This window comes from Ictalurus punctatus, chromosome 24, assembly GCF_001660625.3.
Source record: "Ictalurus punctatus breed USDA103 chromosome 24, Coco_2.0, whole genome shotgun sequence".
NCBI classification, from domain to species: Eukaryota; Metazoa; Chordata; class Actinopteri; order Siluriformes; family Ictaluridae; genus Ictalurus; species Ictalurus punctatus.
The window spans coordinates 18,410,711-18,472,842 of NC_030439.2; the positions used below are offsets into that span (position 1 = coordinate 18,410,711).

The window sequence follows — 62,132 nt, forward strand, 5'->3', positions numbered from 1 at the left end:
CAGGGCGGGGTACACCCTGGACAGGGTGCCAATCCATCGCAGGGCACAATCACATACACACTCACACACCCATTCATACACTACGGACACTTTGGACACGCCAATCAGTCTACCATGCATGTCTTTGGACACGGGGAGGAAACCGGAGTACCCGGAGGAAACCCCCATAGGGGGAACATGCAGGGCCACGGTGGGAATCAAACTCCCGACCCTGGAGGTGTGAGGCGAACGTGCTAACCACTAAGGCACCGTGTACCTACCAATACCACTAATATTAATATTACTACTACTATTGATACTATTATTAATACCACTAATATTAATACCACTAATATTAATACTACTACTACTATTAATGCTATTATTAATACTACTACTATTATTATTACTACTACAGCTCGTCTTTTTCTGCTTATTATTTTTATTCTTAATGCAGAGACTGGTAAGTTTCCTCAACAATCATGGCCAAGAACCGCCTACTTGGACAGAACAGCATTTTGACTGACATTAAAAACGACTACCCCCGCAGCCTGTCGGTAAATATGCAAGAATCTCTCATTTACATGCTGGTGTTTAAAAAAACCTTTTAAAAACAGGATACAGTGAACTTTTTTCAGCCCACTGAGTGCTGCATCTTCCCAATAAAATACTAACTGTGTTACAGTTTTTCCAACGGCTTCCTTTTTGCCAGAAGAGTGGCCCGCAAATCAGATTGCAGCCTTTACGATTCTGAAGCTGGTGGCCAGAAAAGTGCACTAACGCTTCCAGACGCTCCGTAGCCTACGGAGGCTTAATGGACTGCACCGTTTTCAACCTTGTTTGCAGGACTGCTGTTATTCATCATGAATTTAAAAACACACTGGAACAAAACACCAGGATTATTGTGAATCCTGGCAGAACGATAAAACGGAATGATTTTTTTTTTATACCTTTAAAAAGGGACATAAAGCATCTTTGTTAGTATGTGTAACAATGGAACAGTGTGTGTGCGCGCGTGTGTGATAAATCATTGACTAGCTAGCATAATATTGATATAATATCCCCCAAATGTAATTTAAAGGATTTAGATTAAAGAGGCAGAATCATTTCAGAGGATCTCTTCACCTGAGAAGTGTAGAAGCCTGTGCGTAAGACGTACGCCACACAGCCGTTGTCCACAGCTGCACAGAAAGAAAAAAGGAAAGACCGGCATTTTAATACGAATAAGCAATAGTATAATGACTCACAGGTTGTGTGTCTGAAATGTAAGAAGAAGAGGAAACGGATGAAAGGGGCATTAAAGGGAACACGCAGTGGGAACTAACGTTTGAGGCCTGCGCTGGCACGGAGAGGGGGGCTGTGCTGGACCACTTTCGTTCCTCCTGAGATCACATGCAGCCGTGAATCCGTCTGCAGGTCCAGGATTCTCTCCGGGTCCAAATCCTCAACCGGTTCCTGCAGATATAACGCACATACATGGTGAGAATGAACCCCTACCCAGATCGTATCCGGGAACACAGGGTTTAAGTAAAACGCAGCAGTGCTTCCTTCACCATGTCCAGCAGCGTTTACGCCGATTATATTATATAACAAAATGTGCATCTTTGCCATTTAACTCTTTTTACAGGTGCAATAATCATTTTTTCCCTTACTTGTACTAATAACAATAAAAAACAACAACAAGAACAACAATAAGGAGTTTCTTAGTATTTGGTACGTCCCCTTTTTCCTTTCACCACGGTGTGCGCTCGAGCTTGCACGGACTCCACAAGTTTATGATACGCATTTCAGTGCAAATGCTTCGGAGCGTCGTCTGAACGTACGCTTCGATAGACGAGATTAGACACGGGGAAAATCTGACCGTCTGTACAAAGCACTTAACATGGTCAATATATATATATATATATATATATATATATATATATATATATATATATATATATATATATATATATATATAACACAACTGCTTACATTTAAACAGGGGCCGAGAAATAGTGCAGACTCATGAATATTAAATATTCGACATACTGAACATTTGCTTTCTTTGTTTGAAATACTTCAAAAGTCTAAAAACTCGTGCTTATTTTCAGACTTTTGCACCCCATCGTGACCGTAATTGCGGAAAGAAAATGGCGCTCCTTCTCAGGCGATTTTTAGGATTCGAAAAGGTTTGACCGCTTAGCCTGTACGATGTGACGTGCAAATAAAGTCGGTACAAAAGCTGGTCGTTGTGAATCGCCTAGAAAAAAAAAAGGTTCCTCTGCAGGGTTGCTGTGCTTTTACTCTCTGTGATAGCATGAGCCGTCCGACAGAAACGCGTCGCCTCAGTGATGCCTGAGTCGTTAACACGTAAACCGAATGAGACTCATCATTGCAAGTCCGTGATTTTAGATCTACGTGAGTTTTTTCATTTATATGTTTTATGCATTCATGCGTCACGAGTCGTGGAAAATCGATATTGCTCAAGCCTAATGGTGGTCCGTGTCTACTGAAGGATGTCAGCTGAACAGATGCAGTCAATAATTGTAAGATCTTTTTTAAAAAATAAAATAAAATAAAAAGTGGCTGGTAAATGGTAAAGCTGAGGCTTCACACTGACCTTCATCTGAGGCACCGACTCCCCGGTCAGCATCGCTTCATCCACAATGCAGCGCCCTCGAAGCAGCAGCACGTCACATGGGACCAGGTTCTCCTGAGGAGAGCGTCCTGCGGAGATGTGTGAGGCAAGAGCTCGGTAATATAAACACGTTTCTTTCAGTGCATCTGTCCCACATATGCTATTACTACCACTACTACTATCATTACTATACTACTACCACCACTGCTACTATTACTACCACTGCTACTACTACTACCACTGCTACTACTACTACTACTACTATTACTACCACTATTACTACCACTACTACTATTACTATGATTACTACTACTATTACTAACACTACTACTATTACTATGATTACTACTACTACTACCACCACCACTGCTACTATTACTACCACTGCTACTACTACTGCTGCTACCACTACTATTATTACTACTACTACTACTACCACTATTACTACTACAACCGCTACCATTACTACCACTGCTACTATTACTACCACTACTAGTATTACTACTACCACTGCTACTATTACTACCACTACTAGTATTACTACTACCACTGCTACTATTACTACCACTACTTCTACTACTACTACTGCTACTACTATTACTACTACCACTGCTACCATTACTACCACTGCTACTACTACTACTACTGCTACCACTACTATTATTACTACTACTACTACCACTGCTACCATTACTACCACTGTTACTACTATTACTACCACCACTGCTACTACTATTGCTGCTACCACTACTATTACTACTACTACTACTACCACTATTACTACTACAACCGCTACCATTACTACCACTGCTACTATTACTACCACTACTAGTATTACTACTACCACTGCTACTATTACTACCACTACTAGTATTACTACTACCACTGCTACTATTACTACCACTACTTCTACTACTACTACTGCTACTACTATTACTACTACCACTGCTACCATTACTACCACTGCTACTACTAATACTACTACTATTACTACCACTGCTACTACTATTACTACTACCACTGCTACTACTACTACTATTACTACTACTACTACTACCACTGCTACCATTACTACCACTGCTACTACTACTACTACTACTACCACTGCTACTACTACTGCTGCTACCACTACTATTATTACTACTACTACCACTATTACTACTACAACCGCTACCATTACTACCACTGCTACTATTACTACCACTACTAGTATTACTACTACCACTGTTACTATTTCTACCACTACTTCTACTACTGCTACTACTATTACTACTACCACTGCTACCATTACTACCACTGCTACTACTACTACTACTACTACTACTGCTACTGCTACTATCACTGCTACCATTACTACCACTACTGCTACTGCTACTATCACTGCTACCATTACTACCACTGCTACTACTATTCTCATTACTACTACTACTGCTACTGCTACTACTACTACTACTACTACCACTGCTACTATTACTACCACTACTACTACTACCACCACTACTACTAACAACGACAACGACAACAACAACAACAACAACAACAATACAGCTCGTCCTTTTCTGCTTATTATTTTTTTCTTAATGAGTCTGGTAGGCTTCCTCAATAATCATGGCCAAGAACCACATACTTTCACAGAACGGACCTTTTCCCCCCCCGCAGCTTGTCGGTAAATATGCAAGAATCTCTCATTTGCATTCTGCCGTTTAAAAAAGCTATTAAAAACACCATTCAGTTCATTTTTCCAACAGTTTCCTTTTTGCCAGAAGTGTGGACCGCAAATCAGACTGCAGCCTTTAAGATTCTGAAGCTCGTGGCCAGAAAAGTGCACTAACGCTTCCAGACGCTCCGTAGCCTACGGAGACTTAATGGACTGCACCGTTTTTAAAAAAAAAACATTTTGCAGGACTGCTGTTAGGTATCGTGAACATAAACGCACTGGAACAAAAGATCAGGATTTTTGTGTGTATTCAGGTATAAACAGTTAATGACACTTCGTATAGTTTATAAAAGCATTGACAGCAGGCACAATATTGATACAATCTCAGCGTGTCGACGCAAATGTCTTTTTGTTCATTTAAACGCAGAATCGTTTCTGAGGATCACGTGGGAGCAGGTTCTCCTGAGGAGCGCGTCCTGCAGAGATGTGCGAGGCAAGCGCTCGATAATGTACACACGTCTCTACCACAGGAACCTTTTCAGGAAGAGGAAAACAGGGCTGATTTGACTGACAGAAATATAGTGCCTGGAATCGTATCAGTATCAGGAAGTGATGTGTATGGGAGCATTGTTCACACACTCACGGTGAGGGTGACGTTGGTGTACTTTTAATATTAAAATCTAATTAACGCTGAACAATGCATTATATCATGAGGTCACGTATAAGAGTGATAGAAACACACACTTTGTTACTTTCAGTGATTTAAAATGGGTCAAAAGGATGTGGTCTTCTTCATCGCCAAAAATAAGCAAGTGCGGCAACACACACACACACACACACATACATACACGCACAAGAGCTTGTGCTTCTCACCATCACATAACTCCTATGATGCTTACCAACTGAAACAAGATCACCAGCGACAAGTTCATCACTAGATATCGGTCTCCATTTTCTGTTCCGGTAAACCTGAGGACCAAAGGACATCGAATCACAAATGCTGATTTGAAAGGCTATTGAACATTTAAAGACATTTGCTATGGAACAGACAAAGTGAGGTACGTAATAATAAAGGAGAAATGCATTAAGTGCTGCCGTTACCTGAATCATATAGGGTTTGTTCCCCATTCGTCGGATCTCGGACATGTTCCTCATCTGCTGCTGCACCAGAGACGCTTCGAAGGCGACGAGCATGAAGAGTGTGAAGATGCTGTAGTACCAGTACTCGTCCAAACACCACAGCCCCACGCAAAACACCTGCACGACAACGTTCACGAAAGAGATGTCAATTTACAACCTAAAGGCGTCTCCGAATGTATTGGAACGGTACGGCCGATACACCCCCCGCCCCGCTATACGTTGAAGACGTCTGGGTTCGAGATCAAAAGATGAACATGAGACAGATCGGAATTTCAGCTTTCATTTCCTCATTTTAACATCTAGATGTGTTAAACAACTTAACTAAAACCAACCCATATTTCAAGTGCTCAAAAATATTGGAACACGTGACTGACCGGTGTTTCTTGCTGCACAGGTGAGCCCTGTCATACTGATTTAATAGCTCTGAATGTCTACTATTGGTGTGAGCTGTAGGCTTCGCCTGTGAAAACTGCATTTGTTGTTAAAAAGGATCAAACAACGTGAAGACTAGAGAGATGTCTACGGGAGAAAAGCAAACCATTTTGAAGCTGAGAAAAGAGGGAAAATCTATCAGAGGCATCGCACAAGTATTGGGTATAGCCAATACAACAATCTGGAGTGTCCTGAAAAATAAAGAAATCACTGGTGTACGAACAATCAGACATGGAACAGGTCGGCCGAGGAAAACAACAGCAGTTGATGACAGAAACATTGTGAGAGCTGTGAAGAAAAACACAAAAACCACAGGACGGTAGGACACCACCATATAAATACAAAAACAATTCACCTGAAAGACGAAGAAAGGCGCAGTGGCTCTCTCCTTGAAGAGCTCCAGGAAGTCAGGCACCACCATCTCGGCGCGATTCGTCCCGTATCGCTTCTCTGCGGCCCGGAGTTCAGACTCCTCCTGATATCCTCTCCACGTCTGGAAATATCCCATCGGCTGATCCACAGGGAAGGCCACGGGCAAAAAGAGCTTCCTGTCCAAGTCAAAAACGTAGCGGATCTTCTGGAACACGAAGGACAGGACGTCTCGTCCGTCTTCGTCCTGCAGCACAAAAAGACGTCACGGCGCTAAAATTGCAATCTTGCATACTTAGCGCTATTAATGCGAAACCCCATCGACTCGCCAACTACGATCCTCTCATGAAATATTAAACAGACAGGATTCATCATTTCCTTTACTGCTATATTACTCTAACGGGAAGGATCGGCGCTCTCACCTTATCTCTCTGCAGGGGTACGAGCTCAGCAGAGCCGTTGTTAGGGGTGGGGATTACTTTAGCCAAGGTCGCCTTGCTCGGAGCGGGCTCCTGTCAGAAACACACAACCGAGTGAATCAGTTCACATGCATCGTGAGTCACCCTCAAAAAGACTTTACATTAACGCACTGACTTTTTCCATAGGCTTAAACGTGCTTATACAGTTCAGCTTTTATTAAAAATGCTAAATACATTAAGCTTAGTGTTTATCCAGAGTGGAGGAAAATGCAACAAAAAACAATTACAGAATTAAAAACTGGGATGAAAGATCAAGATTAAAAATATATACCGTCCCCTCCAAAACTATTGGAACGTCTAGGCCAATTCATTTGTTTGTTCTGTTGGCGGAAGACATTTGGGTTTGAGATCAAACGATGAATATGAGCGGAGAGTTTAGGAATTACCGCCTTTACTTCCTGGTATTTATATATGTAGACGTGTTAAACAACTTGGAACGTAGCACATTTTGTATCACACCGCCCGATTTGTAAGCAAGCAAAAATATTGGAACATGTAACTGATAGGTGTTTCTTCTTACCCAGGTGTGTCCTGTTCGATTGATTGTTTAAACAATAAATAGCACTGAACATCTACGCGTGGTTTTAGGTTTCGGTTTCATCTGTGAAACATGGTGGAGGTAGTGTCATGGCTTGGGCTTTCATGGCTGCTTCAGAAACTGGCTCACGAATCTTTATTGATGATGTAACTCATGATGGTAGGAGCAGGATGAATTAAGAAGTTTGCATCATGTTTACATTTTGTCTACCGATATACAGAGAAATGCATCGAAAATAACTGGGAGGAATTTCATCACGTACAAACGAATAAATTGGACTTGCTGTCCCAATAGTTTCCGAGGGGACTGTAGGTATATTTCATATTCATGTCGTGTGACCCAGGAATAAAATCAAATTCATTTCGGAGATCCTTCAAGATTCACATACTACCATATGCCTTGGTGAATAACTCGGATATGACTAACTCCGGGAATTGTCAGCTTATTACGCAATTATAAAGAGGGTGAAATAGGGGACATTAAAACTTTTTTTAATACAACGTCTTCCAAAATGTTAAACGTTTTATATAAATATATTACACATATATAAACATATTTTTCAGATAGCCTTTAGGAACGCCTTTGACAAAAGAAGAACGTGTTGAAATCATTCTCATGGCTGGATCAGGAAGCTGTCGCAAGGTTGCGATGGACTTTAACAAGAAACACGGCAAACGCGTCACACACAAAACGCTGTCGCCAAACTTATTAACAAATTCAAAACGACTGGAAGCGTTGCAGACCGACCGAGAAGTAGACGTCCACTGACGACGGAACGACCGGCGTGGTGCTGGCAAAGGCGTATTGAGACGTTTTCGATACAGGGATTTATGGCACCCATCGGGTCTTTAAGAAAGCACTAGAAAAAGTTGACTTGCACACTTTCTTATTAATTGCGGTGCGTAACATCTTTTCCTCCCCAAGAAGAGGAACAAAGTGTGCATGGCAAGTTTTCTAATGCATTCAGATTTAAGTTAAATTTCCATCTGGGTTCTCCGGTTTCCTCTCGCCTTTTAAAACATGCTGGTTGGTGGACACTAAACTACCCCTAGGTGTGAAGCGTGTCAGGGACTCGGGGTCCAGATGCTCTCAGGATGGAGTGATTTGGAGGAGATTTGGAGGGCCAGTGAGATATTACAGGCGTGTTAGGACAGGAAAACAGTCGAATGAGCACCGGGGCAGTGATAATGGGGCGCAGTGGTGAGCTAGTGATCAGGAAGTTGCGAGTTTGAGACCCAGGGATGCTGGAGGGACAGTTTTGGACGCTTAAGTCTGAATTGTATGAACGATGTGTCGCTTTGGATGAACAGATCTGTCAAATGAAGAGATGCAGTGGATAGAGTAGTTTCTTTCTTTAAGTTGATTAGTAGGAAACAGAAGGAATTGTGAAAGTGTTTTGCCCACGTCATCCTTATGTGTACTGCTACGGGTGCTGTGTGATTATCACATGTTATCACACACATACATACACATACATACACACACACACACACACACACACACACACACACACACACACACACACACACATTACCTTGGAGCAGGTCATCCAGCAGTGCGCGTGCACGGACCAGTAACCCGACAGCACGGTGAGGACGTGCGCGATCCCGATGGCGGCGAGCCCAAGCAGGCCGGCCTCCGGATACTCGGTGGCGCCATACATTCCGACCCACAAGTACAGCCAGCCCGGGTACAGCAGCCCGGCGAACGGGAGCACCGTGCCGTGAAGGAGCCGCGGCCTGCGCCGGTACAGGGACACGGAGCTCACCAGCTCGTCGCTCATCCCGCAGTCCGAGTTGTGGTTCATGTACGCGGCCGGCTCCCGAATCCCGTCCGTGGCCACATTCACCGGTTTTTTAGCTTCCACCATTCTGGTTTATCCCTCCTCCTCCCTCTTTTAGTCCTCTTTCTGTTCTCCACTTTCTCCTCACGGCCGAAAATGGAGGGAAAATGTAAACAGTTTATCAGCACCCCGGTCCGGCTACTGAACAGATTTAAATAAAAAAAAAAAACCCCAGCAGCAACCGCACACATACAGCAGCTTCCGCATACGCAACACGCAGGTCCATGACGACACTTCCGGTAACGGATTCGGTTGACCGAAGGTCCTGAAAATACAAAATAAAAACGTAAACACGAAAGGAATCGTACAAAATGTTAATTTTCTTGTTTTAAAAAAATAAAATAATAATAATAATAATAAATACAAAGTTATACATCCCGTTAATTGTTTAAATTACATGCTCTCTCACTCTGCTGGAAAAACAACAACAACAACAGAAACCATCACAAAAATGTTTATGTTTTCCATTACAAATACCGTTACAGACCATGCGCTAACCATTTAAACCATAACCATCACCGGTCCTTAATTTTATCCACTAGACATAACATTCCATCTATAGAAAGCAACAATTTACCAATAGAGACCCACAGGGACCATTACAGTTTCCATTAAAACCAATACAATTCCTGTTAGAACAATCAAAACAAATAACAAATTCTCTGAAGGTTTGTATTGGGGTCCCCCCAGCAGGGCGTTTATCGTGTAATTTAGAATCCTTAAGTTCAGTTAGTTTTGGTTTAATTGCATTTATCATTTCTTATTACAACTATGCGTCCTGATAAATACATCACACATTAACCGTATGTTATTAATAATTAGTTGATATGGCATGTTTTAAACCATTTATTAAATATATTGTCCTCCAACATGATTTTGTATCTTACAAAATCATGACTTACTTCACCTACGTAGATGTATGCACTTTACTTCAGTTTTCTCATGGGGGGGACAAAAGGCTGGAAAAGTAGGTGGTGCTAAAAAGAAACAGCTGGAGGAACAATTTACAATTGATTGGGTTAATTGGCAACAGGTCAGTAACATGATTTGGTATAAAAAGAGTATCTTAGAGAGGTAGAGTCTCTCAGAAGTAAAGATAGGATGGAATCTGGACAGAAGCAGATGTTGCTCTAAAATCTGTATATACATTTCAGCATTGATGGTGCCTTTCCAGATGTGCAAGCTGCCCATTCCATAGGCACTAATGCACCCCATACCATCAGAGACGCAGGCTTTTGAACTGAGCGCTGATTAAAAGCTGGATGGTCCCTCTCCTTTTTAGTTTAGAGGATGCAGCGTCTGTGGCTTCCAAAAAGAATTTCAAATTTCGATTCGTCTGACCACAGAACAGTTTTCCACTTTGCCTCGGTCCATTTTAATTGAGCTTTGGCCCAGAGAAGACGGCGGTGTTTCTGGATCACGTTCAGATATGGCTTTTTCTTTGCATGATCGAGCTTTAACCAGCATTTGTGGATAGCACGGTGAACGGTGTTCACAGATAATGAGTTCTGGAGGTGTTTCTGAGCCCATGCAGTGGTTTCCATTACATAACCGTGCCTCTTTTTAATGCAGTCCTTCCTGAAGGCCCGAAGATCACGGGCATGCAATATTGAATTTTTTTGCGCACAGAGATTTCTTCAGATTTTCAGAATCTTTTGATGATATTATGGACTGTAGATGAGATATTCATAATCTTCGCAATTTTACGTTCTTAAATTAACATTGTTCTTAAATTGTTCCACAAATTGTAGACTCAGTTTGTCACAGATTGGTGAATCCCTGGCATCTTTACTTCTGCAAGACTCTAACTCTCTAAGATTCTCTTTTTATACCCAATCATCTTACTGACCTGTTTCCAATTAACCTCCAGCTGTTTCTTTTCAGTAACACTTACTTTTCCAGAATGTTCTTGCCCCATCCAAACTTTTTTGAGATGTGCTGCGGCCATGAAATTATTATTATTATTATTATTATAATTATTATTTTTTTCCTTAAAATGGTACATTTCCTCTGTTTAAACATTTGACATGTTTTCTATGTTTTGTTGTGAATAACATATGGGTTTATGAAATTTGCAAATAGTTGCATTCTGTTTTTATTTACATTGTACACAGCGTCCCACCATATTGATTAATATTTAGCGAGCTTTTCAAAGCTTTTAGGAAATAATAATAATAATATAATAATAATAATAATAATAATAATAATATTAATAATAATAACTACTTACGATTGCCATGAGACTGCTTCTTTAAGGAAACGTACTTCCCTATTAAGACCCACCCTATTTGTCTTGATTGACGTTCAAGTGACCAATAAAATTGCAGGTTGGTACACGTCTGCCCAATCAGAAACGTCGGAAGGAGGAAGCGTGTAGTTCGGCCGGCTGACTATGCATGTCCCTCTAAATTATTCAACCTTCATAAGTACTGATTCAAATTAAAGTGTCAAACATGTAAGTTATGTTATTTAAGCTTTTCAATCTTTCACAATCTTTTCAATCAATCTTTTAGGCAATGTAAGTTATTCGTGCTCCATTGTAACGAGAATAAAAGGCTTGTATAATGCGGTATAGTAGGCTACACATGCTTATCCCCTTGATATATTAGTACAGGTGTTGTGTGGTGTAGGATTCTATAGTGTTTTACTTATATTTATTATTATTATTATTATTATTATTATTATTATTATTATTATTATTATTTAGTTATATAGAGTTTTGATATGTTTTACTAGATGGAAATGATTTACAACATGGTACCCAACATAAGTAGTAGGTTACAGGCAACCCAAATTTTTATTTATTTATACCCACGTATCCACCTTTAAAGGAAACCTCCACCCTGAAACACATTAAACATGTTTATATTAACATATTTGTGATGTCTTTAGTGATTCTGCTGCTAAATTGTTATGCGTTGCTGTATTTTTGTTATTCAAGGGTATGTAAACTTTTGAACAGGGTGATTTTTGATAAATGCAGCTATTATCTTGTTTTGTGGATTATATGTAAACATCTGTTATGTGAAATAGCTTATTCAGGACAGGACTAAATACAAAACATGGGATTTTCCTGATCCCCCTTGTTTTGTTAACAGTATTAAGATTGAGCAGATTCTGCACGGGGTATGCAAACTTATGGGCACAACCGTAGGCATGAAAGTTGACGTTTTGGAAGCTGAGCGGAGTACACAGACGAGGAGGCGAGAGAGATGGACAGACTAAAGCGCCGCTGCATCACTCTCTTTATGCAGATGTCATTGATGAAGTTTACTACGCAAGTCGTTCAGGCTCGATCTTTCCAGTGAGTTACAGGTTCGTTCATTTTAGTGTGACTTTCCTTGCAGGCAGGCAGCAATGGACATTACAGCCAAATTCTGCCAGAAGGAGATGGAGGAGTACGGAGCCTGCGTGGCCTCTAATCCGTCATCGTGGCAAGAGCAGTGTCACCACCTGAAGGTGAAGGTGGCGCAGTGCACCTCCTCTCAGTACGTCTACACCAGAGATCCTTCCCCAAACTTCAGCATTTCATCTATTAGTCCTGGGACACACTGCCATATTCTGTCCATAAACTGTATGGTGTATTCATTTTAACAAATAATTATATGCACTTTAGGCACGTTAGTAAAATCTAACTTATTATAATTGTGTTTTTTTTTCTTGTTCAGTTCACCAAAAGATTTTCAGATTTTCATTTTAGCACTGGCAAAGCCTGTTTTCTTTGTGTGCAGTGCTCACTATCCTCCAGGCTGCATCATTTAAATACATATCTGTTGCAGTGCATCATGGGATAAGATCTATTTTTATCAGTAAGGCTCCAGAAATTCCACACGATGCATTTAGACCTGGTTACAAAAAGTGCCAGAATCGAGCACTATATAAGGAATAGGGTGTGATTTAGGACCTTGTCTGATCTTTTATTCCCTTTGAAGTGCATTAATGGTTCCTGTGCATCATTTAGACAGGAACCCGCAATGCATTGTGGGGAATCAGGAAGATATTTTATTCATTCAGAAATGATGGATGTGGTAAAGGGAGGGCTGATAAGATATTACCACATAGCGCCGTGGTTTGTGAAGTGTAGCCGGGGTGGCAGGGGGGCATCATTTTTGGTTACAGCCGTGGAAAACAAAATTTCTAAGCGTAGTCATGATGTTTCTCGTTATCCCCTGATGCAGTCCGGTGATTAGGAAGATCCGGGCAGACTGTGCCGGAGAATTCGCAGAGTTCGAGCGCTGCCTGAGGGAGAACCAGTCCTCGGCTCAGGCCTGCTCAACACACGTGGCACGCTTTCTGACCTGCGCCAACACGGTGGACATTAAAGGATTAGGTAATCATGATTGCTCTCCAGAATTATCGGAACGCTTCATGAAAAGGGGTTCAATCAGTAATATATTTCGGGCTTAATCATGTCGTGAAGTCGTATAGTTTTATGTTAATGCTGTTTTATCAAACACACATTTTTAATATATTTTTTTCTGTACAGCAATGGCAGCAAAATTATTGGCACCCGTACAATATTTTTTTTTTAACGGTACATCTTCAGATGTTGTCGAAAATCTATATTTTGCACTGTTTGCAAAATTATTGGCATAATAAAAATTTGAATTATTAGTAATATTTTATAATGTTTTCATTTTTTCCACTACATATTTTTTTTTAGGGTTGCCAGTAATATTTGAGTGAAATAACTATTGCTTAAACGTGTTTGCATTATTTTGTTATCCGGAGAAAAGTTTCTAAACGTATTGTTGTGTGTAATGTTTTAATTTCTCGAATCATTTCGTCCACTCTTCTAAAGGGTGCCAATAGTTTTGGATCAATATAAAGCAGATTTCTTTTTGAAATCGGCATGCTGTAAATCACAGACTCCAGTGAAAATTTGCGAATGTTGGGACTAATGAAAGTAACGAAAGTGTGCTTTCTCTCTGCAGTGAACCCGGAATCTCAGCCCACATGAAACCCAACCAGAAACCTTCTTCCATCACCTCAGGATTATGTCATGGACCTTATTAACATAATACGGTTCTACTTGAGCACATCTTTTACATTTTGTAAGAAGTGTCGTGTCTTAGCTGTACAGAGAGACAGCAGTAAGCTGTGAGATATTATGAGTCAGGAATCGGATGTCAGTTATTTGTACACTTCATGCTTATAAAAAATTTTTTTTAGTGAGAAATCGCAAACCTCCACATGTTTAATAAAAGTCGATCTGTTTTGAACAAACAAAGTGAAGCATGGTGACGGTAGCATCATGTTGAGCGTTAGCCTTGGCTGCTTGCTTGCTTCTCTGATTAATATCCTCTTTACCTCATCACTGATGTTTGGTGGACGGCCTCTTCTAGGCAGACTGCAGGGTGTATGAAATTTGGGATGCATGTTTATTACTGAACCCTGATTGTCTTCCTAGACTTGTTTTAATGCGCACCTATAAAGGTTTTGAAACGTGCCTAATTTTGTTTTAAAGTTCTCATACAATAGATTTACACGCATCTGAGGTCAAAAAACACTTTAACGTGCTCATAATTTAAATTGCAGCATTACCTTTTCCCCCCAGTGTCATAAACGACTCGTTAAATGATCCGTTCTAAATGATTCGTTCTAAACTCCTCCTTTCAGAGAGCATCCTCTGCTCTGATTAGTCAGACGTCCCAGTCTGTCGTGATTGGTCTACCGCTGTCAGCGTGTTTCAAAAAGGAAACGCCCACTACCGTAACGAGTTTCAGCTCCGTCTGTCAGCGAGCGGGCGATGAAGAACAGAGGCGGGGCTTTTTTGTTATGAACCTACGTAGGTTAGTACAGGAAGTAAAGTCTGGAATCACTAACGAGTCGTTCCAGCTGTTCAGAATCGGTTCCTTCTTTTGGGAGTCGATAACTCCGTTTGTCGTGCGCTTTGATTTTTGAAACTTTGCAGACTTTTTACATTCACAAACAGCTCTATAACACATTACATGAAAGGGAATGTTTGAAAAACCATAATAGCTGCACCTTAATAGCTCTTTGGTCTTGCCTTTGGGTTCTTCCAGGAACAGATGTATTTATACTGAGATCGTGTGACTCCTTTCAACTAATTATGTCCAGTCTGGTGTCAACTGGTTGCACAATAACAGGGGTGAATATTTATGCAAACTTCTTTACTTGTAATTAAGATTGCAAACTGTATTTTGTGTAAATTCAGGACATTTAAATCCATTTCAGTTCTAGGTTGTAAAACTAAAAATGTGGAGAAGTTCAAGGAGGTGAATACTTGTGCAAGGCACTGTATATATTGCGTATAAAAGCTTTTTGTTCAGTGCCTTTGATCCGAGCATGCTCTGCCTTTCATAAAGCCCTCTGTTTGAGTAATACTTATATGAACGTTTTGCGGAGCTTGAATTCACTGTGTACTGAAAATGGCTAGAAATTACAGAGTCCACACAGTCACTCAGGAGTTATGTATTTCAGTATGTTTTAGGAATAAATGTATGGAAATGCAATACATAGCTCCTCTCCATATCATAATGAAGCTGTGATATAGCCGGTGTTTGTTATAGGATTTAGAGACGTAAAGGTCTGATTTAGTCATTTTTCTTGTCCGTGCTGTTTAAAGACATGACGGTTAATCTTTATCGAGCTTCGCAAAATATTTATTCTAAGCTGTGAGGGTTGGATGTTGAGTATTTTCACCCCGGTTCCTCATGGTTCGTCTCTTTTTTTCTCCCGCCTGAATCACTGTATAATATTAAACTAAGGAATGTGTGCCGTCTCTCCCTCATACCGTGTCTAGCTACCCGCTGGCAGAAGAATAAAAAGAGTGAAAGAGGGGGAGATCTGATGGGTTAGCACATGCCTTTGACCACTGACGGGATTTGTGGGAGGACAGGAACACACTGACTAACATGCCTGACAGGATTGTTTGTGTTATTTTCCCCCGATTATCGGCTCAGTCACTAGGAGCAAAGAGCAGCCATATGTGACCTTCCTCTAGGCCATTTTCTTTTTTGTTTTTCTTTTGTAATATATTTTAACCTGATGACAATCCCAGATCTAAGACACACTATTACAAAATTCTTGAGGGGTGCCAATAATTTTACTACATATGTTTTTTTGTTGTTTCATTCAATTGAAATGTAAAAAAACAAACATTTTGCATAATGATCCTAGAAGACATGATATAAAATTCTTAAAGGGGTGCCAATAATTTTGTTACCTGTGCTGTTTGTCACCAACGTAGTAGTTTCTCTAGTTGTTTTTTTTTAAATAATTGTGCATAATGTTTGCATAACCTTTTCTTAATTTTTTTTACCTAACAAAAATCCCAGATCTCAGAAAACACAATAATGTAACATTCTTAAGGGGTGCCAATAATTTTGCTACATAGGAGTTTTTTTTGTTATAGTAACAGTAAATATTTTCTCCACCTGCTTTAGAGGAAACGTGTTAATCGTGTGTAACTGTGTTATTTTTAATCTGGCAGTATTCACAGATTTAAAAAAAAAAAAAAGATATGCTGGTTTAAAGTCATTTTTGGCTGAAAACCATCCCAGATCCTAGAAGACACAATAACGTAAAGTTCTCAAGGGGTGCCAATAATTTGGCTACATTGAAGGTTTTTGTTACAGTAATGGTAAATATTTTCTCAATTTTATTTTTTGTGTGTGTAATTGTGTCGTTTTCTTTTTTATCTGACAACAATCACGTATCAAAGATACACTGTTTTCGAGTTCTTAGGGGGTGCCAATAATTTTGCGACATATCGGTTTGCCTTAGTAGTTTCTTCGGTTGTTTTAAACAAAAAATGTGAATAACTGTGCGTACTTATTTTTCCATTCATACTTGAAAAACTAGGAAGACATGAGGATTTAAAGTTTTAAGGGGTGCCAATAATTTTGCTACATAGAGTTTTCATTACAATAAAGTTAAGTGGCTCCTTCAATTGTTTTAGAGAGAGTTTTGTATAATGTTTACCTGACTACTATCCCAGATCAAATGATTTGTGCTGCTTTTTTCCTCCCCGGTAAATAAAAGTTGTTCCTTCATTTGAATATATATTTATATGTGTGTGTGTGTGTGTGTGTGTGTGTAATGTTTGTGCAATTATTTTTGCCCCCCCCCCCCCCATCCAAAGGGTTCCACTTATATCTCTGCAGCTGCTGGCAGAACATGTCTCGAAGAAGACTCAGAAATCAAAGAGACGTGATCATTTCGACAACGAAACCACTGATTATATTGTAAAGGTGAAAACACAATACACAGGAACCACTTGAACAGATCACAGAACAGAAAAAATAATATATAAAATAAAAGAATTGTGCCGTCAATTCTGTCGCATTTCAGCAGTTACTCTGATAGAGTCCAGAATCACAAAGCGGTCCAAGAACAGTGGCCTTAATATCCCTGGTGTCAGATCCAATCACAGCTTCAGGCTACTCGGTCTGCTTCATATAACATCCGCAGTCCAGAGGGTTGAAACAATAATAATAAGTGCTCTGTACATGTCATAAAATTCTTCTTCTTTTTTTTTTTTTTTAAATAAGAAACGTCTCACGTGTACACACCGTCATGCAGGAGAAAGCTACAAAATATCCAGCAGTATCATACAGAGGAACGAAGAGAGACAGTAGTGCTAATCGCAACCATATTAGTCATGATACGAACACGTTAAGCGCAGTACGTTAGAGCACAAGAACATTTAGCATCACACGGCCCCCGGAACGGCCAGGGCGCCATTACTTTTACACACTAGTAGTAAAGATGATGCGGATGCTGTAATAATGTACCTCTACCCTGTAAACGCGAGACCCTGTTGGCAGTGTGATGACCCTGATCCACTCCTGACCCTTAAGCATTAGACCTCAGACATGAGAATTCAACAAAACTCTCCTTAAAGCATTTTAGTTTCATCTGAGATGATTTCCTTCAGAAGTGGTGGTTTTGGAAAAACCCGAACAAAGGGGTGGGGTTTTTAAAACTTTTTTTTTTTAAATAACAGTTCTTTAGTCAGAAGCATCGAAAGTACCCTGTGTCTCGTTTTATTAATATTCCACCTAGTTATTAAAAGCTTTCTTCTTTCTGAAGCTCGGTGTAGAAAAGTGCGACGTAAACGTTGTGGTCATTATTATTAACTAGGAGCGAGAAGGACAGAGACTGTAAGTATAGTCAGGCAACTTAGGGGGAGAAAATCACGTTTAGAAAAATAAAAAGAAAGAAAGGGAACGCGGGTAAAACTGAACTCAAAGGTCAACTCAGAGAAAAAGAGCCGGAAGGTGAAGAAGTTGTATGGGGTAGAAGGAAATAAGGATATTTTTTTTCACACGGGAAAAGGAAAGAAAAGAGGAGAGAAGAGGGGAGAAGAGATAAGAAGAGAAGAGAAGGGAGGAGGAGAGAAGAGACTAGAAGAGAAAAGAAGAAGAGTAAAAGTAAGTACATACACTGCCAGGCAAGTTTTTGAAGTTTTTTTTTTTTTTTTAAATATTGTATTTTTATTATTTAATATTATTAATTAATAGTTTTATTATTTAATATTTAATATTGTATAAAATATATATTTTCATTACAGTTTATTCACTACTGTCAAATTAAGTTTCATCATTTTTTTCATGTAAAACTCTTTGAGGTTCATTATTTCATTTCAGATTGATGTCCAAAAATGAAATAAAGAGTATTATAATTATTATTATTATTATTATTATTATTATTAGTAGTAGTAGTAGTAGTAGTATTACTAAATCTTTATTTTTAAGGACCTCGAATCATTGTCTACTTGAGTTCTTTTACTAAACCTGCACTTGTTTGATGAAGTAGAATTTCTCAATTTTAGATAACACTAAATTGTAATTCTAGGTAACGCCAGATATATATGGAGCGCTACAAGTGCCTCGTTAGAGTGATCGAGATTGAAAAAAAAGACAAATAAAGTACAATTAAAAAAATTCACACACACAAAATTTCTGTATTTATCTTCAACCCATTTCACCCAAACCTGCTAACACAGAGCGTCCAGAAACCTCCTGACTGGCAGTGTACGTGTTTATGGATGGCAAAAAAAATTCCAGTATTTTAATCATTTAATCCCACGCAAGTCCACCTGACCCCGTATCACCGGGCGGATTTGTGTTGGCCTCGTCTTAATCACTCTGGTATGCACCCTTTCCCTTTGCTCTCTGAACCCTACCGAGACTCCTTAAGACTCCGCAGTGCTGCTCGGTTTAGTCTTTCCCGTCCCTAATACTCCTAAATTACATCATCAAAGGCCTGGTAATTAAAGTGTAATAGCGTGAGGATAATAGCGAGAACAAAAGGGTAGAATGTGTAAATATAATCCGAGAAAATGTACAAGAAATTAAAAAATTAAATGACATTCATTCCTAGAAATCATACGGTAAAAGCACTGCTCTTTGGGTCTGATTTGTTGTTTTCCCTTAAAAAAAAATGATACCACATTATATACAGTTGAGTGCAGAAGTTTGTGCCCCCCATGATAGTTTCTGGCTGGGGAAAAAAAAGAAACCCGTACCGTAGGTGAAGTGAGATCAAATGGGACCGATACGTGTGGGGCGTCCAATCTGTTAGCGTGGTGAAAAAGACGTTACATTTTTACCACAACGGTGTTTGACATTTGATTCGATTGGTCTGAGGTTGGTAAAGTGGGTGTGGCATTTCCTGTTTTTTTTTTTTTTTGTAGAGGGCAGATAAGCAAAAAAAAACCAACAACAACAACAACAACAACAACAAGAAGTCAATAAAGGAATTCGTGGACAAATACGACAACTGAAAAGCTCTTGAAAGAAGTTGGAGGCAAAAGGGCAAAACGTGGGCGTTAAAACCTTATATCACAACCAGAAAGTGAGATGAGCCACCATTTTACACTATTAATATCTTTAAATACAAGATTCGACCATTTCGTTTCTATAATAACTTGTCTTATTGCTGTATATGAATTATTTGGGCCTGGGGGAGCACAAACTTTTGCACTCCATTGTAAATGTGATGTGGTTCTAATCTGACTACGTCCGTGTGATGATATAGATGCAAGGCTTCCTATGCAAGGTTTATCTTCTGTGTGTGTGTGTGTGTGTGTGTGTGTTGTCTTTTTTCAAATGACGGATTGGTGAATGAATTTTGTCTAACTGTTTGAGATGGATGATGAGGTAAAATGTTGGTGATCAGCTGCCTAATCAAATATACAGCATGCCTATGACGTAAATGTGTGTGTGTGTGTGTGTGTTGGTTTTTATTAATATTAATTAAGCCACGAGGCTACAATGATCTTATTCCTAGTCGAACCCTAAACCGCATCATTTCCTGTTTGCTATTTAACTCATTATATAGCGGTATTCCTGCAGGATCGTGACTGACGTAAACTCGTGTGTGATTGCGGGATGAGAGATCCTGCAGGCTTAGTTGGGCAAACACGCTGGGCTTTGAGCGAGGCTTTGTCTGTTTGTTTGCTGCTTCTCTTGTAGACTGCGGCGGAGTTAGTCTGGGGTCAGAGGTGGAGAGGGGTCACGAGGTGAAGTAGGAGTTTTGCATCGAATACAGGCGGTCGATCGGATTTCCCACGCGTCCTGCCAGCACCCCTCCCTCGGCCGTCGCCAAGAGACAATCGCCGAGGTGACCCAGGCTTCCATCGCTGTCCAAGTCATGGAAAACGGTTTCGGAGTCTGCGAGGAAGAAAAGTCACGTTTATTAATCAGCTGCACAACATGTCAGGATACAGCGGTTTGCAAAAGTATTCACCCCCCCCCGCTCTGAAATTGATCAAATCTCTTTGAAATATTTGACCGATAATTAATCTAGACTGTAAGAGAACGTGAGTTTGCATTAAAAGAAATCTTCAGATAAAGCTCATAAATTCCAGGTGGCTTGAATACCTTTGCAAAGCTACCTGGAATTGATCAGATTTGTCTAGTCCTGCTGAAGGAAGGGGTTAAGGTGGGTTGGTCAAAATGCAGTAAATACTGAAACAAACAAAAAACAAAAGCATAATGCTGCATTTTCAATATTGTCGATATACCGATTATACAGGAATTATAGATGATATAGCAATGACCTTCGTAAAAACCGTGAAATGTTCCCACACAGCTGATATTTTCACCGTTGATCAAATTGTTTCAACACATTTTAAGAGCAAACAGAGTTTTTATTTCATTTCTACCACCTACTTTTACCATTACAGTTATTTCTAGAGTCTTAGAGGTCACACACTGTTGTTGTTGTTGTTGTTGTTGTTGTTTTTTTTGGAAAACCAGAAACACTTATCTGACGCTATATACCTGTCTAATGTTAGCTAAGATGAATATATAGTACATCGATAGATTATATTTCACATTAAGGAACACATTAACGAAGCGGAAAAAATCGAGACGGGCGAAACGTGACTAATAAGTGATGGGAGGAAGGGGGCGGAGTTTCCAGGGGGCAGAGTTTCCAGGGGGCGTCAGTTAATATCGGAGAGTTCAAAACACCTGAGGGACTGTCAATCATTCCAGATTCATACGTCGATTGTCTGCTAACAAACTGTTCAAATAGAATAAAACATGTATATGCAGGGGGACCGAAAAGTCTGGGACCACACTGAAAATCTGGGATTTTTTTTTTCTTCATTTAAAATTGGAAACTTTTATCATTTTTAAATATTTAAAACAAACAAAGTTTGTATATATATATATATATATAAATAAATGTAAGCAAATGTGTGGTATTAGCCATGTTGACTGCTATTTACAAGCGATCAGATTTTCCTGTGTCTAATCTCATTTGTTGAAGCACGCGATCAGACGACTCTTAAAATGCACCATCAGGTTTTGCACGAACTTGTGGAGTTCATGCCGGCCGGAGTGCACAAAAAAAGCGGACGTATCAAATACTAACAGACTCGTGTAAACATTTCAAAGATTCTACTTCCCGCTCGAGTTGTTGTCAATAATATAATTCGTGATAAAAATGAGCGTGTTCGGTTAGAAAAGAATGCAGGATAGAAACTAGCGCTCTCACATTTTCGGACCCCGCTGTATGTATATGTACTAATCAGAATACAATACACAAAATAAATATCTGGCAAAGAAATTAGAGTGGTGAGACCAGGACGAAGTATTGCACTGTGCTAAAGTAAGGAAGGTGTAACGTCTCAGTGGAAACACAATGGATTTATAAAGCGTCTCGGTGACGCCGGGGAAAAACACAGCGGTGTGTGACTCAGCCCACATGTACCATCTATTGTATTATAGAGTAAATTTACTATAGAAGATGTAGTAGAATTCCTGTAGTGTTTTTGGACCTTACTACAGTAAAGATACTATAGTCAATTGCAGTGACATGTGGTCGTTTATTGTGGTACCCCGTACTATAGTAATAATTATTATTATTTTTTTAAATCTACAATCGTTACTGTGGTACATTTTCTACAACTGTACTACAACATGTGTGACAACCTCCACAGCACAGGGGAATGCTGTAAACCATTGTAGTACATTATAATGAGCACTAGAACACACTATAGTATCCCATAGTATTCTATAGTAACGAGAATATTTAATATACTGTTTATCAATTCACTGTAGTCATTTCTACAGTATGCTCTAGTGTACATTAAGAAAGTGTGGTAAATACTATAATATACTTCATTATAGTACAATTTACTACAGTTGAATATAGTAAATACCAAAGTATACTACAGTATCTATTACACAATATCAATCCACTATAGTCATTTCTTCAGTATGCTGTAGTATACATTAACAAAGTAGTATAGTAGTATATAATAGTATATAATAGTATATAGTAGTATAGTGCTGGTAGTGATTTCATGTCTGTGCTGTGTGCTTTAATGTCTCTTACCGTACGGGTGCATCTGCTCGGGGCCCAGCTGCGGGGGCGTGAGACCGTGCCGGAACTGCTCTCCCCCGTACAGGTTTGGGTCGAGAGCCAAGAGCTGCTGTCGTGGCATGGAGGAGTACGAGAGCATGCCATCTAAGCCGTGACTGCTCGAACCGTCTGTGAGGAGACACAATAGTACACAAAGTATGAAACACAAAGTCCCTTCTTCATCACCCGTGTACACAAAGTGCACCCCTTTTTTATATGAAATAAACAAATAAAAAATAACAAAAAAGTTTTTGTTTTAAGTTTTCTTTCTTAACTTTGCTAATATTACTGCTACTCACGCAGCAGTGTTTACAGTGATATCATTACTGCTAACGCTCTGGAACTGTTTTGCATTTTTGTTTTGGTTTTTCCAGAAACCTGTTATTAAAGCTCAATAATTTGTCACACTGAGGTAAAAAAAAAAAAAAAAACAACAAAAAAAACAACAACATCCATCTATCTATCTGACCCAGTGTGTGCTAACACTCTTAGCGAATTGGACACACGGGTTTACACGGTGAAATATCCTGATACGTTAGCTAGCTTGTCTAAACCTGGCTAATGGATCTAATCACATAAAAGCCTCGTTAGCTGGCATTCTAGTGACCTTGCTTAACAGTTATCCAAATGTTAGCTAGCTTGGCTAAACCTGACTGAATATTTTAATTACATAACAGCCTGATGTTATCCGCTGCAGAATTCTCGCAGTGTTGGCTACTAGTTTACACAATATAACAGTTAACACAACGTTAGCTAGACATTTTAGCAGCTTGTGCCTTCCACCTCTGTATAAATGATTACCACTGCAATTAGATTTCCCTTCATCCATCCAGTGAGACTGGAGCTTTATTATCATTATTATTATTATTATTATTATTATTTATTTTTTTTTAACCTAAATTTGGTGCTAATAAAATCAAGAATTGTGATACTTGCGATAACAGCGAGCTAACGTTAGCTAACGTAAGCAGCATAGCAAGGCAAGCAAAACTACGTAGACTATAGCTTAGTCGAAAATTTGATAACGAGGTAAAATAATAATGGAAAAATAGTTCTTTCGACCAATGGGAAGAACGTAATCAGGCAATCAAGTATGAAAATAGATAGCTTAGCTAGCTACCCAAGATACAGATGATTTAAGCTAAAAGACGAGTTATACCACAGGGCGTTAAATGCGAATACAAATGATTAAAAAAAAACATCGTGTCATTCGTTAATACTTTTTGTTTTAAATAACGCAAAGTGCTGCTATATAAGAGGAATAAATGACTTTGAGAGATGCGCTTATTGGAAAAGAATCAACTTCATGTCAGGATGCATCACGCCACCTTTGTGTTGTTGATTATTTTCCCATAACAGCGGCGTGATTAAACGTAACACGCAGTAACATGACGTCTCACCCTCGCTGTCGTCGTTACTCAGTCGTCCTCCTCTGCTCGGACCCCTCCTGCTGCCGCCGATCTGCTCCTGCTCCTGCTGCTGCTGCTGCTGCTGCTGCCTGCGAGCGATTTTCTTCATCTGAACACACAACCAGATGGACAATCAAAACCCAAAAACTCTATCAAAGCCTGGAAAATGGATGAACTATATAGACGTAAAAAGATGATTTCTACTTTTACCTTCGCTCTCTGGTTTTGGAACCAGACCTGGACCACTCGGACCGTCAGCCCGGTTTCAGCCGCTAAGGTCTCTCTGACCTGCCGGACACAAATATGATAATAACGAACGATTTCAAATAAACGGCACCCCTGCAGTGTGTGGGTTTACATCGTGGACCGAGTGCTCACCTTTCGGCAGGGTTTGGAGGACACCTCGAAGGACGCCTTGAAGGCGCGGCGCTGCTGCGTGGTTAAAATGGTGCGCGGCCGCTTGGACCTCTTGTGCTCTTTACTGTCATCGCCAGCTTTTCCTCCCATGGAGCTGCTGCCTCCTTCCTCATCCTCGCTCTTCACTGCACGGGACGGAGATAAAGAGAAGGAAGCGTTTGGTTTTATTGCTCCGTATCGTATTGTTATTAGAGACGGCACGATATCAGTTTTTCTTTTACGACAACGATACTAAAACGCTGAGTTTCAGCTGATATTGGTTCTAAGCTTTGAAATGACTTTTTTTTTTAATGGAAGCACTTAAAAATCTTAAGAACTATCTGTCCCTCAGTGGAGGAATGAACTTCCAGCTTCAATTCGGACCGCAGAATCTGTCACTATCTTCAAAAAACGGCTAAAGACCCACCTCTTCCATGAACACTTAACAAACCCCTAACTTGCCCCCACCCAAAAGAAAAAAAACCCTCTACTCTGCACACTTTGCTTTTCTAAAATGAAAAGATTTTGCACGGTAGCATTACTCGTATTGTTCTCCTCTTGATATATACCGCTTTGCTTGTATTTCCTCACTTGTAAGTCGCTTTGGATAAAAGCGTCTGCTAAATAAATAAAATGTAAATGTAAAAATATAGGAAAAAATATATAGCGAAAACCACAACTTTTTTATTCAGGTAAACCTTTTGAGTTTTTTTTTTTTTTTTTTTTTTACACAACCATCACTTATATTACAAATATACTAAAGTAGAAACTGTAAATATTATAGAAATCAATCAAAAAAAAAAAAATACAGTCAAGTAAACAATTCCAGTTACAAAAAAATCTTTTCCAAGTTTTTTTTTATTTTAAAAAAAATCTAATATCAGTCTTTTCTATTTTTTACAGAATCAGATAAAAAAAAAAATCATTCTTTTTTCCCTCAAGATGTCCGATCCACCATTTATTTATTTATTTATTTATTTTTTGCTGATATCAGCGCAATGCTGCTCCTGGGATCAAGTCAGTGTCATCTCTAATAATATAAAATGGTGGCCTGGCCAGTTATTTCTCTCACGAGTCACATGGGGTACTGGAACCTTTCAAGGAACTAAAAAACTCTCCTGAGAAATACATTCCTGGATAAGTTCTTCCATAAGTTCCTGGACAAGTTCCTAGCTGGCATTTTTACAGCACTACAGGTACCACAATCATGACGTTCAGTAAAATAAAAGAAGTGGGAACCTTTTGAGGACAAGGTCTTGGACAAGTCCCTGATTTGTATTTTCACAGCACTACAAGAACCGTAACCACGACATAATGTAGCATGGTTATAAATTCAAATAACGGAATCGATGAGAACCGTCTTGTTGTGTGAAAAATATTCATATTATCGCAGATCTTTAGCAGAAGAAGAAGAAGAAAAGGAAGTGTTTTGTTTTAATGCCAAATACAAAATGGTCATCAGACACATGCGTTTTAAAAGTGGTTCCTGGAACCTTTTGAGGAAATCAAGAGGTCCGAAACTCTTGGACGAGTTCCTGGATATGTTCCTGTTTTGTATTTTCGCTACAGTACAGGAACTGTGATCGAAGGTTCCTGGTACAAAAATTGGCCCTGCTGATTCCCAGTGGAAATCCAGAGTTCCTGAAAAGGTTCCTGGTTTGCTATAAAAGGTGACTGTGTTGGAATTGCGGCTATTGACTTACAACAATTTTGTCCAATCTCAAATCATCAAACCTGGATTCTTCTCAACCGGCGTGGTCTTAAAACTGATTTTTAAATATTACATGACATATAAAAGCAAAACAAAATAAAGTACCTCATCTCAAGCCGCTGTACCGTTTTGTTCCTAGTGAAACTGGAGCTCTTTTCTTACACTTCATGTAGTCTTGTGTACATCGGTTATATAGTGCCATTACCATGATCCTTTCATCCTACATTATACATGTACAGACATGGCACGATAATAAAAACAGACTATATTTCACCTGATTCGGTGGGGGCGGGGCTGATGGCGGCGAGCATCTCTCTCTCCTTCTCATAATCTCCACGGCAGAGCAGCTGACCTTCCTTGAGCACAAACTCGTCACCCCTCTGGAGCCGGCGCTCGCACTCGCAGCAGCTGAAGCAGCCCAGGTGATACACCTGCCCCAGCACACGCATGATCAGCTCTGAGCGGCCAATCACCTGCAGGCACGCGCTGCACTTCCGCACAAACAGCCTAAACACACACAAACACACACACACACACACACACACACAAATCAGAAATTACAGGATGTTTGCTGGATATTGAAAGAAAAAAACCCCTAAGATACATAATTAACATTTGAACATGACCTTGTATTAAAAATAACGGATCGGAGATCACTTTAACTGGATCTCAGCAGGTCTTGCTTTTTTTTTTTTTGGATAAAAATAAAACAAATGTCTAATTTAGACAAAATATGAAACCTCTCGTATAGGGCAGCTCTCATACGTGGACAAGACCCGTGCAAATGCTTCCCAAGATTTTCATCCTCCATCCAAGCATCCATGGTAAGAGTACTGAGAATTAAATATCATGATATATCATATATTTGATCGCACACAGCTATCCTGTATAAACCGAAACGTTGGACGTCTGTGCAGTGTTTTCGGTTAGACACTGGGAGGCAGCACTTAGCAGTAAGACAAACTGAGACACTGAAATGAAGATAACGTACAGTATGAATTCATTTAACCCAGTGCTGTGTAGTCAAGCTGCTTTGCATACCCCAGCGTTGGGAAATAACATTAGAGCGTCTTCACACTCATTCATCAGACATTTTTACAAGAGGTTCTCACACCGAACTATATACGATGACGACGCAGATTGATTTGACCAATATACTCTACTTAAGGTCAAAACTTTTGGTGTGACGCTAACGGCATTTACGCCAGAGAAATGTTTGATTCTCGATTCCGATTGGTCAGAAGGTGTTGATTCATTTTGTAGAACCTTTATTAAGGCGCTCTGTGTAATACGTTATAGTAACAGCGTACCGATACGGCGAGGAGGTTTTTATTTAGCGGTTTTGGAAGGAGTCTCCAGTGTCAGCGTCTGATAACAGGAGCTTGTTTCGCAACGTTAAATGTAACCATAAACGGACAAAAACTATGTCGTTCTTTAATCAATAATTTTTGTGTTGTGTTGGCAATACAAGACTGCTGTAGTATCAGAGAAATAAAACACTTTTAGATACACGATGTGGTGTTATAAGTCCATCCATCCATCCATCTTCTATACCGCTTATCCTTCCTTCAGGGTCACGGCGGAACCTGAAGCCTATCCCAGGGAGCATCGGGCACAGGGCGGGGTACACCCCGGACGGGGTGCCAATCCATCGCAGGGCACAATCACACACACACTCACACACCCATTCATACACTACGGACACTTTGGACACGCCAATCAGCCTACCATGCATGTGTTTGGACTGGGGGAGGAAACCGGAGTACCCGGAGGAAACCCCCGCAGCACGGGGAGAACAGGCACACACAGGGCCACGGTGGGAATCGAACCCCCGACCCTGTAGGTGTGAGGCGAACGTGCTAACCACTAAGGGTGTTATAAGTGTTTTATTTATTTCATTATTTATCATAGTTTTATTAAAACTGGTTGGCTTGAAGTTGATGATTCGTTCAGTGAGCTTTAATTCAGGAAACGAACGACGTCCTATTCAAGTGACAAAGGCTTATGTGAAATATTTGAGTAATAACTCTAGCAACATTGATATTAATTAAGGAAAACGGCCCTAGCTATACGTCCCCGTCCCCTACTTTGCTCATTTTCACTTAAAAAAATTTTTTTTTTATTTTTTTTTACCTCTCACCCCAAACAAGTCAGTTCTTATTTAAAGGCACATTTCAATTCGCGCTTAAATTCTTCCTAAATCCCTCATTCTTTTCCTGTCCGTGCCCTCCCTCCTTTTGTTAGTATTTTCTGGCAGAATTGCCCCGTCCTCCCTCCCTCTCTCCCGGCACAGCTCAGCTCGGTGAAACTAATAAAGACGGGATTAATTAGATTGTTGTTTAAACAGTGCGATGCCCAGACAGACGCTATAAACTCATAAACGAGGATTGAGAATAGCATGGGGTTAATCTCTCTTCTCTCTTTTTTTTTTTCCATACACTCAAATAAACAGAGCATTTCTCGCTCTTTTCGTTCGTACACTCCTGCACACACACACACACACATATACACAAACAAACACAATGCACAGGGACACCTGAATACGTTCACGTGCATTGACAGGCATATGCGTTCGTGTGTGTGTGTGTGTGTGTGAGCCTAAGTGATAAGCATTATCACATCATCTTACTTTATATCGTGGCCTGATACCATACACTGGCATGTGCGCGGATGCTACTTTGCTACTTTGCAAAAAAAAAAAAAAAAAAAAAAAACGAAATGAAAAAAAAAAATGAAAAGTGAACGCTGAAAGTAATAAGAAACCCAAGGGAAACTCTTTTTTTTTTAATGTGCGAGATGCTGCAGAAGAAAAGGCAATAACCCAAGCAAGCAACGTAAAATGAAGAGCAGCGAGATGAAAAACATTTTCAAACAAAACAAGATTCTATTGCAGAGGGCCACAAGGAGAAATGGGTGTGTACATTTGTGTGTGAGAGTGTGTGTGTGTGTGTGTGTGTGTGTGTGTGTGTGTGTGCTCCAGAACCCTCGCTGAGTGAGAAGAAGGTGTTATTCCCTAAATCTGGTGAAGGGAGAGGCAGCCAGGTCCGTACATAAAGGCGTCTGATCTGCGTGGACGTGATGATCCTGTCCGAAACGCAGCTGCTACAGCTAATCTGTCTCAATCCATCTGCCAATCGCGCCAACAAAAATTACACCTACTTAACACGCCCATACCAAAGACACTGAGCCCTCTTCACAGTCACCCTGAGCAACAGATCCGCAGACCAGAATCACCAAACCAAATGAGTGCGCGGGAGACCGGGAGTGATGGGACGGACGATTCGGGCGTCGCCGCCGGATACGATCGCAATAACAAATGACATTTCGTCTCATCGTGCGTCTTGCTGTCACACGGAGGGTCTTGTGGGAGTAGATGGTATTTGAGATGTAAAGGATTCATAAAGCAGTCAATACCAGTTCAAAAAAAGAGAAGCATTCATATAATAGGCCGTGGTACTCAGGAGTCAATATCACTCAAATAGTATTCAGTAGAAAATATTACTCAACTACCATTCATATCGCTGTAGTACTCAAATTCTATTCATCAAGCAGTCAGTAGTACTCAAATTCTATTCATCAAGCAGACAGTAGTACTCAAATTCTATTCATCAAGCAGACAGTAGTACTCAAATTCTATTCATCAAGCAGACAGTAGTACTCAAATTCTATTCATCAAGCGGTCAGTAGTACTCAAATTCTATTCATCAAGCAGTCAGTAGTACTCAAATTCTATTCATCAAGCAGTCAGTAGTACTCAAATTCTATTCATCAAGCAGTCAGTAGTACTCAAATTCTATTCATTAAGCAGTCAGTAGTACTCAAATTATATTCATCGAGCGGTCAGTAGTACTCAAATTATATTCATCGAGCAGTCAGTAGTACTCAAATTCTATTCATTAAGCAGTCAGTAGTACTCAAATTCTATTCATCGAGCAGTCAGTAGTACTCAAATGCCATTCACCGAGCAGTCAGTAGTTCTGAATAGAATTTGAGTGCTACTGACTGTTTGATGAATAGTATTCAAGTGCTACTGACTGCTTGATGAATAGAATTTGAGTGCTACTGACTGCTCAGTGAATAGTATTTCAGTACTAAATATTACTCAATTAGCATTCATGTTGTTGTAGATACAATAGTACTCAAATAATACTTACATAGCAGTCACCTAACCCTAACCCTAACTCTACTCAAATAGCAATCAGTACTTAATAGTGCTCAGATACTATTTATATAGAAGACACTGGTACTCAGTACTCAAACACTGTTCATGTAGCAGGCACTAGTACTCAAAAACTCAATATTACTCAAAGAGCATTCAGTAGTCAGTAGCACTCAAATAGTGTTCAATAGTCACTAGTACGCAAATGCCATTCATATAGCAGTCAGTAGTACTTGAAACTTTCAGGAGTCAGTAGTACTCATTAGTATTGAAACAGCATTCAGGAGTCAATAGTACCCAAATGCCATTCATATAGCAGTTACTAGTACTCAAATAACATTATGGATTCAATTGTACTCAAATACCATGCATCCAGGAGTCAGTAGTACTCAACAACTTTCAGGAGTCAGTGGTACACAAATAGCATTGAGGATTTAATAGCATTCAAATAGTATACATATACTACAGGGAATCACTAAAGGGCCTTCTTATCTTGCAAGTTAGTATTATTGAAATAGCATTCAGCAGTCAATATTTTTCAAACGACGATACAGTCAACTGTACTCATTCATACAGCATTCATACAGGAGTCAGTAGTTCTCAAATAACATTCATGTAGCAGTCAGTACTACTCAAATAGCATTCTTATAGCAGTCAGTAGTACTCAAATAGCATTCATATAGCAGTCAGTAGTACTCAAATAGCATTCATTTAGCAGTCAGTAGTACTCAAATAGCATTCATATAGCAGTCAGTAGTACTCAAATAGCATTCATTTAGCAGTCAGTAGTACTCAAATAGCATTCTTATAGCAGTCAGTAGTACTCAAATAGCATTCTTATAGCAGTCAGTACTACTCAAATAGCATTCTTATAGCAGTCAGTAGTACTCAAATAGCATTCATATAGCAGTCAGTAGTACTCAAATAGCATTCATATAGCAGTCAGTACTACTCAAATAGCATTCATATAGCAGTCAGTAGTACTCAAATAGCATTCATTTAGCAGTCAGTAGTACTCAAATAGCATTCTTATAGCAGTCAGTAGTACTCAAATAGCATTCTTATAGCAGTCAGTAGTACTCAAATAGCATTCCTTTAGCAGTCAGTACTACTCAAATAGCATTCATATAGCAGTCAGTAGTACTCAAATAGCATTCATATAGCAGTGAGTACTACTCAAATAGCATTCTTATAGCAGTCAGTAGTACTCAAATAGCATTCATATAGCAGTGAGTACTACTCAAATAGCATTCTTATAGCAGTCAGTAGTACTCAAATAGCATTCTTATAGCAGTCAGTAGTACTCAAATAGCATTCATGTAGCAGTCAGTAGTACTCAAATAGCATTCATGTAGCAGTCAGTAGTACTCAAATAGCATTCATTTAGCAGTCACAAATACTCAAGTAGCACATGGATCTCTAGCACCAAAAGCAACAACCTGCCTCATTTCAGAAAGGCTCTATTACCTCAGATTAACAGTAACGGTATAATTAAGGATTCCTGATGCCGACAATATGCTCTAATGTAAAACGCGTTATAATGTCACTTAATTTTCTTTGATTTAATCAGTAGACAAACTGTAACAAGGTTCATGAGAGCTCCAAGCTCTACCTCAAGAACATCTGATTGGCAGTGATACAGCGTTTGTACAGAATGTTTCCAGCACACAGTATCACCAAAAAAAAAAAAAAAAAAAAAAAAAAAGGGACGCGAATCGTAGTAAATGAAGTACCCTGTCATTGCGCTATACTCCTGAGGTTTCAGGTTGTGTTCAATCACTCATCACAGCTTTGATCTCTCAGGAGTGAAGGGGTTAACCGTGATTATGACCTCTGGGAAAATGGGACCGAAACTCACCTTACCCAGACAGTAAGGTAGGCGCACGAGCCGACATATTGTCCTTCTGATAAATCTTAACAAAAATCACAGCTGAATCTTGGTGTGGGTGGCTTCTCCATGCATGTACACACGTTAGGACGTCTTGAAGAAAGGTTCGTGCACCGTCAGAAATATCGCAAGCTTTTGTGCTGGTGCATTTGTGTATATATTAAGAATCGATATGTAAATCATGCATGTAAATATAATTGCATGGTTTATATTGGTGTGTGTGTGTCTGTCTATGTGTGTGTGTGTGTGTGTGTATATGTATGAGACAGAAAGTGTGTGCGTTTGTGTGTATGAGCGGATATTGCTGTGAAGCAAGGTGGCTCAGCGCCAGGGTTCAGTAATCACATCATCTCCCTTTATTAAATCTCAGTGCACTGCTTCTGCGTTATTAAAATCTCCCAGCATTCCCCACTACGCTCGCCTGCTACACTCCCTAACACACACACGCACACACACGCCCACAGAAACGCAAATATTCTCAAAGATAATATGAAAACACCAACAGGTAGGTGATAAATGTATATATCATTTCACTCACTGTCAAATACGAGGTCAGAGAGACTGACGGAAGGCAGTCAGCCATGATGCGTCTTTGATTTTGTTCGAATCATTCTCGGGGTAAGTATGTACACCCAAAAGAAAAGTACGTTTATGGATGAGTCTTAATGTCTGGTTACCTTCTAATGAGGTGAATGATTCTCAGTATGCAGCAGTATGAATAACAAGTGACTTTCTAATATCTACGTGCACTTTCTCGGCGTTTAATGTAAAGTGGGCGTGGCTAAACTCGGGTAACGTCCCAAGCCGATCGCAAAGGTCGATCGTTTCGACATGGCTTCACGTTTGCGAACGATTGATGAGTCTCATGATTCGGTTCGTACGATAAGGTTTATTGTTTTATGGAATCGGACAACGCCAACCAGACTTTAAATAAATTTGTATGATTTAAAAAAAAAACAAAAACAAAAAAAAACGAGATCAGGTTCAGTCAATCACAGAGCTCGGAAAGTCTCGCAAAGATAGCAGTTATCAAAAAGCCTGAGCAAACTAGAAAGCAAAAAAAAAAACAACCCCTAAACAAACTAAGGAGTGAGAGCAAAACCTAGTGTGCGAAAACGAACCTAGCGAGTCTGAATAATTGTGTTTTGCGAACCTAGCATGCGAAAGCTGAAACGCAAGCGAAAACGTTGCATACGAACGCCAACAGAGCAAGTGTAAGCTAACCTAGCGACGATCGTTCCGTTGAAATTCATAGTTGTTCCGGCAACGTGTTTAGCTCGGCTCGAGGCTGGTACAGACGGATGTCGATCAACATGTTTGTTAGAATATTAGGCCACACCCACTTTACAGTTCCAAGATCAATTTGGTTAGCAAAATCCGACGTTTTATCTCATGCCGATCTTGTTGGGATTTTCCCGTTCAATACAACACTCAGGTTGAGTATCAAGGACGACGTTTAAGGATTCACACCGTGTTCTGATTTATTTGGAGGAAAATAATTCAAGACTATGTGCCTAATGAGTACGAATAAATAAGTCTTGGAGAATACATTTTGTTGTGGAGAGTGAGATCAGCAGTAACGATAACAAAATGGTGTTTCGTAAACATCAGGGACACTGATATAGCTATAGAGCTTATTTTCTTTTCCTGTTTCTCATTTTATCTGGCTAGCTATCGAAAAAAATCTAGCAAAACATATGAACAACAAAAAAAAACAGCTAGAAAAAAAATTTACAGGAGACCTTCTGATCAGGCCAGGACACATCCAGCTCTTTATGCGCATGATGATGTGAATGATATATAGCACTATTGTCCCCTCCCTCTTCATGCCCTCTGGACATTTTAATCTTCCAAGGCCCTAAAAGAAATCCCTAAACATATTGCGATTTTATGATAATCACATCAAAATAGTGAGGTCGCGTCTATTGATTGATGTTCATATGATTGTCCTAAGACGAGTTGACAGCCACCGGTACGGACGACAGCACGGCTGTTCGGTCGCCTGTGCGTAATATGTTGGCCGAGTGATACTATAAACCTGCACATGGTTTACACAAGCTGAATCACCCGTGCAAAGCCGTTTATGTAGCGTGCGAGATAGTCGGCGGTGTACAGATTAAATAAGACAACAATGGGGAGGTGTGTCTGTACGAGGTAAGCGTGAACCTGTATATGTGCGTATCTGAGTGTGTGTGTGTGTGCTTGTGCTTGTGTGTGTGCGTGTGCACGCGTACGTGTTTGGATAAGGCAGCTAATCCCCAGGCCACCAGAACGCAATATCCTGTCAGCCAGATTCTCATTTCCTGTGTCTCCGTGGCAGAGCGAGAGGAAGGGGGGAGAGGAGCGAGGGGGGACCCGTTGCCCCAGAAACAGAAGATACGGAGGCCCCGTTTGAGAATGTCTATGCCATTTTCCATATCTCCTTCCTTCGACACCCACCGCCCACCCACCCACCCACCCACCCCTTCCATCCCGTTCGCGATTTTCTTCTTTTATTATCTCAGATTTAATAAAGCGGAGGCGAGCAGCTTGTTCTGCCATGAAACATTTATTAGCCGCCTGTAATGAAATTGTTGTGGGGGAGCCGAGATGATGAGAACTCATCACACATTATGCAAAAACGCCGGCAATATCGCAGGAGACACCTCGGAGTCATCTGGACACCTCCACTGTCTCTTTCGGTCGTCTTCTGTGATCTCTCCTGACCCGTACGCTCTGCCTCCTGGCCTCGTGCTATACTTCATCCTACGGAACAATGTGTTCGCCATTCCGGGTATTTGAATAGCTAGATTTTTTATAAGGATAATATTTGATTATATACCATGGAGAGAATATTTAATACTTTTATTTATTTATTTATTTTTTAAAAAAGCACAATGCAAAAGTAAGTTGATCTCATCGTTACTTTTATAAAACTCCCGGGTTTGACGTACACTATATTTCTCATAGTGGTCAGATTTTTCTATAGGACGTAACCATGATGTAAAAATCTTGAAATGAATATTTTTAAAGAAAAAAAATAAGATGCTTATATGTCAGCGAAATTTGTCAAAAAAAACCAAAACAAAACCTGAGAGCAGTGCTAACACCTACCTATCCCTGACTCATCCCAACTTTATCCCCTGGAATAGAAGTATGGCTAAGCATTTCCTTACATTTTTCACAAAAAAGCTGTCTCATTTGATCCATCTTCTAGGTTTTGAGATGCTATCTGCTACTCACAAGACCTCTTCTGAGATAAAACTGTCCCCGTTATTCATAAAGCAGCGATTTTCTTGCTTATTTTTATGCCAGTTTTTATATTCAGCATAAAGTGCTACATTGTTCAATTGCATCCGGAGTTATTGCTTAGCTAACACCATTCAAAGCTGGCTAGTGTTCATGGAGGAACCTTCATTGGGGTACACTAGCTAAATACGTAGCCAGCTACATAAAATGATGTATTAAATAGAGCTCACTGGCTACACAAAAGGATCATCAGTAGAGTCGCTAAAATATATGTAGCTAAGTAGCTAGCTATAGAAAAGTCCAGAGAGTAGCTGGAGTGTAGGTTCACTTCAGTAATAAATCTAGAGGTTTTTATTCTTTCTTTGGAAATATTGTCCAGCAAGTTACTTTTTTTTTTTTTTACTACCTCTAGATAGCTAGATAACTAGCATGGTAGTTACCTACTAGTGTTGTGTTACACAATAGGCATCATCCTGTAGCTAAATATTACCTACATAACCTAGCTAGCGAGTTAAAAGTAACAAAAATAATGCACTAAATAGAGCGAGTTGGCTAGTGTTCATCGAGTGACTCTCACTGGGGCATGTTAGCTAAATATAAATAAATAACTAGCTAGCTAATAGAATCATAGGGTGTGTCTCAACCAGCTCCCTAGTTCAGTAGTCAGGGAACTGATCAGGGAGTCGGCCATTTTCAGGGCTGTCTCAATCGTGCACTGAAACATTTGCTCTGGAAACAATGCACTGCAAAAACCACACGTAGTACGTAGTCGTGTCGCCAGAAATTCAGTCATCAGTATCCCAATGTGTAGTGAGCCAGGGTCCTTACCAGTACCCGAAACTCGTGTACACGATATATTCATTCACGACCTGCTGAACTTGGGAGCTGGTTGAGATAGCAACATGATGCTGTGCAACGTGTAACTTAGAGCTAGCTGGGTAGCGTTCGCAGAGGAGTTGTCATTAAGTAGCAAAAGATATCTAGCTAAATAGCAAGCTATAGAGAAATCAAGAGAGGAGCTGTAGTATAATGTAGGCCTCATTCAGTAAGACATATAGAGATAGTAGAAACAGCTGGGGGTTTCCTCATGCTTCTCTGGAATCTTCTACTCCTCAGTGAACTCGACCCAGCTAGCTCTTTGTTACACATTGCACAGCATTATGTTACTATTAGCCAGCTATGAACACTACACAGCTCTATTTAATGCATTACTTTATGATTCTATTAGCTAGCTAGCTATTTATATTTAGCTAACATGCTCCAGTGACAGTCCCTTGATGAACACTAGCCAACTAGCTCTATTTAGTGCATTATTTTAGGTTACATTCAGCTTGCTAGCTAGGTTCTGTAGGTAATGTTTAGTCGCTGTAATGAAGCCTAATGTGTAACACAACAATAGTACAGTAGGTAACTATCAAGCTAAGCTGCTAAACTTTTTATTTTTAACTACTGCTAAATAGCTATCTATAGACAAACCCAAGGTACTAAACGTAAATGTGTAGGTATTAGAAACTGAAGGTTTCCCCACCCCCCTTTGGCAACTATGCATGCGAAACTGCATTTTTTTACTACCTCTAGATAGCTAATTATTAATTAGGCTAGTATTAGAACTAAAGTCATGACTGGAGTAGCTAAACATTACCTATATATCCTAATTAGCTAGCTAGCTAATACTGTAGTAACTTAAAATAGCATGTTAAATAGAGCTAGCAGGCTAGTAATCATTGAGGCACTGTCATAGTGGCACTAGCTAAAGTATAAATAACTATCTAAAAGTGTAAAAGTGTTACATGGAGCTAGCTGGCTATTTTTACACCAAGGGGTCATCAGTAGAGATATTTAAAGATATTTATACCACAGCGCTGTTGAATTCTCAAATAATTGTTTTCTATAACAGCACTGTAACATAAATGATCATTTTTATCTTCATGCACTCATTCTAACACTTTATGGTTTCTATAGTAACAGCTCATACATAGGGACTTGAATGGTGGAAATGTAACCCTTTTTTATTATTTATTTTTTTATATCACTGTTAGCTACTAGCTACTTATACTTAGCTAGTGCAGCAATGACATCTGGAAATAGCAAGCTATAGAAACAGTTACTGTAATAATGCAATTTATTCTGAATTGTCCCTCTTTCTTTGGAAACTAAACTGCATTTGTGCCGCATATAAATAGCTAGCTAGCTCAGAAGACGCCTACTGTCACTGTTTAGGTTTTAGTTACGCTTGTCTCACTGCAGTGGCTAAAACATGACGTACATAACACAGCTAGCTTGCTCGCTTTTCTTGAATGGAGACCTCAAGGGTATTTATTCATAAGTAAAAGCATCCAGAACGCTCTTCTGTCTACCACTTCACAACGATTCCTTCGAGACGATCACCTCTGAACCTCTAATCGGCGCGCCCGAGTGCCCTGCTTGTCACTAAACTAGCATTTCATATAAATCCGTGGCAGGTTTTTAGACATTTTGTACATAAATACTTCAGCCTGAGCAGCTTATATTGGATGCCAAATGTAGGTGGCGTCCATTTACGCGAGAGATATTAAGATCTCGCTCTCTGTCCTCAGCACAGCAAGGAGACTTGTCTGCGACCGTAATTAGCATTGTTCCCATAATCAAGGCAGCCACCCCCCACTCCCCCAGACACCCTGAGCCATGGAGTGGGGAGATGATTAAGAGAAAACGGGCAATAAACGGAGAGATAAACTGATTGGTGTCGTGACTGCTATCAATCTCAACAAGCGCACAATGAGGTTTGGTACAGAGAAATATTATTAGAAACCAGACAGTGATGAACGAGCTAATGGAGAGAGAGAGAGCCACTGGAGACGGTGAGAGGAGAGAGGAAGAGTGATGTGAGGAAAGAAAGAAAAAACAAACAAACAAAAAAAAAACAGAACAGCCCCGCTCCTTTCATGCTTGTAAACTGCATTATGGTGGTAGGATAAGTTTGATGAGCTACACCGCTCACGATAACTGTCGAGTTGGATTACGTCTACGAGTGGATGTGTGCTGTAATCCTAAAAACACTGACACTCATGCTGGGATTATATAATAACCAGTCTAACATAAAAAAAAAACAACAAGATATAGATGACGACAATGAAAAGAAAGAAAGTAAGTAAGACGGGACAGAAAGACGGGACGAGAGAAGGAAGGTCGGAGAGAAAGGAAACCTAAATGGAAAAAAAAAGAAAGAAAGAACTGGAAGAGTGGAGAGAAAAATGGGGGAAAAGAAAGAAAAAAGAACAAAGGAAGGAAGGAAGGAAAGAAGGATGGTCAGAGGGAAAGAAGACTTAACTGAAATAGAAAGATGAGTGGGAAAGAAAGAAAGAAAGAAAAATGTAGTAGGATGGAGAGAAGGATATAAAGGAAGGGAAGAAGGAAGCAGAGAGAAAGACAGGAATGAAGAAATGATGGAAAACAGAAAAAAAATCAAGGAAGGAAAGAAGGAAAGTGAAATGAAATTGAGAAAGGAGAAGGGAGGAGAAAAGGGAAAAAAAGAATGGAAAGGTTTGAAAGAAAAGAAGATCTACAGCAGCTATCTAGAAGGAAGGATGAAGAGGAATAAAGAGAGCACACTGTGGTGTGGGGTTTAGTAAACATGGAGCTGATCTGCTCTGGGGCAGTAAAGTACTAAACCCAGAACTTCCTGAGCACACACTCAGCTCCTGTAGCGTGGACAGCGTTGGTGGTGGTGCTGGTGTGTTGGATGGTGCGAGGGCAGATTGGGCCTCCATGCCCCTCACTCGGACTCATCTTGCACTAGGTCTCAGGCACTGTGGTGCGTTGGATGGTGTGAGGGCAGATTGGGGCTCTGTACCCCTCACTCGGACTCATCTTGCACTAGGTCTCAGGCACTGTAGTATTATGGGTGGAGCGGGGGCAGATTGGGCCTCCATGCCCCTCACTCGGACTCATCTTGCACTAGGTCTCAGGCACTGTAGTATTATCAGTGGAGCGGGGGGCAGATTGGGCCTCCATGCCCCTCACTCGGACTCATCTTGCACTAGGTCTCAGGCACTGTAGTATTATCAGTGGAGCGGGGGCAGATTGGGCCTCCATGCCCCTCACTCGGACTCATCTTGCACTAGGTCTCAGGCACTGTAGTATTATGGGTGGAGCGAGGGCAGATTGGGCCTCCATGCCCCTCACTCGGACTCATCTTGCACTAGGTCTCAGGCACTGTGGTGCGTTGGATGGAGTGGGGGCAGATTGGGGCTCTGTACCCCTCATTCGGACTCATTTTGCACCAGGTCTCAGGCACTGTGGTATTGTGGGTGGAGTGGGGGCAGATTGGGGCTCCATGCCCCTCACTGTGACTCATTTTGCACCGAGTCTCAGACGCCGTGCCCCGGGGCTCTCTGCCTTTATTAATGTGGGACTGGATTGTACAGGAAGGACCGGGTGACGGACTGTCTGCTGCATACAGAGAACAGCAAGAGCGTGACACACAGGAGTGTGTGTGTGTGTGTGTGTGTGTGTGTGTGTGTGTGTGTGTGTGTTTTTATATAACAGTTTAAAATGAACTAAATGCAAATTTCCTGAAGAAAATGCTCTGTGGGTAAGCAGGCGAACGGGAACGAGGGATAAAAAAAAAAAAAAGATTTTGAAGATGCATTACATTAGTGCATCATAATCTCCCCAAAAACAGTTTTAATAAGGAAGAAATAAAGCAGGAAAGAAAGCAGGAAAGAAGGAAGGACAGACAGAAAGTTAGAATGAAGCCAAAGATGAAAAGAAAGAAAGAAAGAAAGAAAGAAAGAAAGAAAGAAAGAAAGAAAGAAAGAAAAATGATCAATAAAGCAATAAAGGAACTAATAAAGGACATAAGGAATGATAAAATAAATACAAAGAATGAAAGAGTCAAATGAATAAAAAAAAAATCGAGAAAACAAAGAAATCTCTCTTTCTCTCTCTCTCTCTTCTCCAATGTGAGGAAGGTGTTCACTAAATGAAAAGAAAGAAAGAAGGATAGACAGAAAGAAAGAACGAAGCCAAAGATGAAAAGAAAGAAAACTAGAAAGGATAGAAAGAAAGAAAGAATGAAGCTGAAGTTGAAAAGAAAGAAAGAAAGCAGGAAAGAAAGAAAGAATGAAGCCACAGGTGAAAAGAAAGAAAGAAAGAAAGAAAGAAAGAAAGCATGATAGACAGAAAGAAAGAATGAAGCCAAAGATGAAAAGAAAGAAAACATAAATAAAAGAAACAATATAAAGAAAGCATGAATAAAGCCACAGATGAAAAGAAAGAAAGAATGAAAGAAAGAAGGAAGGAAGGATAGACAGAAAGAAAGAATGAAGCCAAAGATGAAAGGAATGAAAGAAAGAACGAAAGAAAGGGGTTAAATGTCAAAATTTGCTTGAATTCCCAGTCAGAATGTTTCTTGGACCTTAAAATGAAAGGCACCCCAGCTGGTTATGGTGTGTGTGTGTGTGTGTGTGTGTGTGTGTGTGTGTGTGTGTGTGTGTGTGTGTGTGTGTGTGTGTTTAGAGAGGTGCCGATGGACAGACGGCAGGAAACACAAGGAGTTATTGTTGCTGATTCACTCAAGGTCATCGACACAGGCATGTGCCAAGTCTCGTATGTGGATACATACCACGACACACAACTTATACTGAACATCACACACACACACACACACACACACACACACACACACACACACACACACACACAGACAGTTCGTAATATGAAAGAAAATAAAAATATATACCGATAAAGCACAATTTAAAAAAAGTTCGAATCCTGTCAATGCTACAGCCATCTAAGAGAGCGAAGGTGGGCGGGGCATACTCTCTCTCCCCTGTCAATCACAGTGGAACTAGCCAATGGCAAGCATCTGTGAGCTCATGTATGAGAAAGAGGGCAGATCGGGCCCTTTCTCTGAGTGTGTTACGGAGCATTAGTTTGGAGACGTGCGGTTGTCTGGCTTCACGTCTCACAGGAAGCACGTGTTAGACTTCACACTCATCAGCTGCTAGCTGTCGTGTGATTGGTTAGAGCTGCTTAGTCATTTTAGCCATGGTTGTCCATCGCTATACGTAAGAACATCCTGAAGTGTTTTATTCATCTTATACCATGGCAATCTGCCAATGTTTTTTTTAAAAATTATTTTTAAATTTTATTAATTAAAGAGCAACATAGAGTATTTTTTATCCATTTATAGTTGCATTTAATGTTCAGGAACATCCACGCAGCAAGTTAGTTCCTGTTCTCACTTACGTTATAGCAGCTGTAAATATTCGCTCCCTCAACAGCTTCTCGTTTTTCTGTCACTTCAAGTTAATAAGAAAAAAAAAGCAGATTGTCAGGTTACCGAGAAACCGGAAAGCTTTGTATGTGTCGTGGTGATGTTTTGTCTCCTGGGAGTCTGTGGATCGGTGTTGTGCTGGAGGATGGGACGTTTACGAGCGTTTCGATCATGACTCTATGAGCACTGCTACGCTGGTAGAAGAAGCTCCGAGTATTCTCGCAGAAGAAGCCGCTGAATAGTTTCAGAGTATTTCAGTGTATGCTGCAGGACACAGTGATGTAACGGTGTGATCAGTCAGAAGAACAGCTAAAAACATTCTCATCCTGATGAGCTGGAGCCTGGGCTGAGATCATTATATAATATATCACAATATATTAACATCATCATACTCTTCATCATCATACTCTTCATCATCATTCTGTTCATCATTCTGTTCATCATCATACTGTTCATCTTAATGCTCTTCATCTTCATACTGTTCATCTTCATACTGTTCATCTTCATACTGTTCATCTTAATGCTCTTCATCATCTAACTCTTCATCATCATACTGTTCATCTTCATACTGTTCATCATCATACTGTTCATCATTCTGTTCATCATCATACTCTTCATCTTCATACTGTTCATCATCATACTGTTCATCTTAATGCTCTTCATCATCATACTGTTCATCTTCATACTGTTCATCTTCATACTGTTCATCTTCATACTGTTCATCTTAATGCTCTTCATCATCTAACTCTTCATCATCATACTGTTCATCTTCATACTGTTCATCATCATACTGTTCATCATTCTGTTCATCATCATACTGTTCATCTTCATACTGTTCATCATCATACTGTTCATCATTCTGTTCATCATCATACTGTTCATCTTCATACTGTTCATCTTCATACTGTTCATCTTCATACTGTTCATCTTCATACTGTTCATCTTAATGCTCTTCATCATCTAACTCTTCATCATCATACTGTTCATCTTCATACTGTTCATCATCATACTGTTCATCATTCTGTTCATCATCATACTGTTCATCTTCATACTGTTCATCATCATACTGTTCATCATTCTGTTCATCATCATACTGTTCATCTTCATACTGTTCATCTTCATACTGTTCATCATTCTGTTCATCATCATACTCTTCATCTTCATACTGTTCATCATCATACTGTTCATCATCATACTGTTCATCTTCATACTGTTCATCTTCATACTGTTCATCATCATACTCTTCATCATCATACTGTTCATCATCATACTCTTCATCTTCATACTGTTCATCTTCATACTGTTCATCTTAATGCTCTTCATCATCATACTGTTCATCATCATACTCTTCATCATCATACTCTTCATCATCATACTCTTCATCATCATACTGTTCATCTTAATGCTCTTCATCATCATACTCTTCATCTTCATACTGTTCATCTTCATACTGTTCATCTTCATACTGTTCATCATCATACTCTTCATCATCATTCTGTTCATCATCATACTCTTCATCATCATACTGTTCATCATCATACTGTTCATCATCATACTGTTCATCATCATACTCTTCATCATCATACTGTTCATCTTCATACTGTTCATCATCATACTCTTCATCATCATTCTGTTAATCATCATACTCTTCATCATCATACTGTTCATCTTCATACTGTTCATCATCATACTCTTCATCATCATTCTGTTAATCATCATACTCTTCATCATCATACTCTTCATCTTCATACTGTTCATCTTCATACTGTTCATCTTCATACTGTTCATCATCATACTCTTCATCATCATTCTGTTCATCATCATACTCTTCATCTTCATACTGTTCATCATCATACTCTTCATCATCATTCTGTTCATCATCATACTCTTCATCATCATACTGTTCATCTTCATACTGTTCATCATCATACTCTTCATCATCATTCTGTTAATCATCATACTCTTCATCATCATACTGTTCATCATCATACTCTTCATCATCATTCTGTTCATCATCATACTCTTCATCTTCATACTGTTCATCATCATACTCTTCATCATCATTCTGTTCATCATCATACTCTTCATCATCATACTGTTCATCTTCATACTGTTCATCATCATACTCTTCATCATCATTCTGTTCATCATCATACTCTTCATCTTCATACTGTTCATCATCATACTCTTCATCATCATTCTGTTCATCATCATACTCTTCATCATCATACTCTTCATCATCATACTGTTCATCTTAATACTCTTCATCATCATACTGTTCATCTTCGTACTGTTCATCATCATACTGTTCATCATCATACTCTTCATCTTCATACTGTTCATCATCATACTCTTCATCATCATACTGTTCATCTTCGTACTGTTCATCATCATACTCTTCATCATCATACTGTTCATCATTCTGTTCATCATACTCTTCATCATCATACTGTTCATCATCATACTGTTCATCATCATACTGTTCATCTTAATGCTCTTCATCATCATACTGTTCATCATCATACTCTTCATCATCATTCTGTTCATCATCATTCTGTTCATCATCATACTGTTCATCTTCATACTGTTCATCATCATACTGTTCATCTTCATACTGTTCATCATCATACTCTTCATCATCATACTCTTCATCATCATTCTGTTCATCATCATTCTGTTCATCTTCATACTGTTCATCTTAATGCTCTTCATCATCTAACTCTTCATCATCATACTGTTCATCTTAATACTCTTCATCATCATACTCTTGTGTTATGAAGATCATGTGATATCAGTCATCTAACTCCACTGTTAATCTCTCTGACAACTAACTGACTGGACATGAAAATTCTGTTTTTATATCAGCTGTTACATTAAGAAGAAAGAAGAAAGAAAGAAAGAAAGAAAGAAAGATAAAGTGATAAAGAAGGGAATATTAAAGATATGAAGAAATGAAGAAAGAAAATAAGATATGGAGGGAGAAGGAAATGAAAAGAATTAAAAAAAGAAGGAAAAAGAGCCAAAGAAAGAAAGACAGAAAGAAAGAAAGAAAGAAAGAAAGAAGGAAAGAAAGAAAGAATGAAAAAAGAAATGTGAGAAAGAAGAAAATATTAAAGAATTAAAAAAGAAAGAAATTTGACAAAGACTTTATGAAAGAAAGACAGAAAGAAAAAGAAAGAAAGAAAAACAGGAAAATAAGAAAGAAAGAAGTAAAAAGGAGGAAATATTAAAGAAATGAAGAAAGAAAGAAAGAAAATAAGAACAGGAGAGAATAGGAAATAAAAAGAATTGAAGAAGGAAAGAGAAAGAAAGAAAGAAGGAAAGAGAGAAAGAAAAAGACATTAATTGAAAAGGAAAATTAAGATGAAGAAAGCGAAGTACAGAAAAGGGGAGAATGAGAAAGATAAACAGATATAAAGAAAAAATAGTGAAAAAATATCCAAAAAATAAAGAAAAAGCACAGGAAAGTATTTATTTGTCCTTTAATGAATAAATGAAGGAAAGAATCCGGGCCTCAAGACGAAGCTGTGTGAAGCTGAGCTCAGACTGAAACACAGCGCGATGTACAAACCTTTCTGCCTCCGATTCATGAAACTGCCACGTGTCAACTAATCTAGTGATGATGATCCATCAGCTTCAGCTGCGTGGCAACAAGCCCCGCCCACTCGCTCCTTCTTTACATGTCATATGCATATGACACGCCCAAGTGTAAAGAAGAGTAAAGAAGTGTAAAGAATAATAAAAAAGAGTAAAGACCAGTAAAGAAGTGTAAAGAAGAGTAAAGAAGAGTAAAAAGTACAGAAGAGTAAAGATGTGTAAAGAAGAATAAAAAAGTAAAGACCAGTAAAGAAGAGTAAAGGAGTGTAAAGAAGAGTAAAGAAGAGTAAGGAAGAATAAAAAAGAGTAAAGAAGTGTAGAGTAAAGATGAGTAAAGAATAAAGAAGAATAAAGAAGAGTAAGAGTAAAGAATTGTAAAGAAGAGTAAAGAGTAAAGAAGAGTAAAGAAGAGTAAAGAGTAAAGAAGAGTAAAGAAGAGTAAAGAGTAAAGAAGAGTAAAGAAGAATAAAGAAGAGTAAAGAGTAAAGAAGAGTAAAGAAGAGTAAAGTAGAATAAAGGAGAGTAAAGAAGAGTAAAGAATAAAGAAGAGTAAAGAAGAGTAAAGTAGAATAAAGGAGAGTGAAGAAGAGTAAAGAAGAGTAAAGAAGAATAAAGAACAGTAAAGAATAAAGAAGAGTAAAGAAGAGTAAAGTGGAATAAAGAAGAGTAAAGAAGAGTAAAGAATAAAGAAGAGTAAAGAAGAGTAAAGAAGAGTAAAGAAGAATAAAGAAGAGTAAAGAAGGGTAAAGAATAAAGAAGAGTAAAGAATAAAGAAGAGTGAAGAAGAGTAAAAGGTAAAGAAGAGTAAAGAAGAGTAAAGTAGAATAAAGAAGAGTAAAGAACAGTAAAGAATAAAGAAGAGTAAAGAATAATAAAGAAGAGTGAAGAAGAGTAAAGAAGAGTAAAGAGTAAAGAAGAGTGAAGAAGAGTGAAGAAGAGTGAAGAATAAAGAAGAGTAAAGAAGAGTAAAGAATAAAGAAGAGTAAAGTAGAATAAAGGAGAGTGAAGAAGAGTAAAGAAGAGTAAAGAAGAATAAAGAACAGTAAAGAATAAAGAAGAGTGAAGAAGAGTAAAGAATAAAGAAGAGTAAAGAGTAAAGAAGAGTAAAGAGTAAAGAAGAGTGGAGAAGAGTAAAGAATAAAGAAGAGTAAAGAAGAGTAAAGAATAAAGAAGAGTAAAGAAGAATAAAGAAGAGTGAAGAAGAGTAAAGAAGAGTAAAGAGTAAAGAGTGAAGAAGAGTGAAGAAGAGTGAAGAATAAAGAAGAGTAAAGAGTGAAGAAGAGTAAAGAATAAAGTAGAGTAAAGAAGAGTAAAGAAGAGTAAAGAGTAAAGAAGAGTAAAGAAGAGTAAAGAGTAAAGAAGAGTAAAGAATAAAGTAGAGTAAAGAAGAGTAAAGAAGAGTAAAGAATAAAGAAGAGTAAAGAGTAAAGAAGAGTAAAGAAGAGTAAAGAGTAAAGAAGAGTGAAGAAGAGTGAAGAAGAGTAAAGAAGAGTAAAGAGTAAAGAAGAGTAAAGAAGAGTAAAGAGTAAAGAGAGTAAAGAAGAATAAAGAAGAGTAAAGAGTAAAGAAGAGTAAAGAAGAGTAAAGAGTAAAGAAGAGTAAAGAAGAGTAAAGAAGAGTAAGAGTAAAGAAGTGTAAAGAAGAATAAAGAAGAGTAAAGAGTAAAGAAGAGTGAAGAATAAAGAAGAGTAAAGAGTAAAGAAGAGTGAAGAGTAAAGAAGAGTAAAGAGTAAAGAAGAGTGAAGAGTAAAGAAGAGTAAAGAAGAGTAAAGAGTAAAGAAGAGTAAAGAGTAAAGAAGAGTAAAGAGAGTAAAGAAGAGTAAAGAAGAGTAAGAGTAAAGAAGTGTAAAGAAGAATAAAGAAGAGTAAAGAGTAAAGAAGAGTGAAGAATAAAGAAGAGTAAAGAGTAAAGAAGAGTGAAGAGTAAAGAAGAGTAAAGAGTAAAGAAGAGTGAAGAGTAAAGAAGAGTAAAGAAGAGTAAAGAAGAGTAAAGAGTAAAGAAGAGTGAAGAGTAAAGAAGAGTAAAGAGAGTAAAGAAGAGTAAAGAAGAGTAAAGAAGAGTAAAGAAGAGTGTGAGGGTTAGATTTGACTGTATGTAACGTAAATAAGAAACAGAAATAAACCCTTTTTCCTCCCTGTCATGATTATGTCATGATTGTGTTTCTGAGTGAAAGAGGGTCGGGGGTTTTGGCTCGACGAGAGTTGATATTGGAGCGAGACGTGTTTTTACCTGTGCATGTGAGCAAGGTAAACAAAAAGGGCTAGCTCTGATTGAAGGTTTTCTGTCTAACAGCGTCCTGTTACATTTGAATCTTTTCATAAAAACATTTCTGTGAAGGTCATGAGGAAAGAATGGAGATTTCTGTAAAAGTGAAAGAGGTTTTTTTTTTTTTTTATCTTGCTGTACAAGGATCGGTACTGAAATCCTCCCATCGCCTTTCCCGCTCTCTCTCTCTCCCTTTCTGTTTTTCTCCTCCCTCATTCTCTGCCTCTCTCCTCCTTTCCCAGCTGTCCCTGAGACAGCTCCAGATGTGGGTTTGTGGAGGGAGAGGCGTGCTGGCCCACAGCGTCTGACACTTTTCACAGCAGCGATAGCAGCCAGCCAGTGCGTCCTTCATCTCTCTGACCCCTGTGATGTCACCGCTGGAGCTCCCTTTAATCCAACGCCACGGCTCTCCAGCACATGAACATCATACTGCTGAGATTCATTTCTATCTGAGCTCCACTCCTCCTGTACGCTACAGCCCGTCTCCCTTCTGTCAGAATATTACAACACAATGACACTCGAGATCCTGTTTAAGCACTGATCAAGAGCAGGTTCGGGAAAGATCTATCCTTAGAGCAGGAAGGAAGAAAGAAAGAAAGAAAGAAAGAGGAAATAAGAAAAGAAATGAAAAATGAATAAAAACAAATGTAGACAGAAAGAAAGAAGAAAATAAGAAAATAAATTAAGAAAGGAAGAAACAAACTAACTAAAGGGAGAAAAAAGTACACAAGAAATGAAGTAGTTTAGTATCATGTGGTAATAGTAGCTGAGGTGTGTATTTGTGTATGTTCGTGTGTTTATGTGTGTGTTTGTGTGTGTGTTTATGTGTGTGTTTATGTGTGTTTGTGTTTGTGTGTGTGTGTTTATGTGTGCGTGTTTATGTGTGCGTTTATGTATGTGTTTGTGTGTGTGTTTATGTGTGTGTTTGTGTTTATGTATGTGTTTGTGTGTGTGTTTATGTATGTGTTTGTGTGTTTGTGTTTGTGTGTGTATTTATGTGTGTGTTTAAGTATGTTTATGTGTGTGTGTGTTTTTATGTATGTGTTTGTGTTTATGTGTGTGTGTTTGTGTGTGTGTGTGTTTTTATGTATGTGTTTGTGTGTTTGTGTTTATGTGTGTTTGTGTTTATGTGTTTTTATGTATGTATTTGTGTGTGTGTGTGTGTGTTTGTGTGTGTTTATGTATGTGTGTGTGTTTGTGTGTGTGTTTATGTGTGTGTTTGTGTTTGTGTTGAGGACTTGTAGGCGTTGTTTTAGATGAGGTGCTGTATAATTGGTGTGTGTGTGTGTTTGTGTGTGTGTGTGTGTGTGTGTGAGTGTGTGTGTTTGTGTGTGTTTTTATGTGTGTGTGTTTGTGTGTGTGTTTATGTGTGTGTTTGTGTTTGTGTTGAGGACTTGTAGGCGTTGTTTTAGATGAGGTACTGTATAATTGGTGTGTGTGTGTGTGTGTGTGTGTGTGTGTGTGTGTGAGTGTGTGTGTTTGTGTGTGTTTTTATGTGTGTGTGTTTGTGTGTGTGTTTATGTGTGTGTTTGTGTTTGTGTTGAGGACTTGTAGGCGTTGTTTTAGATGAGGTACTGTATAATTGGTGTGTGTGTGTGTTTGTGTGTGTGTGTGTGTGTGTGAGTGTGTGTGTTTGTGTGTGTTTTTATGTGTGTGTGTTTGTGTGTGTGTTTATGTGTGTGTTTGTGTTTGTGTTGAGGACTTGTAGGCGTTGTTTTAGATGAGGTGCTGTATAATTGGTGTGTGTGTGTGTTTGTGTGTGTGTGTGTGTGTGTGTGTGTGAGTGTGTGTGTTTGTGTGTGTTTTTATGTGTGTGTGTTTGTGTGTGTGTTTATGTGTGTGTTTGTGTTTGTGTTGAGGACTTGTAGGCGTTGTTTTAGATGAGGTACTGTATAATTGGTGTGTGTGTGTGTGTGTTTGTGTGTGTGTGTTTGTGTTTGTGTTGAGGACTTGTAGGTGTTGTTTTGGCGGAGATGCTGTATAACTGGTGTGTGTGGGTGTTTATGTGTGTGTGTGTGTGTGTGTGTGTGTGTTGAGGACTTGTAGGCATTGTTTTGACAGAGATGCTGTATAACTGGTGTGTGTGAGCCACACTGAGACTCTCGTCTTACTTCTCGTAGTCGTGTTTGCAGTACAGCAGCCGGTCTCGGGAGTAGCACGTCCCACTGAGCGTGCTCAGACACACGGCACACTTCACACACGTCTCGTGCCACGACTGATCGTTCACGCGCAAGAGGAAGCGGTCAGCGATGGGCGACTCGCACCCTGCACACACCTCACCTCCGCCCACATGCTCTGTGGAAACACACACATCAAACACACACACACCCATCAAACACACTGAGGACTCGTCATGGTAACGAGCAGTAAAAATGCACAGGCAACGTTTGTTTTCAAGTCGTCCTGGACTCGTCATTAGTTTCTTATGGATGATTCGGATTGACGTTTGGGTTGCAATTCGTTAACACAGTGCCACATTTTATTTCCATTTTTCATTTACAAGCTGAATCACTACTGAATCTCTTGACATTTATTTACCGAAATGAGGCTCCACCTACTTAAACGCACGTACATTTGCGTATATAAAGAAATAAAAAAGTGTACTCTTCTGATAAATTAAAGTATTTATTTCACTGTGAAGATGTGCACCACAGAATGACTTTTGTTTGAATGTCATTTCTGTATCATTTAATTAAAAAACACCATATGCTATTATATATATATAAAAAAATGTATGCCACTTTTCAGAAACCTACCATGTGGTTTAATGTGTTTCACTCAAATTAGTGTGATTTATAAGGTTTAAAAAAGGAAATTCACACACACACACGCATATATATATATATATATAGTGACACTTAAACTCACATACTTATCAGATTTTTTTTTTTTGTAATACAGTATATGCCATGGTGTGATTATGAAGTGGGCGGAGCTTAAGCCTTCTTCAACGTCGTTAGGTGAAAGATAATGCAGTGGGCATCGTTGGAGAAAAGCGGTGAAGTAAACATTTTGTGTTACTACAGTTTAAGAGAAGACATGTTATAGATGAAGTTTATCCAAGAATCAGAAAAATTACCAAAATGATCATTTCTATCTGTAGTATCTTGGCTTTTGCAGTACTTCTGTATAACACTGACTTGGGGAGAGTTTGTGCAGGAACTCTGCGCGTAACCTCACAAAATAAGATTTGCGATCAGATTTATGAACCGATCACGACAAAGACTAGAGGATCAAAACATTTTTCGCAACGAAGCCGGCATTCTAAACTAGCTAACCAAATGTTAGCTACCGTTTGGCTGCTTGCCGATAAATCCCTCAGAATATGACGATGAAAGATCACATGCACAACGTGTTCTTGGAGTTTTCAAGAACAAACAGGGAAATATTGCAATGTGTCACTTTCTCCACTCATGTAGAACCTGTACGGTCTCAAAGTGGGGTCTTGGGGATTCCCAGGGTTCCATCACGCAGTGGAAAGTTCAGGAATTAAAAAAAAAAAAACTTCCATGGCCATAATAAATAGAAATATTTTACTGTCCACATGAAATAAATCTATAGTGACGGGTGGGAGAGTATTTTACAGTTAAAAGTCTTGCTTTAAAAGTTTGAGAACCCCTGCCTCCAGGGTTCTTCAGTAGTCGCTCTGGGGAACCCTTAAAGGTTCTGTAACAAAGTGTTTTTCTGATTTCTGGAGATGTTCATCAGTAATACGGTGCGCTCGGCTATAACAGCATGCTGTCTTTCATGTAAACGAAGCACCACTGAGCATTGTCATGACTCAAATCACCAGGGTTTGACTGAAATAAAAGGGTTGATTTGATTTACTATAATATGAAGGGAATTGGATGTATACCTGGGTTAATATGTCAGTTATACATGCTGTGATCGTCGCTTTAACGTTCATGACAGTTTACGGTGATTATCACAGCAGTATAAAAATATAGAGCGTTCGGGAAAGTCCATTTCAGCTCTGAAATGTTTTGAACCGAGGCAGCGGTTTGTCTTTTTCAAACCCAAACCAAGCAACACTAGAAGACGCCGTCGAGAAAAAACAGATTACTGGGGATTGGGATTTGATTGAATTGTGAAAAATGTCAATATTATTAGTTCATATAAAATCTGAGTGAGGTGATGATAACAATATTGCGATACACAGCACCAATAAATGGCCATGATTATCATCAAGGCTTGTGTAACATCACCCAATCCGATTATCTTTTCAATAACAGCTCCTGTCCTCGGTGAATTATTTACTCATTCTTTCTTCTTCAGTGGCCCGGTTGAAGCGGATCCGAAGCCAATACCGGGAACACTGAGCATGAGGTAGGAATAGCACCTAGGATGGGACGCCAGTGCGTCACAGGGCTGATTCATTATTTATTTTTCAAGTTTAAAACATGCTTGCGAAGTTCAAAGCCATTTAATTGTGGTGATATACTCAGCAAACGTAAATAACGTGATACATATCGAGCATGAATGATATTTTTGCCGTAATGTCCAGTCCTTGCTATCCTACTGTAGTCACCTTTAGCGTGTCTGTGTGAATCCTTTTCAAAGCTAGCATCACAGCCAATAACACTGCGAAAAACTTCGTACCGACGTCAATTTGTTTACATCGACCCCATATACTCTCGGAAATAAAGGTACCAAACTGCACTTTTTCTTTTTGCTGCAGCGGTACCGCCAAGCACACGCGTTTTGTACTTTTAGTCCGTTTAGTATGTATTTTTTGCCTGGGAAGGTGCACCTTTGGTGTGGTGCGTTTAGAGTAAAGCTTTAACGGTACATCGGTAGTTCCAGTGGTTCTTAAAGTCTGATTATGCCTCTTCGATTATTTTTATATCGAGATATAAAGGTACATAATAAAGGAACAAAAGACGGACACTTGATTGTACCACTCCAGCGAGAAGCAAAAGTACAGTTTGATCCCTTTATTTCTGAGAATGTGGATTTCCAGATGTTGTTGAGTTTGTGCTTAAACCTGATGAGTTGAAGGACACGTATAAGAACAGGAAAATCACCAAACTGAAGCAGAATCATAGCTGGAACATGTGGCGTGGTGGATATTTGGGTTTCCTGGACGACAGAAACTATAATACGTACGCTGTTTTAAGTAGATCACACGTTTTTTTTTTTCCATCGTTGAAATGTGTATCATCCGAACGCTCTACATAACACTAACACTCTCCGAGTGAGCTGTGCAAAAGTGACACAATGATGACATGCCTGAAATTCTGCACATCCATGATCCGTGTATCAACCAACACATTAATCACACTCACGTTCTAATACATATATGAGTGGATTGAAACATAGGCAATGACATATCCAATCCGATAGTGATCAGATGTTTCAGGGCATTATCACGTCTGATATCCATATCCAAGTGTAAAATAATATCTCTGCACTGAACAAAACACAACATATGTGCAACATAACCCACTCTCTCAGACACAAAGGGTACTAAAGTGTACCTTTTCTTTGTTAGGGTGGTACCTTTTAAATAATCTTAATAAACCTTTAATATGTATCTGACATAGTGTACCTTTAACAATATGTTTTGCAAGCACCTTAAAAGATCCATACTAAATGGATAAAAGGTGCATGCGTCAGGTCCCCCCCCCCAGAGAAGGTACAGGTACAGTTTAGTACCCTTTCTTTCTGAGAGTGCATAGGCATTTCCTTACGCAAGCATAAAAAAACATGCTAATATGCTAACATGCTAATAAAAAAACATGCTAATGGAAAGAGCAAAGGTGATTCCAAACTACTATAGAACATAGATATAGATTAGATTGATAGATAGAAAACATGCGACATGCAATATACAACAAAATGGCTTCAGTTTAGATCAGAATCTGAGAGTAAAAGGTCGTTTTGGTTCCGAATTATGTCTGATATTCTGTTTTCTCACCAAAAGGTGTGGAAGACGGGGTCTGCTGCAGACATGACTGGTTTTCCTCTGTTTTCATACCGTTCGGGCCTCCTTCTGAGTGCTGACTGAGAGAAAAAAACACACACACACACACACAATAATCCAATAAATATTCACACGTCCCCGTAAATATGGGCTGGAAATACCTTACGGAAAACATCACATGCAAAAAGCTACAAAACAAAGATAAAAAAAAGACTACATGTGAGTAATACTGTATACGGTCACGTGTGAAAAGGAACGAATCACGTGGTGGGGGGAATCACGTGGAAAATGAACACGTTTCGCTACACGTGAAAACCGTAACCATGTGAGAAAATCACGTGAAAGTAGAAACGGCTGATCCACGTACGTGTGAAAACAATGAGATGTGTAGAACTCGTCACGTGGAAGACATGCGGTACGTGCGGGGAAGATACAGACGCAAAAAAAATCATCAAAACAAAGAATCGTGATCCCCTGTGTGTGTGTGTGTGTGTGTGGGGGGGGATCATATGTGAAAATACACACGTGCACTACATGTACACTTTTCAGATCTTCTCCATCCTTATACCCCTGCCCGTTCTTTACGATCCTCCTCAGCTACTCTACTGACTGTTCCAGCTTTTAAACTCAGCACCATGGGTGCCAGAGCTTTCAGTTTCTGGAACTCACTCCCACTGCATATTCATCAGCTGGACTCCATTTCACATTTCAAACCTCAGGTTAAAACACAGTTGTTCAAATTAACATATTCATTATAATTTACTCATCTATATTATTGATTTATATATTTTAATTGGACTTGGGGAACAAGGCAGGGGATACCCTGGACAGGGTGCCAACCCATCGCAGGGCACAATCGCACACCCATTCATACACTACGGACAATTGAGACATGCCAATCAGCCTACAGTGCATGTCTGTGGACTGGGGGAGGAAACCAGAGTAACCCGGAGGAAACCCCTGAAGCACGGGGAGAACGTGCATACAGGGTAGAGGCGGGAATCGAACCCCCAACCCCGGAGGTGCGAGGCAAACGTGCTAACCACTAAGACACTGTAACCCGGAGTATTGTAGTATTTGTACTACATGTCAAAAATCAGTGGTGTGAGAAAATGACGTGAAGATAAATGAATCATGTAAAAAAAAAAAAATCAAATGTGAAAATAAAAGCTACACGTTCTACTAAATAATGAGCCACAATAGTGCACTGTTATAGCTTAACATATTTCCACCACTACAGTAATAAATATATGGGCTCCATCCAAAACCACACAACATACTACCCTAATAGAGTATTAATAAAGAGTATTAATAAAGAGTATTAATAAAGAGCGTCAATGGAGTATTAATAGAGTATCAATAAAGTGTATTAATAGAGTATTAATGAATAATGAATGAATCAATGAAGGGTATCAATAGAATTTTAATAAAGACTATCGATGAAGAGTAGTGATAAAAAAGAGAATTAATAAAGAGTATTAATAAAGAGCATCAACTGAGTATTAATAAAGTGTATCGATGAATAGAATCAATAGGGTATTAATAAAGAGTATTAATAGGGTATTAATAAAGAGTATCGATGAAGAGTATTAATAAAGAGTATCAATAAAAATAGAATGACTAAATAGAACAAATAAAGAGTATTAATAAAGAGAGTTGATGAAGAGTATTAATAAGAAAGGGAAATAATAAAGAGAATCAATAAAGAGTATTAATAAAAAAAAGAAAATTAAAATGAAGAATATCAATAAAGGGTATTAATAAAAAAGAATTCATAGAGAGTATCAGTAAAGGGTATTAATGAACAGTATTAATAGAGTATTAATAAATATTATAAATAAAGAGTATTAATAAGGAGTATTAATAGAATATTAATAAATAATATAAATAAAGAGTATTAATAGAGTATGAATAAATAATATGAATAAAGAGTATTAATAAGGCGTATTAATAGAATATTAATAAATAATATAAATAAAGAGTATTAATAAGGAGTATTAATAGAATATGGATAAATAATATAAATAAAGAGTATTAATAGAATATTAATAAATAATCTAAATAAAGAGTATTAATAAGGAGTATTAATAGAATATGGATAAATAATATAAATAAAGAGTATTAATAAGGAGTATGACTAAAGATTGAGACACTTTATGTTACTATAGTACTAGTGATAGTAATTAGTGCAGTAGTATGTGGTTTGGGACATGCTCTTTCTTTTAAATCCTAATATCTGGAGTGCTCTGTGCTCTCATACAACTAGGGTACTAAACTGTACCTTACCCTGGATATCCCTAAATGTGGATAAACCTTTAAAAACAAGATGTGAGGTACTTTACTGGACTATAATGACCTTTCACCTTTAGTAAAGCTGTAAAGGTGCACTTCGAGGTAAAAAAAAGGTGGGTTTGCTGGTACCAACCGCAGACAGGGAGAGGTACAGATTGGTACAGACTGGTACCCCTTTTGTCTGACAGTGTACTGTTTCTATACATATTCATTTGAATTCAGATATCCTGGAACTGGATATTGTAGGCTACATTAACGCATGTGTCGGCTCACATTTCTACACAATTTAACACGATTAAAACTCTGTTTTGCATAAAACCTATTTCTTAAACTGCCATTATGGGAGGGAGGAAAAGGAAAACTGAGAACCACAAGTATCTATCTATCTATCTATCTATCTATCTATCTATCTATCTATCTATCTATCTATCGCGTCCTAATTATTTTAGAACAAACTAATTCTAATATCTAATCTATTATTATTATTATTATTATTATTATTATTATTATTATTATTATTACTATTATTATTATTATTATTATTATGATTACTACTACTACAGCATGATCTTCACCCTCATATCAGTGGGAATTTTTATTTATTTATTTATTTATTTATTACACCTCTTTATGCATTTTTATAACCTGTATTATATTTAATTTAATTTCGTGCACAACTAATACAATTTTAATCGAATCATTTTTTCATGTTTTTTTTTTAAACACGTCCAAACGTGATCGCTTCCCAATTAATAATAATAATAATAATAATAATAATAATAATAATAATAATAATAATGCAATTCGTGTAAAATAACCTACATTTATTTTATTTATTGATATTTTTAAAGAAGCCTAATTATTATTATTATTATTATTATTATTATTATTATTATTATTATTATTAATATTATTATTTTAAACTGTCGGCTGCAGAAACCGGGAACCGCACAGCTCGCGCGCGGGACTGCACTGCGGTAACGCACCGACATTCCCCTTTTCTGTGAATTCTTCTAGTTATTAAATTAACATCCTGACACACGTCTTGGACACATTTTGATTTTGGAGCCTACAGTAGGCTATATTCCTAAATATACCGACTTAAAAAAACAAAAAACAAAACAACAACAACCAAAAAAAACAAACAACAAAACAAAACAAAAACAAAAACATAACTATGTCTATATTACAGGCCTGTAGTAAGGTTTGTTTAGGGTTTTTATTGCTGTCGTGCTAAATTATTTATTTATTTATTTATTTGAAATATCTGGTTTCTGTAGATTTCAGCTCTCCCCTTTTCATCGAGCATTTGATTCCGTTGACCTGCGAATTAATGCGTTCAAATAAGATCTTTAAATTCAAACGTTTACAAATAATCCTGCATAATTATTGGATTTGGATGAAATCTCTAATTAACGGGGAGGTGATCGAGTTAGTCTCAGCACACAGAAATAATTCGATTTTGTTTGGGTTTTGTTTTTGTCAAGAAAGGCGCGGAGATGTCTCTAGACACATTTCACATCCAGGTGACAGAATTATTGATTTTATTCATTTTAAAAAATTAAGAACCCTTGAATCAGTCAGTACCGGTAAATGACTAGCATTGGCGGTTTGTTATTATTAGACCGAAATTCAGTTCAAATGAAAGCAATTTAGCATTTGATGTGAAGAGTCAGGTTTATTCATGAGAGCTAGTGTTAATGTGCTAACTGTTCTTATAGCCTGTAGGCTTATTTCACCTGAATTGCATGATTATTATGCATGATTTCTCCAATGAGATTAAAAACACATTTCAATAAACGTTTTATAAAATTTAAAATAATAATAATAATAATAATAATAATAATAATAATAATAATAATAATAATAATAATAATAATAATAATTACATCCAGATTTTCTGACTTCACTTGAAATGCGACACATTCAATAATCAGGCAAATGATTATGCCACAGCTGTAAATAAATAAATAAATAAATAATTTGTGATTTATGTTTTTATTTTTGTGTTTGTGATTTTATATTTGTGTGCTTTCAGGCTTCTAGCTTGAGTGTGTGACAGGTAGGATGAGGACTATTATTTGGAGGCCTGTTTGGAGGGGAAAAAAGGGAATCTAATAATGTCACTCAGACAAAGTGGTTCAGGACTGGAGCTGCGTGTGTCATAATTAGAACCAGTGCTGTTACTGGTTTTGACACTGGGGCTGCGATTTAGTGTTTGGGATGCAGCTCAGATTTCAAGCGCCATTAAAAATAAAAAAAGATCAGATCTGAAATAGAGATCATCAGATGACAGATAGATCCCAATAATCTCATCATCATCATCATCATCATCATCATCTAGACAATATAAAAGCCTGGGTCTGAATTAATATGCGCATAAAAATCTATTTAAAAATGTATTAAGATCATAATTCTTTTTTTTTGTCATCTAAAGATTTCTAAAAAAAAAAAAAAAAAAAAAGAAAAAGAAAAATTTAAATAATTTAAAATCGGAAGATTTCTTCGGTTTGTGTGTTTGTGTCAGGTAGAACACTACAACAGAGGGGTTAAGAGCTTTCATAAAACTATTCCAAAGCTATACACTACAAAAAAAAAAAAAAAAGGGAAAAAAAATAATACTAAATAAGTCCATTGGGTTGTTTTACTGGTTAAAGTTCCTCCACAAAGCTTGTCACAAAAACCTTAAACCATGAAGAGAACTCTCATTTCAATAAAACAAAAACCTTTATTTTTATGACCATCCGAAGAGCCCCAGAGGAACAATTCTGACAACAGTGTGCTCAATGTAGAATATACTAAGGTACACATTTACATTTACAGTCATTAAGGCTTATTATCCAGGATGTAGTACATTACAAGCAGTGTTGAATTATATATATATATATATATATATATATATATATATATATATATATATATATTTTAAATTGACATTATAGGTTAATACTTTAGGAACAAGTGAAAGCGTGGAACCATCCCTAGTTCCTTGGAGTTTGTGAAGGTAGACTCAGACTTAAGCTACAGATGAAGCTGAATGTTTTCTGAACGTCACAAAATAATGTTCCACGGGGAACCTTTAGGCCTATTGCAAACGTGTGTATAAAAATTCAACAATTTTCCTGCAGGCTTCTGACAACGAGACAATCCAAATCCAGAAGAAGTCCATGAACAATATCCTGGAGCTGAAGTAATAATCCTGTGTTTAGAAAGAAAGTTAGCTTTCATCTAGCTCTCTTTAGAGTCGCATGAGAGGTAGAACCCTACAGAACCTTACAAAGGAAACCCATTATTATTCTTATTATTTTATTATGATTTTAATTATGATTTCATCCTTCTTGTTCTTCTTCGTCTTGTTATTATTATTATTATTATTAGTAGTACTATTAGTAGTAGTATTGTTATATGCTACATCTTACACTTAATCTTAAAAAAAGATGATCTTTGGGTTGTTTTACTGATGAAACCCTTCAGAGATCCTCCAGAAGTCTTGTTGATTTAGTTCACATCAAGAGTTTGTCTTTTTATTTATTTATGTCTCTTTTCTCTTGAGAGAGGAACATTCAATTTGTCCAGATTTGTAAGAACATTTCTAAAGGTTTCTGTGATTTTCCTGTAACATTGTTGTGTATGTATGTGTGTATGTATGTATTTATTTATTTATTTAACCAAAATGCATTCATCTGTCTGTAAAAGTTTTCACAATGTTTTCATAATGTTTATATAAGACCTTCCTAGAACCTTCTGCATAATCCTCTCTAAGGTTCTCTCCGTTGTATTAACACTTTTTCCTGTGTGTGTGTGTGTGTGTGTGTGTGTGTGTGTGTCAGTTCAACACTGCAGATCTTCCTCCCCTTACCCTCTGAGAGAAGCCAGAAAAGAGGGACTCTATCTACGCAGAAGTCTTTAACAAGCCTGTACACCGTTTCCCACCCAGAGCCCCGCGGAGGAAGCGCGTGCACGCGGCATGCAGGTGTGTAGTGTGCAGTTACCTGACGGTGAAACACACTCCTCCCGAGCTTTCTGTAGGTAACATCAAAGACACCGGTGATCACGTGCACTCGTGATAATGAGGATGAGGATGAGGATAAACAGCGATGTGTGTTTTAAACTCCACTCTCAGGATGAACACAGAAACCAAACCGGAGCGGAAGTTGGAGTTAGAAAAATCCTGCAGGCGCGCGCGCTGTGTGTCCGGGTGAAGAGCCGCAACACACAATGGAGGTACAGAGAGTTAGAGATGTGCTCATATATCTCTCTCTAATTCTCCCTCACTCCTCACTCCTCCCACCTCCCTCTCTCTCCCTCTCTCTCTCTCTCTCTCGCTTTCATATCTCTCCCTCTCTCCTTCATGCCTCCTGTCTCGCTCTCTTTCCCTCCCACCTATCCCTCTCTTTCTGTCTCTCTCTCTTTCTGTCTGTCTCACTCTCTTTCCCTCCCACCTATCCCTCTCTTTCTGTCTATCTCTCTCTTTCTGTCTGTCTCTCTCTTTCTGTCTGTCTCTCTCTTTCTGTCTGTCTCTCTTTCTGTCTGTCTCTCTCTCTTTCCCTCCCACCTATCTCTCTCTTTCTGTCTGTCTCTCTCTTTCTGTCTGTCTCTCTTTCTGTCTGTCTCTCTCTCTTTCCCTCCCACCTATCTCTCTCTTTCTGTCTGTCTCTCTCTTTCTGTCTGTCTCTCTTTCTGTCTGTCTCACTCTCTTTCCCTCCCACCTATATCTTTCTCTCGTTCTTTCTCTCATTCTTTCTTTCTTTCTTTCTTTCTTTCTTTCTTTCTTTCTTTCTTTCTTTCTCTCCCTCATGCGTCCTGTCGCTCTCTCTTTCCCTCCCACCTATCTCTCTCTTTCTGTCTCTCTCTCTTTCAATCCCTCCTGTCTCACGTTCTCCCTCCTTCACTCCTGTCTCTCTCTTTCCCTCTCTCCTGTCTCACTCTCTTTCCCTCCCTCCTGTCTCTCTTTCCCTTTCTCCTGTCTCACTATCTTTCCCTCCCTCCAGTCTCACTCTCTTTCCCTCCTTCCTGTCTCTCTCTCTCTTTCCATCCATCTCTCTCTTTCTGTCTGTCTTTCCCTCACTCCCTCCTCTCTCTGTTGTTGTCTTACTCTCTTCTCCCCTCTTTCCCCCTCCCTCCTCTCTCTATCTTTTTCCTATTTCTCTCTCTGTCTTTCTCTCACTCCATTTTGTGTCTTCAGTATCTTTTAATTTCTCTCTCTCTCTCTCTCTCTCTCTCTCTCTCTCTCTCTCTCTCTCTCTCTCTCCGCTCTCTCTCTTGTCTGTCTTGTCTCTTCACTGTCAGGTCATCTTTCATTCTCTTCTTCCCCCCTCTCTTCTCTTTTTTCTCCATCGCTCTAATTTTTCACATCTCTCGCTGATCCTAGCGGGACAACATGCTTCACATATTTCATATCTTTTTCATAAGCGCTGAGAGGAGAACGCAGGCCGCTGTGGGAGAGCTGCTTCCAGACACCAACTTCAAATCAATACATCTGTTCACTTCTCATTACACTCTCATCCTTTCACACCTATTGGTTTTGGACCAGTGTTCTTCTTTATATTTATTTACACACACACACACACACACACACACACACACACACACACACACACACACACACACACACACACACACACACACAGTCGGACAGTGTTGACCAGAAACCCGTATCAAAGTAATGTTGTTCTGCACTCTAAGCCGCACGGACGCGGTTTGCATTATTGCATTAGGTGCAGAGGTGGAACATCAGACAAGCTTTTGTCCAGAGGGTTTAAGTTCAAACCTCACGACTGCCCCAGAGCCGCTGTCTGAACACGACGCTTAACTTTGTCCTGCTCAGACCTGGGCTTGGGTTCTGTCTTAAAAATGAATACACATTATGAACATGTAATGTTAATCTGTTAAAATCAGGGACCACAGCCAGGGACCCCTTTAACTGTAAACTACAGGGTGTCCCAAACGTCTCACGTCTCCGTACATAGGGAAATGAACACTTTTTAGCAAAATGTCATAGTATTACAAAATACATATATATATATATATATACACACACACACACACACACATACAAACATACATAAGTCTCAGTATATAGGGGAATCTAGCGTTTTCTAG

At 38.8% G+C, this 62,132-nt stretch overlaps 3 protein-coding genes across 3 annotated transcripts in view; 1 reads left to right on the forward strand and 2 right to left on the reverse strand.

Moving 5' to 3' along the window:
- atp13a1 (ATPase 13A1) overlaps positions 1-9,295 on the reverse strand; it is a 22,738-nt gene extending 13,443 nt beyond the window's left edge. The window contains exons 1-8 of the mRNA XM_017455043.3: positions 8,749-9,295; positions 6,620-6,709; positions 6,184-6,444; positions 5,358-5,513; positions 5,156-5,225; positions 2,582-2,688; positions 1,305-1,434; positions 1,105-1,160 (exon numbers count right to left, since the gene is read on the reverse strand). Coding sequence (XP_017310532.1) covers positions 1,105-1,160; positions 1,305-1,434; positions 2,582-2,688; positions 5,156-5,225; positions 5,358-5,513; positions 6,184-6,444; positions 6,620-6,709; positions 8,749-9,084 — 1,206 coding nt within the window. The 5' untranslated portion in view covers positions 9,085-9,295. The remainder of the gene's footprint in view (positions 1-1,104; positions 1,161-1,304; positions 1,435-2,581; positions 2,689-5,155; positions 5,226-5,357; positions 5,514-6,183; positions 6,445-6,619; positions 6,710-8,748) is intronic.
- Positions 9,296-11,389: 2,094 nt separating this feature from the next.
- LOC108257354 (coiled-coil-helix-coiled-coil-helix domain-containing protein 5) lies at positions 11,390-17,085 on the forward strand. The gene is made up of 4 exons (XM_017455044.3): positions 11,390-11,512; positions 12,405-12,545; positions 13,236-13,387; positions 13,992-17,085. Coding segments are annotated over exons 1-4 (321 nt in total). The 5' UTR covers positions 11,390-11,510; the 3' UTR covers positions 14,018-17,085.
- A 127-nt stretch (positions 17,086-17,212) lies between these two features.
- Positions 17,213-60,516, reverse strand: lmx1al (LIM homeobox transcription factor 1, alpha-like). Its single transcript, XM_017454002.3, has 9 exons — positions 60,023-60,516; positions 53,733-53,818; positions 49,927-50,110; positions 26,693-26,925; positions 24,690-24,853; positions 24,522-24,599; positions 24,303-24,420; positions 22,876-23,031; positions 17,213-20,699 (listed from the first exon to the last, which is right to left on the reverse strand). Exons 1-9 carry the CDS (start codon positions 60,064-60,066, stop codon positions 20,542-20,544), a joined length of 1,221 nt encoding a protein of 406 aa, XP_017309491.1. The 5' UTR covers positions 60,067-60,516; the 3' UTR covers positions 17,213-20,541.
- Positions 60,517-62,132: the final 1,616 nt, after the last annotated feature.

What these genes read in the sequence shown, in the direction of transcription:
- LOC108257354 (XM_017455044.3), top strand. An exon ending in GCGCAGTGCACCTCCTCTCA is followed by an intron (nt 12,546 to 13,235) that starts GTACGTCTACAC and finishes CCCCTGATGCAG; the next exon opens with TCCGGTGATTAGGAAGATCC. An exon ending in GGTGGACATTAAAGGATTAG is followed by an intron (nt 13,388 to 13,991) that starts GTAATCATGATT and finishes TTCTCTCTGCAG; the next exon opens with TGAACCCGGAATCTCAGCCC.
- lmx1al (XM_017454002.3), bottom strand. Translation starts at nt 60,066, where the DNA reads ATGTTACCTACAGAAAGCTCGGGAGGAGTGTGTTTCACCGTCAG. An exon ending in CCCGTCTTCCACACCTTTTG is followed by an intron (nt 50,111 to 53,732) that starts GTGAGAAAACAG and finishes GTGTTTCCACAG; the next exon opens with AGCATGTGGGCGGAGGTGAG. An exon ending in CCTCCAAACCCTGCCGAAAG is followed by an intron (nt 24,600 to 24,689) that starts GTGAGCACTCGG and finishes TGTGTCCGGCAG; the next exon opens with GTCAGAGAGACCTTAGCGGC.